At 36.4% G+C, this 55,047-nt stretch overlaps 4 protein-coding genes across 10 annotated transcripts; 2 read left to right on the top strand and 2 right to left on the bottom strand.

Moving 5' to 3' along the window:
• Positions 1–26,875: 26,875 nt before the first annotated feature.
• Positions 26,876–31,529, top strand: LOC116120593 (phosphate transporter PHO1 homolog 3-like). 7 transcript variants are annotated; one of them, XM_031406555.1, is made up of 14 exons: positions 26,876–27,464; positions 27,541–27,576; positions 27,646–27,886; positions 28,967–29,015; positions 29,107–29,178; positions 29,312–29,441; positions 29,556–29,676; positions 29,788–30,046; positions 30,140–30,244; positions 30,337–30,381; positions 30,472–30,621; positions 30,707–30,985; positions 31,075–31,211; positions 31,317–31,529. In XM_031406555.1, the coding sequence occupies exons 1-14, from the start codon at positions 26,876–26,878 to the stop codon at positions 31,414–31,416; spliced, it is 2,313 nt and encodes a 770-aa protein (XP_031262415.1). In that variant the 3' UTR covers positions 31,417–31,529. The 7 variants fall into 7 exon arrangements, with proteins under 7 accessions (XP_031262415.1, XP_031262413.1, XP_031262416.1 ...); XM_031406553.1 differs by having other exon boundaries at positions 27,532–27,886; XM_031406556.1 differs by lacking the exon at positions 27,541–27,576 and having other exon boundaries at positions 27,667–27,886.
• Positions 31,530–34,949: 3,420 nt separating this feature from the next.
• Positions 34,950–35,603, bottom strand: LOC116120565 (suppressor protein SRP40-like). The gene has a single exon (XM_031406512.1). The coding sequence runs from the start codon at positions 35,601–35,603 to the stop codon at positions 34,950–34,952; it is 654 nt and encodes a 217-aa protein (XP_031262372.1).
• Positions 35,604–37,018: 1,415 nt separating this feature from the next.
• Positions 37,019–38,840, bottom strand: LOC116120566 (phosphate transporter PHO1 homolog 10-like). The gene is made up of 7 exons (XM_031406513.1): positions 38,787–38,840; positions 38,498–38,602; positions 38,329–38,412; positions 38,126–38,275; positions 37,592–37,870; positions 37,374–37,510; positions 37,019–37,121 (listed from the first exon to the last, which is right to left on the bottom strand). The coding sequence occupies exons 1-7, from the start codon at positions 38,838–38,840 to the stop codon at positions 37,019–37,021; spliced, it is 912 nt and encodes a 303-aa protein (XP_031262373.1).
• Positions 38,839–46,651, top strand: LOC116120567 (phosphate transporter PHO1 homolog 3-like). The gene is made up of 10 exons (XM_031406514.1): positions 38,839–38,945; positions 39,049–39,161; positions 39,890–39,914; positions 43,831–44,092; positions 44,766–44,870; positions 44,964–45,008; positions 45,651–45,800; positions 45,886–46,164; positions 46,255–46,391; positions 46,483–46,651. Exons 1-10 carry the CDS (start codon positions 38,839–38,841, stop codon positions 46,580–46,582), a joined length of 1,323 nt encoding a protein of 440 aa, XP_031262374.1. The 3' UTR covers positions 46,583–46,651.
• The last annotated feature ends 8,396 nt before the right edge of the window (positions 46,652–55,047 follow it).

The raw sequence follows: 55,047 nt of genomic DNA on the forward strand, positions 1-55,047 counted from the left end.
TTTCCATTATTGATCACATTCTTTTCTCTTGGGGGGTTTTGGTTCTGTTAGAGGACGACATTTTAGGATTTCATGAGTCAACTGAGTGAATTGGGATTATGAAATCGGTGAGCCAGAAGGCAAGGAGAGTTTCTGAGAGCGGTTTGTTGTTCTAGTTGTTAAAAAGAGAGAGAGCCTCCCCTGACTGGCCCTTGAGCTTCTGGTCTACTTGAACTCTTAGACAAGGCAACAAGGAAATTAACCAAATTAATCATGAAACTCCAAGATGAGAAAAACATTTCTTTGACATATTTATGCATAATAATCTTTACCTTAAACACGTAAACATATTAATCCATCTTTCTTATCCTATTTATATTAAAGATTATAATTGAAATGTCAATTATATTTTTTCTTCACCTTACAAATCGCTTTGCTGCAACTAAGAAACGTGTCACAATAAGGAATATGTCCATTGGAAGGATAACACAAACTATATACCATAGTCATTTTGAGTATGGTTTGTGTCAGAGTCTGAAGGAGAAGGCAAGAGAAGCAGAGATAAGCTGTCAGAGAATGCCAAAAAGAAAGAAAAGAGATGCAAAAACATTTTTTGTATATTGTATTGAGATGTTTACATCACTTGTACATTGCTGAACATATACAAAAAGTGTAACAATAGAAATGGTAATACATTCATGTAACTGCAGGAAATCACGGACGATTGATTACATAATTTAAGCCATGATTGATGAAATGGATTGTATGAGATTAAGCCATAATCCTAGCATTCCATATTTCATCACTCCCCCTCAAGCTTGTGGTTTGTATATGTCATAGACCCCAAGCTTGTGAAGTAGATATGAATATTGTCTACTGTATAACGGTTTTGTAAAGATATCTGCTGGTTGCTTTGAAGTGCAAATGTGCATGGTTGTAATTATCCCTTCCTGAATTTTTCCTCTAATGAAGTGATAGTCAATCTCTATGTGTTTAGTTCTCTCATGGAACATCGGATTCGTTGCAATGTTATTGGCAGCTTTGTTATCACAGTATAAGTGAACATGCTTACTTACTTGCACCTCCAAATCTTTTAATAGCCCAAGGATCAAGTAATTTTGGCCATAGCTCTATACTCAGCCTTTGCGGACGACAGTGATACTATCGATTGTTTCTTTGTCTTCCATGATGTGAGGGCTCCTCCAAGTTTTATACAAAAACCAATGGTGATTGCCTTATCATTGGACATATGCCCCAATCTGAATCATAGTATATCGTGATGTCTAGATTCTCATCCCGAGGTAAAAGGAGTCCTAGGCTAGGACAACCCTTTAAGTATTTAAGTACCTTCATTGTTGTATCCATGTGAGACTGCTTTGGCTCGTGCAATGAACTGGCTGAGAATGTGCGCTGCATAGTTTATATCTGGTCGTGTCATTGTAAGATAGATTAAACGTCCCACAAGTCTTTGGTAGTATGAAGTATCTTCGAGAAGTGGATCTTCTTCTGGTAATGATATCATTTTATCATACTCTTGAGAAGTAAGTTTGGTGTTATGTTCCACAGGAATGACACTTGGCTTGCATCCCGACAATCCATAATCTGATATAAGTTCTAGAACATATTTTCGTTAACTAAGAGGTATTCATGTCAGAGACCTTACAATTTCAATTCCCAGAAAATATTTTGGCTCTCCTAAGTCTTTGATATGAAAATGTCTGTTGAGATGCTCTTTTAAAGTCCCAATGGCCCCTTCATCATTTCTTGTAATTAGGATCTCATCGACGTAAATGACGAGAGCAATGAAGGATTTACCTCGATGCCAGCAGAAAAGGGCATAATCATGCTTGGATTGAACAAAACCTATGCTTGTGAGTGCCTTTATGAATTTCGCATTCCATTGGTGAGATGCTTTTTTCAGGCCATATAAAGATTTTCGTAGACGACATACTGTATTCTCCCTATGTCTGCGAATCCTTGGAGGTAAATCCATGTAAATCTCCTCATGAAAATCTTTATGTAAAAAGGCATTATGAACATCCATATGGTGTAAAGACTAGTCTTGAGCGGAAGCAACAAAAAGTAGAGCTTGAATAGTGACATGCTTGGCAACAGGAGAAAATGTCTCCTAATAATCAAACCCTTCATGTTGTGTGAAACCCTTAGCAACCAAACGGGCTTTGTAGCATTCAATGGAACCATTAGCACAATATTTGATCTTGTGCACCCACTTGCATCCAATTGGTTTTCGATGAGCAAGATGAGGCATTATATCCCATGTATGATTTTGTGCAAGTGCATTGAGGTCGTCAGACATAGCTTGACACCAATGAGATTGTTGGATAGCTTCAGAGTAATTGGAAGGTTCTCTGTCAACAGATATCTGACTCATACAAATGCTGTGGGTAGAGAAAGACGATCACAATCGACATAATTGGATGTAGGATGAAGGCTACCTGAAGGATGCAGAATAGTTGGACAAACATAATCTACTGTCCATACAGGTAGGGGTGTTCAATAAAATGCAAAAACTGAACCAAACCGAAAAACGGTTCGATTACGGTTTGAAAAATAAAAAATACCGAATTTCGGGTTTGGTTACCGATTTGGGAAAAAATAAAAAACGGTTAATCGAAACAGGTTTTTTGAACCGATTTTTCAAATATATATATTAAATAAAAATAAAAATAAAAATTATATATTAAATTAGAAAATAATTTCATTTCGGACTTTTATTTGTATCAATTTTTAATGTATTATTAGTAGTGATCAATAGATATGTATGAATGTTTAATTTTTATTTGGATATGTATTGTTTATATTAACAATTTAATTTAGGAAAAAATTTTTAAAAAATAAGTTTTATTAAAAAAAAGGAAAAACCGGTTAACCGAAAAACTGGTTTTCCCTCCAAATCAGTTCGGTTCAGAAAAGCGGTTAACCGCTTTTGAACACCCCTACATACAGGTGGTCGAGTAGGACAAGAGGACCGTCTCTGAGGAACTGGCTCTAGAGGCATACCAAGGGACCTTGTAGGAGATGTTGGTAAGGGTTCTCTAGACTCAGAAGATTTTGTTGGAATTGTATCAAAGTGAGGATTAACAGTGATTGGTAAAGGATCAGAGTCTGTTGGTTGTGTACTGGTGTAAATGACAAGAAGCATGATGAAATGAGGAGAGATTGATAAATCATCATCCAGAAAATTAGGCAAATGGATGAGTAGTAGTGGTTGTGCTATTTGCGAGATTGTTTTGCAAGAGAATAAACTGGACACTGAGGTTGAAGAATTGAGGCACTGTGACCTAATCTTTGATGGAAAATAATTTTTTTTTTTTTAATATTTGTATTACAATGAAAAGTTTTATTTGTAATACAAGAACATGACGTTTGAAATTCCTTAAAAGAATTATCAATTGTCCAACAATACAAACGATGGTGGACCTTACCCAAATGCATAGGGGTGGGATAATCTGATTAATCGAACCGGATTGGGTAAACTGAACCTATTATTCGGTTTAAGCAAAAAGCTAAACTGAAACCGGGCCGGTTATATGCAAAAATCGAAGTTAAACCGACCCGAATATGTGGTTCGGTTAACTGGTTTTAAGCTGGTTTTACAATTCAACCCTAAATTATGTATTTTTTACATTTAAGTCCCAAAAGTCAGATATATATTATTATATATATAATTTCTTGCTGTAATTTTTTTTTTGGGTATTGTTGTTGTATTCTTTGTGTGAAAAACACACTAAATTATCTATTTTCAAATGATGAATCCATAATATGAAATAAAAAGATAAAGTATTCAATTATACATCACTCATTAATAAAAACATTGGCATAAAAAGTGAAAACATTTGCAAACTGCAATTGAATCTCTCAAATTCAGCCATCTTAAAAGTAAAAACGCCCTTGACTTCAAAATTCAGATCTCAAGACTTCTTCAACCTACTACTGAATAAGGAGCAAAGGCAAAATAATGATCAACAATTCAGCATTATAATAATAAGAAATAAGGATCAAAATTTCAACATTATAATAATATGAAATAATTATCAACAATTAAGGTTAAACTAATTAAACCAGCATACAAAACTAATTAATCAAACCAGCATACAAAATTGTTGATAACTTTACAATTGCACACAAAACAAACCATTTAATCATCAATGACAATATACCTCATATATTGGAATACCCTTCAATCATCAAGATGAGTTAGACAACTTTCCAATCCCAAGATGGAAACTCTACACAAAGTATTGGACAAAAAAGTTACATAAAATCATAAATAATGATGGAAAAGATATAATTATAATTGAAAACGTCTACAATTCATATTGTCTCTATCATCTAGAGGTTAATTGATCTTTCTTCAACAATTCAATTTGCCATAATCCTATTATTTTATTTTATAATACGATTAGTTGGCTAATCATGATCTTATGAATCTTGGACAGATTCATAAAAAGAATTCACACACCAAAAACACTACTAGTTGTTAAGGCCAAAAATCGTCCTTGGCCCAAATAGGAAAACAGGACCACCAATGAGGAAGAGACTAGGCCCAATCCCAAAGAGGCCCAAGCCAGATTTGTCCCATTTGATACGGGATATGGCCTGTCCAAACCATCTGGGCACGGACCTCCCAGTTCCAGCTCACTTCCTGGGCTTATAGGCGAGTTTAGAGCCCACGGCCCCCATTGATCGCTTTCATGTTCATGTTCATGTTCAATCTCCTATTCAAAGTCACTTTCCTGTTCCTGATCACTTTCCTACTCAAAGTGACTTTCCTGTTCAGATCACCTTCCTATTCGGACACTAGTAAGACAGCTCACCACCGCCCTAACTTATCTAGGGTTGTATCATAATCACACTAGGACTCCTACTTCTACCAGGATTGGGAGACCAGGCAATCACTATATAAGCAGAGGCCAGCTCTCTCACAAGACACATGACATTACACCTTCACACCCGAAGCTGTTACTGGAAAGCTTCACATCATCGCCGTAGTCACAATCTTTGACTAGACTTCTGGTAACCTCTCTACTCCCTAGCCCTCACTATACTAGCCTTTCAGCCTTGCTAACTTGAGCGTCGGAGTGCCTACGACAAACACCACCCCGGTGTTTCCCGTATGCTTCACGTGTTTGTTTCTCTACGTGTGCAGGTGTAACAGATCGCTAGTAGCCTCAACCTCACGGGATCAAACCTTCATTTCGTACAGGTAGATTTTTACGTCTACAGTTTGGCGTCCACCGTGGGGCCTCTAGCAATCTTTCGGCTCGACCAGCCTTGCTACGTAGAGGAACATTCCATGGTTGACAATTCAGACAACGCTAATCTTGGCCTCGAGGCCAAACTGGAGGCTCTAACCGCCCTCATGCAACAAAATTCGGACAAGGTGGCTGCACTGGAAGCCGAGAACAATGCAATCCGGACCAAAAATGCCTCTATCAGGGTCGAGAACCAGTCTCTCAAAGAGAAGGTGAGTCAGTTTTATAATCTGGAGCTTTTTCCTAGCCAGGTACCTCCCAATCGTTTTCGCGCCCCAGTTCCATCCATGCAACCTCTCCAAACCCTAGAGCACAAACCTGCAGCCTCCAGTAAAAGGCCTTGTCCAGTAAGTTCATCGGCGGTCAATGATTCGGTCTTGACTCATAGAGAGAAAGATATGCCAACAGAACCCCATTCAGCCGATCCACCCCAGTCTCGAGATCAAGACGCCCAAGTGACAGAAAGCCCACACCCGCAAGACCAACCCATTCTTCCCATCCAGCCTCACCTCCAGTCAACCATCCCCACACAAACACCATTCGGCTCGGCTCACCTCACGGGTTGAATGTCCAACCCAACCAAACTATAGCACTCGAGCCCACCCATCCTGATGGATCGAACGAATATCAAACAACCCCCTTGACCATTCATGTATGGCAAAACACCAGATCAGTTACCATGAGAGTCATCTAACTAGAGGGAATGAACAGAGATCCAAGCTACCAGGGTATGCACGAAGGAATGATCCACTAGACTACATCGCGTGGGATGACCCAACGGAATATGCTAAGGACGAATGCAATAGCTGACCTTGTCAAACGGGATGACCTAGTGGTATCCCCCTCTCCTATGGAATAGGTACTGGCCAAGAGGCTGGCTGGCGTAGAGGCAGTGATGAGGTGTATCCCAGGAATGCCGATCCCGACCAAGAAGAGCAGGCTTCACTGCTACGCAGATTCACCCTTTGTGGATGAGATTGCACTAGTCGACACGCCCTAGAAGTTTACTATCCCCAGCATGAAACCATATGATAGCACAACTGATCCGGATGATCACATAGCCTCGTACAAGCAGCGGATGTTCACTGTCTCAATTCCCTGACCGCTAAGGGAAGCCTGCATGTGCAAGAGTTTCTGTTCGAGTCTATCTGGTCTAGCACTCCAGTGGTACACAAATCTCCCGAACGCTTCCATCGATTCATTCGCCCAGCTCACTGACACCTTTGTGGAGCAGTTCGCCAGCAGCAAGAAACTTGAGAAGTTGTCAGCCAATCTATACAGAATGTACCAAAGAAGGGGAGAGCCACTGAGAGAGTATGTCAGCAGGTTCAACAAAGAGAAGATCTTCAACACTTCATGTAACCCCGAGACAGCAGTAGATGCCTTTAGGAAGGGTCTCTTACCGGATGGAGAACTATACAAAGAACTGACAAAGCTGGGTTGCACCATGATAGAAGACGCTTTGGCCCAAGCAGTGATCCAGATAAGGTGGGAGGAAAATGAGATAAATCGAGCAACTCACGCCAGATATGACTGAATGCAGAATGACAGGAGGCCAGAGCTCATATCGATTGCAGGCCCTACAAGATCACCAAAGTAGGGAAGGGTGCCTACCGGTTCCAAACTCCCAAAGGCAAAGACATCAGCAATAGTTGGAATACAATCCATCCCACACGCTACTACTTTTAGGTGAAATTAATCTAAATATTTGTTGTCTTTTCATTTTTTATTTAAAAAGGATGAGTGGGCCCATCCACCTCCTTCATAGACAGTCGGTCTCATGGCCCGAATTCAATGAAGCATTATTCAGCAACACTTCGAATCAGCCCTGACCGATTCATGAGTTTTCACACTTCAGATCGACCCTGCTCGATCAAATGTTTGTAACACCTTCAGATCGGCCATGCCTGATCCACGAAATCGCACCTTCGAATCGACCCTGCTCGATTCACGATTACACCTTCAGATCGACCCTATCCGATTCATGATTTCGCACCGTCAGATCGGCCCTGCCTAATTTGCCAATAACACCTTTGAATCTATCCTGCTCGATTCACGAAAACACCTTCGAATCGACCTTACTCGATTCATGAAAACACCCTCGAATCGACCCCGCTTGGTTCACGGAATCACCTTCAATTGGCCCCGCCTGATCCACAAAGTTACACCATCAAATTGGCTTAGCCCGATCTACGATTCACACCTTCGAATCGGCCTTGTCCGACCCAAGAATTCACGCCTCTAGATTGATTTCATCCAATCCAAGAGACTTCATACTCGGTTGGCCAGACTGAGCGAATGGTTCTTACACTTGCAATAAACAAAGCACCAACCTAGCCCAACATAAGGCCTACATGCCTTAGCCATTGGACCACTAAAGTAATAAATACAACTTGGTGCATCTACAAGAAACAATGAACTCACTCATCCATGAAGAAAGCATCAGAACTTAGAACAATCGAGTATAATACATACAGCCTCAAAACGGCTCAGTTCAGAATACAAAAATGGCACACAAGCCAGGAAAAAGGGCATCGCAGGCCCCAAAATGCATAAACAAAGAAAAACTAAGGATCCTCGGTACGAGCTGTCTCCTCCATCTCTGACTCGGTCATCCTCCCCGCACCACCAACAGCCTAGTCGCTCACATCCCCAACACCTGTCGGTCCTGGCTGACTAGCGAGGTCACCTATCTGCTCCTCGATTGGCCCCTCCAGGTGACTACCTCCCTCCTCCAACAGCTCCGGCATGAGCTAGATATCTTCGTCCGAGTCCCAATGAGAGGTCCCCCCTTCTGTGAACTCAAGCATGAGTTCACCCCGGGCCTTGATGATAGCGTCATCAGCAATGGAAATACACTACTCTTTGAGAGACTCGATCTTTGAGGTTTTCTCAGCTAACTCACGCCTCAACCTCTCCAGCTCACGTTCGTTATCCCTCTGATGCTGCTAACTCCCTTGCTCGGCCTTCTGGGCTGCTGCCTCTCTCTGGCACAAGCTAGTGTTAGCCTTGGACACATCTTGTATCCTCTTCTCCTGCGCCACCACAGATTTCCTGAGGTGAAGATTGCTCGTGAGTGCCTGCACAACGAAGTATTGTCATCAATACGAAAGTAAGGAGCTAAATAGAACAAAACTACTGTCATCTCTGTAAAGCGCGGGATACTTCCCAATCAGCAGCAGCAACTGTGCCCATCTAATTCAGATACGCCTTGTCTGTTAGGAACAAGAACGAGTTAACTAGCTTGCTCATGGATGTCGCATCAGAGTAGGTCGACGCAGTAGTCAGAATCCTGAATGTAATCGTCCCGACATCCTCATCCATGACCGTCGTCTGGGACGATCTAGCTCCGGCAGCAGGCTGCTGACTCAGCGGCGTCGCTAACACGTCCTCTGCCCTCCTGTACTCCCTGGTCAAAAACTCCATCCTCCTCTTCTCCAGATGTCGGGCGATGGACTCGCTCGCACTCAGGACGGTCAACTTCTTCATTAGTGATTCTGCAAGCGCAAACTCTCCAACGGTTAGTGGGTTCAGCTCGGACTCACCAAAAATGATATGATTGCAGTATCGACTCAGAAGCATATCCCAAGTCTGCTTCAGCGAGGGGAAGGGAGTACCTCGTTGGATCGCCTCTACTCCGGCCCAAAGAATGCTAGACCTCAGGTTAGACTCTGCTAGCACTACTCGCCAGTCCCTTTGCTCCGACGGGATGGCTAACACCTTCTGGGTTGCAACGTCCAAGCCGTCTCCGTTCTGCCTAGCCCGATTGTACTCAAGCTCTGCAAACAAAAAACACAATCAAGATTTAGTAATCAAAGTACAAAAGAAACAACTAAGTTCTCACCGGTAGCTCGTCAGCCGCTCAGGATCTCGCCTTGTCTCCTCTCTCCAAAGACAGCCTGACCCCTCAGGAAGAAGTATCGGTCCTTCTAGTTCTTATCGCTGGATCGCAGGTCGGTCACCAGGTGAGACCGATCATGCCTCAAGTTCAACAGATTCCGACTGTTCTCCTTATCATTCTTCTTTAGGAAGTATGAGTATAACAGCTCGTGTAGCCCGAACCTCACTTGGTTCCGAACACACAGATCCTCCAGAGCCATCAACAATCTCCAACCATTCGGCATGAGCTGAGACGGGGCAATCATGAAGTGGTTCAACACCTCCCAGACTAGACAAGGAACAGGTAGCCTCAATCCATCATGGAACCACTTCTCATAAACACTAACCCTGCCCAGTGCCTCCCAATCAACCCGCTCGTATGACCGCGACGCCCAGATCTCAACCAAATTCAGAATGTGATACAGAGTCCGGATGCGCCACACATCATTATCCTTCAGCACAGGCGGATAATCCCTGCTCAAAATCCCACTGCCCTATTGGCTTGGCTCTTCCTCAGAGCTACTACTAGACGAGGATGGATTACCGGCCCCTTTGGAGTCTTCCCCACTTCTCCCATGCCTGCCCGAGCCACTCATTCCAGCCTCACTCGCCCTTGGGACAGCTATACTAACTTCAGTCGGTACGCCTGTCGGAACGCCCCCCTCAGGCATCGTCACTATAGTAGAGGCACACTCATACTCATCCCCTGCGTCCGCCACAATCCCGCTCAAACTAGCTAATTCAGAGTTTGACATGTTGGCTTGATCGCCCAACCCGACCGACCGACCGACCGACCGACCGACTCAAGTCTTGCTCCTAAACTCCTAAAAATTCTAAGTGTCAAGCGACCACTCGGCCTGAGCTACCGACCGAACAAGGCCACAAAAATTCAGTTATCACTCGCCGCTCAGCACCGGTCGACCTATCTGGCAACAAGTTCACTCCTAAACCTTGGTCGACCCTCCCTACTGACTGAGCCGGTCCTAGATTCAAGTCTTTATTCGCTCGCCTCAAGTAACCGACTCGCCTTCAAATTCAACACGGTCTACTTGCCCTTGCTCACCAATTCACCAACTCAAAATCACCTACTCGGTCTGGATGACTGATCACCTATTCAATCCACTCCGCACGCTCCCTCACCACTCAGTCAGACAGACTGACCAAACCAAACAATACTTAATTCGACTTTGTCTTCCCGATTCCGTCCAAAACGCCCGAAAAAACACCAAAAAACCAGCAACTTGCCAGAAACACACTGGAAATCCAAAAATCCGAGCCTATTCTAGAAAACCAAAATGCCAACACTTCTAAACTCCTAAAAACTAGTCAAAACTACTCAAATTTTCAAAAACTTCACCCTATCATCCAAAAACCCAGCAAACAACAAAAACAAACCAAAAATCAATCCAAAGGAAAGAAGATTTATCATAAAACGATACACTGCAGAGAGAAAGCCGTCGCCGCTCAAAGAAACCGAAACGAAAAGAAGAAAGGAAGAGAAGAAAATTTTCAAAATGCAGATAAAGGGAAAACGGAAATGGAAGACGAAGAGTCTGCAAACTCGTTTTTATAAAAAAGATCTGATGCAGGCCGACACGTGGCGACCCATGAGTGATCGAGGATCAGTTTTCCAGCCTCCAGAACGAAAATGGATTAGCATCGTACGCATGGCAAGAATCCAGGCAACCTACGAAACTGCAGTGTTGTACGAAAGACACGTTCGATCGTTCGAGCACCCCGACCGAGCCAGCACGCGACCGCCAGATTGGACCCGACATGCATCCAATCTTCACAAGCCTAGGAGGTCCTCCTGACTAGCCGATCAGCTTGGAATGGCCCGGTCCGCACTCATTCTCTAGACGACCAAACCAGGATGCCCCGCTCATTAGTTCTTCCGTAGCGGACGAGTAGTCAACCCCTAGTTGTGACCCGCACTTTACGTCCACTCGATCGCCCATGTACTCCGACCGAGCAAACCTTCAATTCAATATGGTCCCTAAATCAGTCAACTCGGCATGCCAAGCGAACACCCCGGTTATAGTACTGCAGCTCACCTCTCTAGTCGGTCGGACGTACCGAATGAGCGCGTGAGCACCCGAAGCCTGGTTGTCTCTTTCCCTTCGGCTCCTCACACCGATCAGGCACACCACTTTGCAATGACGGCATACTCCGGATCAGGAATGGATACCGAACGACACCCGACCAAGAGTCACCTGCAACAATCAGATTCCACACTGACAATCTTTCATCCAAGAAGGAAGACCTAGCGCGCCTCAATCGCTACCTACTCTTTGACTTAAGAAACTCTTAACTCAGAGAGTGGGGGACAAATTGTTAGGGCAAAAAATCGTCATTGACCCAAATAAGAAAATAAGACCACCAATGAGGAAGAGACCAAACCCAATCCCAAAGAGGACCAAGCTAGATTAGTCCCATTTGATACGAGATATAGCCTGCCCAAACCATCTAGGCACGGGTCTCCCAGTTCCAGCTCACTTCTTAGGCCTATAGACGAGTTCAGAGCCCACGACCCCCATTGATCACTTTCCTGTTCCTGTTCAATCTCCTATTCAAAGTCACTTTCATGTTCCTGATTACTTTCCTACTCAAAGTGACTTTCCTGTTTAGATCACCTTCCTATTCGGACACTAGTAAGACAGCTCACCACCGCCCTAACTCCTCTAGGGTTGTATCAGAATCACACTAGGACTCATACTTCTACCAGGATTGGGAGACCAGACAGTCACTATATAAGCAGAGGCCAGCCCTCTCACAAGACACAAGACACAAGACACATGACATTACATCTTCACACCCGAAGCTCCTACTTGAGAGCTTCACATCACCGCCGTAGTCACAGTCTCCGACTAGACTTCCGGTAACCTCTCTACTCCCTAGCCCTCACTATACTAGCCTCTTCAGCCTTGCTGACTTGAGCGTCAGAGTGCCTACGGCAAACACCACCCTGGTGTTTCCCGTACGCTTCATGCGTTTGTTTCTCTACGTGTGCAGGTGCAGCGGATCGCTAGTGGCCTCAACCTTATGTGATCATGCCCCCCTTCCGTACAGGAAGATTTTTACGTCTACACTAGTTAATTGAAATATTCAAAATCTCATCACAATGTGAAATAATATCCTTATCATCTGCTTGACTTCAAGTGTGAGTTTTACTTAAAAGTGTTGATCCCTAGTATAGTTCCTTGCCAGTAATTGATTTTATAAGGCCTATTCATATAACTACCGTATTCATTCATTGATTCATCTATGTGGATTTCAAAAAATGGGTCGGATTCTGTGAAATTATTTACTAAAAATTTAGAATTATACAGTGTGGATTCAACATTCATAACAACGAAAAATCCTTTAAAATAGATGTAATCATCAGTTCATCACTTTTAATTAAAAACAGATTCCTACTTCTTTTCTGCCTTCAGATCGCACTAAACCTTAAACCCACAACACAATTACAACTCTTATTGTTTTTTATCAAACATCTTCTATGCAACAACTCTCTCGCAAGTTGCAACAACTTTTTACCTTTTTCATACCCACACAAGACACAACATCATAACAAATAACAAATTTGTCATGATCACCGCAACCATACTCGCACAAATTAAAAAAAAAAAAAAAACATGGGTATGTCCTATGGTCCTTAGAAGCAATGTTCTGAAAACCGGACTGGGAGCCGACCTGGCCAAACGGCCGGTTCCTGGTTCGAACGGTTCAACCGGTCCGACCGGTCGGTCGGACCGGTGACGTCAGCATGCTGACATCAGCATAATGTCATGCTGATATCAGCATGCTGAAATAAGAAAAAATTGTAAAAAAAGCTAAAAAATTCAAATTTTCTATCTAATTAAAGTTTAAAAACCATAAAAAAAACAACCCTACAACAATAATTTCTTCATCTAATTAAAGTTAAAATTTTAAAAACCATCAAACCAACTCTACAACAATAATTTCTCCATCTAATTAAAGTTTAAACTTTAAAAACCATCAAACCAACCCTAAGCTACAACAATAATAAAACCATCAAAGTTTGATAGTTAAAGTTTACAAATTCAATCCTCAAGTCTAAAGTCTAAACTCTAAAGTTTTAAAAACATTAAAGACTTAAAGTCATTACAAAGTAATATCATCAATTATCAAATATGAATCCACCAACGGCAACCACTCAAATTACAAATATCAAAATACTATCATCCACCAACACACATATAAAATTACATAATATCAATCCATTCCACCAACCCAACCACAAAAAAATTCAATAGAAGCTCACGGTAAGTGAAGGGAAAAAGGAGAAACCAAACAGATTCTTCAACGGGTCAACCCATCCTAAATTGATTATCCACATCATCATCCGAGTCATCATCATTATCATCACCATCAACTACAAATTTAGCAAAAATTAAAACATAAGTTAAAATTATAATGTACATTATTTTTTGATATTATAAAATATAAATATAATAGTTACCAAGTTGGTTAAAAGTTAGAAAACAACCTTGTGAACCACCTGCTGAATCATAATAGGGTTGGCCATCAACACCGACAGGAATAGATCCTTCTTCGTAAAGTGCTTGGCTCCAATTCATCTAAATTGAAGTCATCACCCTCATGTTCATCATCAGCAATCAAAATTCTGTTCTATCAATGCTTTCATAATCATAGGATCACAACTGCTTTCTTGTAACACATCCTGAAAGACGTGCCAAATAAAAATATCACTAAAAATATGAGATAATAAAATATTAAAATTGCCAATGCTTCATACCTATTTTTCAAACGCAAGTTATAATGGATAAAAACCAAATCATTCAACCGTGATGCTCCAATCTATTCCTTCTTTTTGTATGGATACGTTCGAAACACTCAATTTCGCTCACATCCCGAAGAGGTTGAAGTTTGGCTCAGAATCTTAATTGCAAACTCTTGTAACTGTGGAGTACTATACCCATATGTCCTCCCCATTCATCTAATTAAGGTTAAGAGTGTTCAGTGTTAACCATATGAATAATCAAATAAACAAATTCATAATTAGAAATTGGACTTAAAATTGAGAATTTAATAAGTATACGTACAGGTCGTGTGGTTCTGCAAGTTTGAAAGGCAAGCTCACGAGAAAAGCTTTCCTCGCGACTCTCGATATATTCTACTTTCATCCACTACTCTTGTCTTTTCAACTTGAATGCACTTGCTTTATTATCAATAACATCAAGGAAACCACGCATAACCTCTGGTTTCCTGTAGAAACTTGCACGGTCATACTGAAAAGCCGGATTCAAATAATAAGCAGCAGCATGAATGTCGCGACGCAAAAGCAAATCCACCGTCATAATTTCGGATAAGGCTTGTACAATGTCTTTCTCTTTTTAAAGAACTTCTTGATCGCTTTTTTGGCTCTGTACATGCCATCATACACGTATCCTATTGCAGGTCTCTCATCTAAGTCCACATTCGCAACAAACGCATCAAAGGAGCCACAATTTTGGAAACGTTACCCATGTTATCCCAAAATCATTATCTAGAATTATGGGAACAACATTCTTGCCTTATATACTTCTGGCATATCGAGAGTCCACCAAAAAACCTATCAGTCACCATAGCTTGCAAGTCATGTTTATGCTCTTGTAGACTTCTAATGCAATGAAAGTAGTAGAAACCGAGTTGCACTCGGTGTATGATTTCTCTCCAACCTGTTCAAATGATACATACAATACATAATAGATGTTAGTAAATTAATACAAAATGTTTAATAACTTGACAAAAAAATGAGTTAAAGGTTTATAAGCTATACCTCTCTTTTCCTCAACCAAGCTATCAAAATTGTGTGATTATACAAAACTTGGTTACTTCAGAAGCACGTTTTGCAAGATGCACTATGTGGTCCAACTCAGATATATCTTTCAAAATTAAATTTAAGCAATGGGCTGCACAGGGTGACCGAGTAATATTCTGATACTTCTCAGACAACATTCTCCAGCAGCTTATAATTTGCTCCATATCCGTGACAACAGGAAATGTTGTTTGGTCCAACCCATAAAGCCATTCCTCAAACAACTTGAATAATGAAAGGCATCCTTTACAACATCTGAAGATCCACTGATTTTATAAGCAAACACCTTTAGGACAGTATACAAGAAAATTGATCAATGATCTATGGCAAGTATCAGTCACCCATCAGCCATAATGTACATCCAACCTCTTGCCAAATCTTATAATGTCGACAATTAATTGATCCTTCTTAGCATCTCTCAACAATTCACACGCATAGCATCATAAGTAGGTTGTTTATACCCAGGGCCAATTGCAGCTACAGCATCCAACATAGGCTGAAAATAAATTGAATTTAAAGCATTCATCGGGATGCAAGCATCATAAAAGAACTCGTGCAACAGACATGTTTGCTCTCCACTTTGCATCTTTTCCAGCCAAAACACTCCTAATTGAAGCTGAGACCAGAAGTAGTCGTGGAGCAAAATAATTACTAACCCCTGTAGTTTTCTTTCTCTTACTACTCGTAAATGTTTTTTACCGCCACTACTACCACCTTCATTCATGGTCATTTGTGAGGTAAAACTCTTCATTTTCTTCATCAACGATCACCCTCAAATTCATGACTACAGCACACAAAAGGGAGTTGCATGCTTCCGGAAATCTTCTTTTCCTATTTTTTGCTCCTATTTCTTTCAATGATTCATCATATTGAATCTAACATCAAATGGAACCTTTGGACACTTTCCATATCCCCTTTTACTCCTGCTAGGTGTTGCTTCATTCTGAAAATACCACCACCTCTAGTAACCTTGCCACAATGAAGACCAGATAATATTTTCTTTCCATCTTATCAACACTCTCAAGAACATGTCCCCAAGCTATATCGGTCTTTCCTCGAAAAGATTGCGAGGACATGATGCGGCTGATGAGTTATGTGCAGACGAAGATGATGACATTCTCTCCTGCAAATGGGTTGAGTAGTAGTGAATATAATATAAGATTAATGGAATGTATTGGTGTGTGAACAAAGAAAAGAGAAAGAATAGGCTGAGGCTAAAGGAAAGCTGGTGAAAGAAAAAGATTGGAGAGCATTAACATGCGCACTAAAAAACATATGAAAGCAAAAGCTACAACGTTTCTTTTTTTGGGAATCAAAAATCAAAACAATTTAAACAAAATCTCTGCCTCTTTGTGGACCCATTATCACCGTACGCAAGCATTAGCCCCCACCTCAACACTCATCCCATTATTTTTTCAACCATTCTCTCTTCCACTTTTCTCCTCTTTCTCATTACCATTTCCATCACAAACAATTCTTTTCTTCTTTACATAAACCAGTTTCTGGAAACAGAGTAATTCAGAGTGTTTTTTTGCTTTGTAAAAGTGTTTTCTTTGTTGCTAATTGAGGAAATTTTGGTTTTGGTGATGAGTTTTTGTTGAGTAAATTACTAAACAAATCTTCGATAGGTGATGCATAGTTTTATACTTTATTATTCAACCAAGCTGAGAAGAAACCAAAGGTTACTAAATAATATTACCCATCAATTACTATGAGAACCAGCAACTTCGACATCACTTAATGTCTTAGATTTCAACAAAATCACAGAGGAATGTTTCAATTGTGTTCTGTCGTAACTCTGTTTTAGCCCATAAAACAATATTTCGATGTAATAAGTTTATATCTTCGAATGAAATTGGGTAAAGCTCCACATAATCCACATATATCTTCGAATAATTAATTTCACCATTATGATGGAAATCACAAACAAATCTTGGATAGATGATGCATAGTTTTATTTGTTCACTGTATCTTTCTTATCCTAGCGATTAGACCTATCACACAAAGCTTGAAATAGAGAAAGGTAAAATCTTCACGTAATTTCCATGGAGTTGAGTTGAGATCATTGCAATATTGCAAGAAACACATTTATTAAAAAATTCAAAGCAGGTAAAAGTTACAAACAATAACAGCACAACGAACAAGTGTGGCACAAATAACAGAAAGCAACTAAAACTCTAAAGTAAGCCAATAACCAAAGGAATCAAGCATATAATAAACATGATAAGCAGTAGTAAACTTGATAGAATCTATAAGCATTCATAAATTGTACATAAAAAGATAGAAAGAAGAAGAGGAATATAGGAATCTGTAGATTGTTACTTGGTCACGGCAAATGGCAGCTCGTAGATGGCAGCAGACGGCGGCAGACGGCAGCAGATGTGAAGGCTGAAGCTGAAATCTGAGCTGAAATGACTTATCCGGCAGATCAGCAATGAAGATGGCGATGATTGAAGAGTTCACGTTGAAGACTAGAAGACTAGAAGTTGAAGAATGAAGCGCTGAAGCAGAGTAGAGCAGACTGCAGACCGAAGACTTGAAGACTGGAGTGAAGACGTGAGGCGCTGAAGCTTAGCTGAAAGCTTGAAGGAGATTTGACATTGCTTCTGAGATCTTTAATGGAGGACACGAAGAGGAGGACTAGACTGGAGGAGATCGTGAATGGCAGCATCAAACGGCAAAGTGCAAACTGCAAACCAGAAGAAAAAGTGAAAACTGAAAAATTGAAGGAAGAAGGCGACGGCAGTCACGGCACTATCAGTGTATCTGTAGCAGTGTAGCCAAAACAAAGTAAAAAGAATGTGTTTTTTTAATAAAAGTATTTTGAGGGTTTGGTTCAAGGTTCTAACAAGAGTTTGACTTTTGCTGTTTTGCATGTGATTGTTTTGAAATTTAAATGTTTATAACTTCTTTTTTTTATTTCAGTTTTTCATGCGTTAAACCGGAAAAACCAAGACCGGAAATTTTTTAAATAACGGTTGGACCGTCGGTTTGCTACAGTGCGACGGTCCAACCGCGGTTTGAAACGGTTTAATAGCAAATCCCGGTTATTTACTCTCTTCAAACCGAAAATATGAGCAGGTGGCGGTCCGACCGGTTCGACCGCCCGGTCCGGTCCGGGTTTCAGAACCTTGCTTAGAAGTTCAGAACCAACAAAACAAATGAGCTAAATCAGAGGTTGAAATCACTCAAATCAGGTCACAACTTACTTTGCTGAATCGGCAGTGGACTAATGGTCGTGGAGCAGCTGAGGATTGAAGAACTGAAGCACCGTTCGTCGTTCGTGGGCTTGAGGTTGTCGCCGTTCGTGGAGCCATGGTCGTGGTGGTCACTAGGTGGTTTTCTTCGTTCACCAATGAGAAAGGTTAATGGTGATGAGAAAGGTTAAGTGGTTAACTAATTCAATATCAATAAGGATGGATGGGTGGCAGTGGAGTCTGTAGTTTTAGAGTAAAATGTAAAATCTATTTTAAAATTTCATTTTCAATAGATACCTAGGGTTAAAACCGGTTTTATATTCCGGTTTCGGTTAACCAGTTTGGGAATAGTCTTAAATAGAAAACCAAACCATTTAAACTATTTTTCAATTTGCTTAAACCGGAACTGAATCGGTTTTCAAAAAAACCAAAATTTTAGTCTAATTTTCTGAACTTTTTCTCCCAACCCTACACCTATCAGTTTCCCAATTGAAGGTCTAGAAATTCACACCTAGTAGGAAGGAATTTTAATATGCAATTGTTATCTGTGCAAATTTTGGATACGGAAATAAGATTGAAATGAAAATCGGGAACAAGCAGAATATTTTTAAGCACTAATTTTTTTGTTAGGTGGACGATTCCTATATGGGTGGCTGGTTCAATATTTCTGTTTGGCATACGTACGGAGGTAGATGACTTTGTGGGCATATGACTATGGGAAAAATATTTGGGATTGCAAATAATGTGGTCACTAGCCCCTGAATCAATTATTTAAGTATCATCTTTAATAAAATTTAGACAAAAAGATGTACCTGCATAGGATGTTGTATTTGCCTGTGGGATACAATTCAACATTTAGAGTAGCTGATTGTATTGTTTAGTGCTGATCATGGGTGTTGAGATTTCTGGTTTAACTAATCCGAGTACCATGTGTTTTGCAGGAGAAGACAAAACTCGAGGCTTGAGTGGACTAATAAACAGAAGTTTGGTTATGCACTAGGATAGTAGTAAGTGCTGAAAATGATTCAATATGCACCAAGAAAATTCCTAGGAAACTAAAGGGGTCACTAACGGTCCCACTTAAAACCTAACATCCTTAGACATTTATCGTTTTGTTGACAGAATTTTTCTAGATATGCATATAACCATATAAATAGCTACTCATTGTCCTAAACCGAGTATCTGTTTTTGTTTGAAGGGACAGAAAAGAGAGGCTAGACAAGCTTTAGAGTAGCAGAAACTGGATCAGATCAATTGCTCTGATACCATGTCAGAGTTTGAAGGAGAAGGCAAGAGAAGCAGAGATAAGCTGCCAAAGAATGCCAAAAAGAAAGAAAAGAGATGCATAAATATTTTTTATATATTGTATTGAGATGTTTACATCACTTGTACATTGTTGAATTTATACAAAAAGTGTAACAATAGAAATGGTAATACATTAATGTAAACACAGGAAATCAAGGATGATTGATATGAAATTAAAGATGATTGATTACATAATTTAAGTCATGATTGATGAAATGGATTATCTGAGATTAAGCCATAATCCTAGCATTCCATATTTCATCAATTAGGTAGATTAAGTTGAATTCGGAATACATAATCCCCATCTTAGATAGGAATTTAAATCACTAAAAACTGTTGTTTTCACAATTCGATATTTTTTGCTTCAAAGATGTTCTGAAACCTGGATCCGATTGGTCGGACCAAATTTCATCTCTGACTCTAGTTCACTAGTATCTTAAATCCGGTTTTATTAGTTAAACCGTTGTAGACTATTGTTGGACTGGCGTAATAGTATTAGACCTCCGGTCCAACCGAACTGGAAGGAAAACCGGCTCACAAAAACCAAAAATCCCTAGCACCAAAATCTAATTCTCATCTTCATTTCATTCATCTTCCTTCTCGCTGATCTTTGTTCATCGCCGACCTTTATTCATCTTCGAGACTTCGATCTTCTTTCTTCTCCCCGCTGTGCCAAAAAATTGTCGACCGACCAACCAATCATCCTCGACCTTTGTTCATCTTCGATTTCAGCCGCTGTACACTCCACCAGTCCGTCTTCTTCTTCCTTTTAAATTGTTTGGTTGTGGTAAATATTTTTTTTTTTTTGTTGTTGTTTAAAAAACGGGGCCTAAGCCCAGACAACACAACTACACAAAGAAGCAGCTTCCAAGCTGAGGAACCGAGATGAAAACATACAAGTTGTGGTAAATATTCAGTACCCTTAATATTTTCAATTCTACACCTTAAGAATTTAAGTACTTAGCAAATATAATATTGTTGGTATTCTATATAAGTTTAGATATAGATTTTACTATATGAACATGGTTTAAAAGATTTTGAGTAATCTAATGGGTGTCTGTCCTCAGCATCTTTTATTCTTGTTGATTATTATTTATGCTTTAGATATTTGTTTGTTTTGCATTGGCTATTGGGTTTCGTTTGTCCTGGAATTCCCTGATAAATGTTTAGCAATTCTTTTGAGAAATAATTAGTGTTAGGGATTTGGCCATGTATTCCATCCATATATGATCTGTGATGAGAATAATTTTGTTATCAAAAGCCTAATCATCAAAATCTTTGCTCTCTATCTTCATGCCATAGAAACTATCAAATGGGCGTTTAAACTTTGTGTTATGGAAATGGAGTAGTTTTTATGTAAAAAATCTTCTACATGTGGGATAACTTTATTTACTTAATTTCCTTTTATTGCCCTCAATTTGAAGTCGCATATAACTCGTGATTGAACACGACTCATTAATTAACTCAACTAGAATGAACTCTGTTTAAGAACTTGGACAAGAAAAGAAAGTCCCGACAGTGAATGGTTTATACTTTACAGCACTTGCTGTAAATAAGCTTGGCTACAAGAAGTAATATAAAATTATGAAAATTTGGGATGATGAACTTTGAACCCCACTATGTAAAAACTCGGTATAAATTTAATTGATTATTTAAGGGGTTATAGCTTTATTGACGAAATGGTAAGAAAAGTGGATGCAATAATTGGAAAATCAGGTGTCTATGAATGCATTGAGCATATTCTTTACAATCAGCTAATATACTTCGAATATTTTTCCAGGTTGAATGAATCTGAGAAATGAAGCTGACATCATCAAAGTGAAATGGGAGTTGATGGCTTGAGAATTGGGAATTGTCGATGAAGTTTGATGTTGTTTCTTTATGAATTTTGATATTGAATTTGTAGTTGGATGTAAACTTTGATTGTGGAAACTTGTTATTGATGTTTGTCATTAAATTTAAGAAAATAATGCAGTTATCGAAAGGAGCACACCGAATTTATGCATCGAATGACATGACGCAATCCTGACCGTCAATTAATTATGAATTAATATTAATCGATGGTCAGGATTGTGTTACGTCATTCGGTGTATGAATTCGGTGCACTCCTTTCGGTAACTGTAGCATTACTCTTAAATTTATAGGTATTTTGGATTTATTTAACATTCTGATGTCAGCATGATAACGTCACCGGTCCGATCGGTTAAACCATTCGACCTGGGACCCGATTGCCTGACCAGGTTATTGCTCGATCGATTTTCAGAACATTGAGTGATACAATAACTTCTAGTTCTGTATGAATGAAAACCACACATATTACACATAAAAATATACTTACTGTTAACATAGCACCTAAACTAAATGAACGAAACTTAACCATCTTCACTGGCATTACAATTCATGGCTTAAGCAACAAAAAATACCAAGATCTAAATCGAACAATTATTTAAAAACCCAACAAATCATCAGATAAACCAATTAATGATTGATACTCGAGTCAAAAATCATCATCCACTTATTATAAGGTAAACATTAACAACATTAGTAATACTGTACTTATATTTGTAACATTAATAACATGAATAAGTATTGTAAGTTATATCACCTATCTCAGAAACCCAGATTTTCCTAAACTTCTAACATAGGCAATTAAATTAATAAATTTAGAAATTGGATTTGATTTTTGTTAGGGCCAAAAATCATCTTGGGCTTGACGAGGCCCAATAACGAAATAAACATGTCATGGCCCAAAGCCTCAACCGAATCCTGATTGGGCCTTCGCTTAAAATCACCTTGTGAACTACCCACTCTGTGAGTTGGGCTATCCTATAAGTTAAGTTAAACTGGGTTTCAGCCCATTAGCCTGCAACAGTCTATAAATAGAAAATCAGAATCTCATTATGTTTCCTCTTCTACTAAGATTCCAAATCTTACTCAAACTATCAAACTTAATCTGATAAAGTCAAGAAATCATATTTCTTTCATGATAGGAATTATTTCTCAAAATAAGACTTAGTGTCCTACTAAGATTCCAAATCTTACTCAAACTATCAAACTTAATCTGATAAAGTCAAGAAATAGGGATTATCTCCCAAAATAGGACTTAGTGTCCTACTAGGATTCCAACCCCTTGGGTTCACTATAAAAACAGAGGCTTACCCTCTCATTAGGCATGTAATCTCTCATAGTCAATGTACACTACTTAAAAGCATATATTTGCTCCTAAAGTTCTTGCTCCCGAGAACCCGACGCCTTTGTCGTAGTCTTAGCTTCCGAAAAGACTCCTGGTAATTCTTCATCTCTTAATTCTTATCAAATAATCTCTTTCAGCTTTGCTGACTTGAACGTCGGAGTGCCTACAACAAACACCACCTCAGTGTTTTCCGAAAGCTTCACGCTTGTCCTTTCATGTGTGCAGGTCTAGCGGATTGTCAGTGGCCTCAACCTCACGGGATTAGACCCTATTTTCATGACGGTGGATTTTTTGCATCTACAATTTTCAACACATTTAAATTGAATTAAGGGGAAACTTCTTAATGTTGAACGAATGAAAAACATACAAGACAGGGGATGCTGAAAAAAAAAGTGAACAAGAGCTGAAACAACATCAAGCTCTTGAAACCCGCTAATTTAAATTGTTACATAATATTAATATATTTATTTATTTTAAGGATAAGGATAGCTGGTCCATATATTAATACGAAACATATATGTGTTAAAAATATAGTTTTACCGGTTCAAGTTAGATTTTCAATCTTAATTTGATTTTAGAGTTTGTAATTGGGTTAATTTATGCTTATATTTGACCAAAAAAAATAAAAAAATAAAAAAAGAAGAAAGGAGAATTAAAGCGATATAGAAAGGAGGGATTAAGAGACTTTAAATATATGTAAATTAGGATCCATAAAAAAATATTATCATTTAAAATTAAATTAAGACATCCAAAATCTAAAGAGAGAGTACAAAACAAATCATAATCTAAATCCGAGTCAGTTTACACACGCTTCAACTAATCTATCAGAACCCTAAAACTACCAACTAGGTAAGACTGAGTAATACACCGAAAAGTTCCTATCGAGTCAGTCGAGCACCTAGAGATAGTTATTATATATGAGAATATAAATATCTTAATAAATGAAAGTGTAAATATAAACAAGTTAAATTCATTATATTCACTTTGTACAAATATCTTTGTAAGTGGTTTATGTGTGTATAGTATTATTGAATAAAAAAATAATTACTTCAATAATTAAATTAATTAAGAGATCGAAACAAAATGAAGACATTCTATGTGTTTTAAATTATATATAAAAATAAAAAATAAAGTCAGATAAATCAGTTATGAACGATAACTGAAAATGAAAGGGATTTGGAAAAATGTTTGTGGAAATGTGCAAATCTTCCACAAATGAAGATAAACGCTACAAGTAATGTTGACTTAATTACCAAAAATTGGCTTAATTAATTAATTGAATGTCTGGAAAATTTGTAGTATTAATTACCAATCAACTCTAATTTTGTGTTTTAAATATTTTAATCCCATACAATGGTTGGTTTTAAATATTTTAATCCCATACAATGGTTGGTAAAAAAAATAACTTGGTCAATGTTAAGAAAACATGATTAAAATAATAGTTACATTTTCAAAAAGCTAAATGTCAAAAAAGAAAAAAAAAACTGACCTAAAACAGGAAAAGGGCTCCATAGAAAGTGCTAAATGATAATGAATACGAGACGTGTACATCTTTCAAATCAAAGACCATGCAGTAATTGATAAAGCCAGAGTGGGTAAGACTTTAATATATTTATTACTCAAGTTTTGGCATTTCTTTAAGGGAGAACGACTTACACGTATCCAAGGTTTATCGTAACAATAAGTTGATATCCAAAAGGTTTTAAAATGATAAATAAGTACTTTTCATCATGTTCTGTTAGGGATTTATGTTTATTACTGTTTATTAATAGTGAAAAGACTAAAATGCCCTTAAAAGTTTAAATTTTAGCTTTTTATAAATTTAAAAATTTCTAAAAAACCCCCTAAGTTTACAAATTTAACTAAATACCCCAATATATAAAAATTTTATAAAATAACAAAAATACCCCCGCCACCCACAGTGCCAGATTCCGGCCACCACAGCCGGAATCTGGTCGAAAAATTGCGTTACGACACAGACCCGTCGGATCTGTGTCATAACGCGTCGATCTGGCCTTTTCCGGCCAGATCCGTGGCTGATCTGGTCGAAAAAGGCCAGATCTACGGCTAGATCTGGTCGTCGACGCCGCAAAACTCCATCTGCGGCGTCGACGGCCAGATCTGGCAGTAGATCTGGCCTTTTCCGGCCAGATCAGCCACGGATCTGGTCGAAAAAGGCCAGATCTGGCTGCTGCTTCGACGGCCAGATCGGCATGTTACGACACAGATACGACAGATCTGTGTCGTAATGCAGTTTTCCGGTCAGATTCGGGTGATGGTGGCCGGAATCTGGCACTAGGGGTGGTGAGGGTGTTTTTGTCATTTAATAAACTTTTTATATATCGGGGTGTTTAATTAAATTAGCAAACCTAGAGGGTTTTTCAGAAATTTTTTAATTTATAAAAAACTAAAATTGAAACTTTGAAGGGCATTTTAGTCTTTTCACTATTAATAAACAAAAATCACTAACAGAATATGACGGAAGGTACATATTTATCGTTTTAAAACTTTTTAGGTATCAACTTATCATTACGGTAAACCTTGGGTATGCACAAGTCGTTCGGCCTTTCTTTAAAGTGAAAAACTTGCCCAGGCACGTTGAAACAACTAAAATATTTGGGTGTATGATCTTCTTCAAAAGTGTAAGTGCAGGTGTCAAGACTAAAACCACACATTCATGAATATATTAATGTTTTGATAAAACAATTAAGAATGATATTATATATATACAATATTTTTATATGGTAAAATATGATTAATTGATTTTAAATTAAAATTAAAATTTTACTTAATCATCTTTTGTCTAATGTTGTATGAAAATATTGTATTTGTATTATTATTGAACAATTAAATGTATTATAAACACTCTACAAGCTTATAATTAAAAATTTGGAAAAAAAAAAAAAAAAGATGTGTCAATGGTTACCAAACCAAAATAACATATGACTGCTGCATGCTAGTTAAAAACTTGATGATGCCATGATGATCTTATCCAAAATATTAACCTCTAGAAAGCAATGTCTACTTAAAAAATTAAACTAAATCACAAAAAAATAATTATATTAAGGTTTGCGGTCAATAAATTAAAGACAAAATTTTAGAGTTATATATTTATATTTATATATATAATTGACACTAATAAATTATTTATCAAATAATTATATGAGTAATAAATATATTAATTCAATAAATAATAGAATGGAATTAAAACAAAGATTTTCCATGCCCAAATAATTAAAATAATATTAAAGGGTCAATTCTTTACGGTATCTGGGAATATAAAGTGGTCCTCCGCGACTGCTTCAGCTTCACAGTCTAATGTGAAATAAATATCCGTTGGTATCCAAAAAGTTTTAAAATGGTAAAAGGGTACTTTTTATCATATTTTGTTAGTGATTTTTGATTGATAATAGTGAAAAGATTAGAATATTCTTGAAAGTTTGATATTTTAGTTTTTTATAAATTTAAATTTTTTTAAAAAAATCTCTAAGTTTACTAATTTGACTAAATACCCCAAATATATAAAATTTTTATAAAATAACAAAAACACCCATACCACCCGCAGTGCCAGATTCCTGTCACCACCGTTGGGATCTATCAAAAAATTATGTTACGACACAGATCTGACATGTTGATCTGACATTTTCCTGTCAAATCCATCGAGGATCTTACAGGAAAAGGCTAGAGCGATGCGTTACGACACAGATCCGATGCATCTGTATCGTAACGCAATTTTTCGACCAGATGACAGAGGTGTTTTTGTTATTTTATAAAAATTTTATATATTAGGGTATTTAATCAAATTAACAAACCTATGAAGTTTTTAAAAAAAATTTAAATTTATAAAATACTAAATTATCAAATTTTCAAAGAACATTCTAATCTTTTCACTATTATCAAATAAAAATCACTAATAAAATATGACAAAAGATACCCATTTATTATTTTAAAACTTTTTGATACTAACTTATCGTTTCAAAAAATCTTAAGTATGCGTAAGCGCCTAAATATACATTAGAACATCAATAGGCGTCCATCAATATTTTCTCTTTCCTTCTTGTTTACGTCAACAGCAACAGCAACCTGAGAAGGTAACAACTTAATTGCATAACATCAACTACTTTTTTATTCATTATTACGTTCACTAACTTAAGCTCAAATGAAGTATTACTGATTGCTTCAGTTCTACTTCTGGCCGGCAAAAATGAAGTTTGGAAAAGAGTTCTCGTCGCAGATGGTGCCGGAGTGGGAAAAGGCGTACGTGCATTACGATTATCTCAAAACCCTTTTAAAAGATATCCAACGTTTTAAGCAACGTACGAGGCCGCCGGCCAGCCCGGGTGGCCTAAAACGGAACTTAACTCTGTACAGAGCTTTCAGTGGCCTAACGCAATGGCAACGACATAATCCTGTGAGCCCGTCCTCTGCATCAGATATTGAAAGCCAAACCATTTTGGTGAATTCGGTGAGCAAGAATGGGGGTCATAGTTATGAAACCACGTTTCGTATGTCTGCGGATGAAGGAGGAGAATATGAGTTGGTGTATTTTAGAAGGCTTGACGATGAGTTCAATAAGGTGGACAAGTTTTATAAGTCGAAGGTGCAAGAGCTGCTGAAGGAGGCCGCAACTTTGAATACGCAAATGGATGCTTTGATTGCTTTCAGAATAAAAGTGGAGAATCCGCCAGCTTCTTTTTTCGACCGGACGGTGGAGATGACTCGCTTGGCTTCGGATATTGCAGCTTCTACAGCTGAACTGTCCATTTCTACTCCAGCTGGAGCTAGAGCAAGCAGTTAGTTTAATTATTTTCTAATAGTAAACAAGTTTTAAGTTTGGATTATTAATTCTTGTGTTTGCAGGAAAACAAGCCCACATGGATGTGATTGAAGAGACTGGAGAGAGCAGCCATGGGCAGTCAGATGAATCAAGTGATGATAAAGATAAGATTAAAGAGAAGAAGAAGGTTCATGAAGAGCAGAAAAAACCTGTTGAAGTGAAGGCACCTGGAACTAGACCGGCTCCATTGGAAATACTTGAGAAGGTGAAAATAAACAACACAAAAGAAACTCCTCGTTCCACCATCAAGACTGTCCTCGGGGTTCCTCACCAGACAGAGATTAAATTCAACAGAGAAAATCTAAGAAAAGTTGAAGACCAACTAAAGCAGGCTTTTGTTGAATTTTACCTAAAGCTTCGTCTTCTTAAGAGTTACTGGTAAACCATTGGCTGTCGCTTCATCACATCTTTGTTCTAAAAACCGACCCGGTCAGTGACCCGGACAGATGATCGAGTCCCGAATTAATCGGTTAAACCGGTTTAACTGATGGGTCGGACCGGTGACTCATTTTCTTGATCTCATCACCCAATCAATGTTTTCTGTCTGCTTCTCCTTCTTTATCTCTTAGCTCATGAATCTCTCTCACCTCTCCGTACCGTGTCCAACAACAAACAACTTTTTATTTATTTTTCATTAAATGTAATACAGTACACTCTTCCTCTTTTATAAGGATATTTAATATTTGTTTTTTATTTTCAGTGAAAGTTCATTAAATGCAATATAAATACACCTTCTTTATTTATTAAATTAAATTATTTATTTTCAATCTCTTCTATCTTAAGATTGCAGGAAGGAGGAAGAGCACAGAGAGAAAGCTTCAACAACTTCTTCCTCCATCTCTCTTTGTTGTTCTTTACTCTTTCATTTCTTCTGTTTTAATTATTAAAGCTCTTTCATTCTTCAGCTTTGCTCTAATCAAAAGGTATATGCCTTTTACACCAAAACACACAAACATATTCACTCTTCCTTTTTGACAAAATCCTCATTTTCTTCTCTCTTATTAGCTGTGTGCCGCCACTGTTATATGCACCTCCACCATTCTCCACCACCATCGCCACCGCAGTAGCAACGGCCTAGGGTGTCAACTCCTCTCCCTTGTTTTTTCTCCTCTTCTTCGAGTTGGATTCTCTCTTCTTCGTTGATTAGTATTATTTTTTTGGGTTGATTAGCCTCATGTATTTAATTGAAAATTGTAAAGGGGATTTGAATTTGGAACTTAAAATTTGAGTTGACAAAACCGGTTGGACCGGTGGATCGCTACAGTAACACTGGTTCAACAGAGGATCAAAACGGATTAATTTTTATTTCCGGTTTTCTACCCTAATCGGCCCGAATAAGCCACCGATTCCCGGTCGATCCGGTTGAACCGGCCGGGTTTTAAAACCTTCATCTTCAGTTTTAGTTTTTATATAATATTTAAGGATGGTATCTGATCCTTCTATTTATGTATGAAACAGCTTCTTAAATACCCTGGCGTTTTCAAAGATCATGAAGAAATACGATAAGGTATATCCTCTCTCTCAAAAAGCCATTTATGCTTCCAAATTTAGTGATGATGGACTTAAATTAATCCAAACTACTTCCTCAATTTTTGCAGATCACTTTAAGAAATGCATCAAACTCTTACATGAAGATGGTGGATAATTCCTATCTTGGCAGCTCTGAGGAGGTGAGCGTTTAGTAACAAATTAAAAATTAATTTTCTTTTACAAAGAAACATGTATTTGCTCAATTGATTATCGGGAGCCACTCTTGTAATGCCTTAAATTAATGAAAGTAAAATCTCGGATGTGCTATTACAGGTTTTCAAGCTTATGGAGAGAGTGGAAGCTACATTCATCAAACATTTCTCAAATTCAAACCGAAGTAAAGGCATGAACATCTTAAGACCAAAAGCCAAGAGAGAAAGACACAGAACAACATTCTCTACGGGTAAAATTCTTATTTCAACACCATTAATTAAACCCACTCAACTACATAAACATGTGCATTAAATGTATGGAGTTTAGTCACCCTTCATTCACACTTTTAACGGTAATTTTGTAGGTTTTTTCGCTGGTTGCACAGCTGCTCTAATAATAGCCCTCATATTTATCATACGTACCCACGATATTCTGCACAAGCAAGGACAGAAACAGTACATGGACAACATGTTTCCTCTTTACAGGTAATAACCAAGATAATTTGGCCTTTGAGAATTGTCTCCGTCATTAATTAAGCAGATATTCAAGTAAATAATTTACATGTTTGACAAGTTATCAAACAAATTGTTTTGCAGCTTGTTTGCGTATATTGTCCTGCACATGCTCATGTATGCTGCCAATATATATTACTGGAGGCGGTTCCGAGTCAACTATTCCTTCATATTTGGTTTCAAGCAAGGAACAGAGTTGGGTTATCGACAAGTTCTACTTGTGGGTTTTGGTATATCGGTACTTGCGCTATTGACTGTGATTGGCAACCTGGATATGGAGATAGACCCCCTATCAAAAGATTACGATGGATTGACAGAATATCTGCCTTTGATCTTGGTTTTGGTGAATATAACCGAACTTCTCTTCTCTCTTCAACTTTCATAAATTAATATACACTCAACTATATCTCATTATTTTTTTATTTTGCGTGTCCAGGTTCTGCTTGTTGCATTGTTGTTTCCATTCAACATCTTTTATCGCTCAAGTCGCTTCTTCTTCTTAGTATGTTTATTCCACTGTATTGCTGCTCCTCTCTACAAGGTAAAGTAATAGTTATAAGATTTATTAATGAAATCAAGAAATTTAACTATAAGGGACAGGATTACTTATTTGAGAAATTCTTTCCCCTGCAGGTCACACTCCCAGATTTCTTCTTGGCAGATCAGTTTACTAGCCAGGTTTCTGAAACGGATTATGAAATGCATATGTGTCAACCATTAAAATGTTCAAATTAATAATTAAACGTTTCTGTCATTGAATTGTTTCAGGTGCAAGCCCTTAGAAATTTGGAGTTCTACATTTGCTACTATGGATGGGGAGACGTTAGACACCGCACGAACTACTGCAGTAAAAGCACTGTATTCAACACTTTTGACTTCATCGTTGCTGTGATTCCATACATGTCTCGCTTTCTGCAGGTACACAACTTAGTTTTTGCTTTCAGTTTATTTTGTTCTATTAAACTTGATCGGCCAATTAAGAAAGTAGTCGTTTCATTTTCAGTGTCTTCGCCGCCTTTTCGTGGAGAAAGATCCAATGCACGGATACAATGGCATCAAATATTTCCTGACAATTGTAGCGGTTTGCATGAGAACTGCTTTGAATCTTGACGGGGGAAAGGGTTGGGAAGTATTGGCCTTGACTTTCTCAGTTCTTGCAGCAATCTTTTGTACATATTGGGACCTTGTTTTAGACTGGGGGCTTCTTAACCGCCATTCAAAGAACCGTTGGCTGAGAGACAAGCTCCTTGTATCTAAAAAGAGTGTATATTTCATTGCCATGGTAAGTAGTAAGAACACAAGAAATACAGTTTTGAAATCAATTCTGATAGTCTCTTCCTAACCCACTTACATATGTTCATCAAATTGCAGTTGTTGAACGTTCTTCTGAGATTCGCATGGATACAGACTGTGGTAAAGTTTGACTTCGATTTCATGCATAGAAACACCTTGATTGCAATTGTTGCATGCCTTGAAATCATTCGTAGGGGCATTTGGAATTTCTTCAGGTAAATTAAGGAGATTTACAGTCACATGCCCTGAAGCAGAGAGTTCATTAATTCTATATTTCATTTCTTTTATTTATTTGATTAAACTCTTCTGTAATTAATCAGGTTGGAAAATGAGCATTTGAACAATGTTGGAAAGTACCGTGCATTCAAGTCAGTACCACTACCTTTCAACCATGACGAAGATGAAGATAAAGACCTGTAAAATATACGAGTTACTAAAGGATTCAGCAGATATTCTTGACAATAAAATTACGTGGAAGAGAAGTTTCATGTTATTTTTAGTATCATTTTTGTTTATACTTGTATATGTCAGTTGATGATGAAAGAGTAACATTTTGATCAATAGAAATAAATTTTTTTGGATTTATTAAATCTTGGCTCCAGAGTGTCAAAAATTACGCCCCAAAGAGACACAAACATTGGATCAACTTAGAATTCCTTGGGCTGCCTCCTGTCTGGGGCCTGGGCTCTAAAACATTAATAAAAAGTGGTAAAACGAACCATCATAACATAAAAGGTACAGTGTTTGAAGACCAGAAATTAAAGAAGTTTTGGCACCTGAACCGTCCCTGATACAAGCATGGCCATACTAGATTAATGACATAAGCGTTGAAACACCAAGATCCAAAATCAAACAATTGAGTCATTTCTAACCAAATAACAATTGATTCTCAACTCCAAAATCATTATTCATTTATTGATGAAGTAACACAAAAAACTTGTAGTTCTCATCTTTTTAGTAAAACCAAAAAACAAGAAATTTGATTTCTGCAGATTTCCATGGAAAAAAAAATAAATCAAAATCATGTATAGGAACAGCAATAATTCCTTTAAAAAAGAAAAAGAACATTATTCATAAAACCATCTCAATTTGCTTTCAAATCATCTGAATCCGTAACCTTCTCCTTGAGGGCCTGTGCCTTCCTCAAAGTATTAGTTACTGCAACAACTTGTCCAGAACATCTTCCTACTTTTTTTCAGAATCTTCAATGCAATTTTTCCACTATATATAAAACTTTCTTTGCACTCACCACCCTTTATAAACAAGCAAAATCCCCACCCTCCCACCTTCACCTTCAATTTCTTTTCCATTATTGATCACTTTTCTTTCCCTCTAGGGGGCTGTGATTTTTATTAGAGGAAGACATTTTAGGATTTTCCATTATTGATCATTTTCTTTCCTCTTGAGGGGTTTTGGTTTTGTTAGAGGACGACATTTTAGGATTTCATGAGTAAACTGAGTGAGTTGGGATTATAAAATCGGTGAGCCAGAAGGGAAGGAGAGTTTTTGAGAGCTGTTTGTTGTTCTAGTTGTTAAAGAGAGAGAGAGAGCCTCCCCTGACTGGCCCTTGAGCTTATGGTCTACTTGAACTCTTGGACAAGGCAACAAGGAAATTAACCAAATTAATCATGAAACTCCAAGATGAGAGAAAACATTTCTTTGACATAATTATACACAATAATATTTACCTTAACCACCTACACAGATAAAAAAAATCCATTAATCCATCTTTCTTATCCTATTTATATTAAAGATTATTATTGAAATGTCAATTATATTTTTTCTACACCTTACAAATCGCTTATGCTGCGACCAAGAAACGTGTCACAATAAGGAATATGTCCATTGGAAGGATAAGACAAACCATATACCATATTCATTTTGAGTATGGTTTGGTAGATTCAATTGAATTCAGGATACATAATCCCAATCTTAGACAGGAATTTTAAATCACTAAAAACTGTTGCTTTCACAATTCGATAATTTTGCTTCAAAGGAATATCAACAACGATTGCAAAAACGTATAAAGAGCAAGCACAGAGCCATTTGAGATGGCATTTAAAACCAGCAAATTTGCAAAAATTAAGATGATCATGTAAATGAACTAAGCAAATCAGAACAAGAATATTAGTATATTACTGTTTGAATATCACGCCTACTGAAGTATATATAAATGCCTAAACAAAGAAAACCCTAAAATAAGCAATTATTACTAGTGATACAATAAGTTTTGGCTCTGTATGAATGACAACCACACATACTGCACATAAAAATATACCACTGGTTACTGTTACCATACCACCTAAACTAAATGAATGAAACTTAATCGTGTTCACTGACATTGCAATTCATAGCTTAATCAACAAAAAATACTAAGATCTAAATCAAACAATTATTTGAAAACCCAACAAATCATCAGATAACCAATTAATGATTGATACTCAAGTAAAAAATTATCATCCACTTATTATAAAGTAAACATCAATAACATTAGTAATACTTTTTTTCTAACATTAATAACATGAATAAGTATGATAAGCACTATCACCTATCTCAAAAACCCAGATTTTCCTAAAATTCTAAAGAGGACAAATTACTTGCTCCAACTTATTCAGGCCTAATAATCAATGAAGCAACACATATCAATCTATCTCCCACACTAATCAATCTAACCCTTCATTTCAACTTCCCCCTAGTTACATGGAGCCACAATTAACTGTTTGATAAGTTACAGAAGGGGTTGAAATGCAATTTTGAGAATCCTATTAAAAAAAAAAAATACAATTTTGAGACAAATTGTGAGTGGTGTGATGTCTCAATGATAAACTACAACAGTCAAACAAGAAAGTGATAAAGAGAAAAATAAAATAACATAAAACATTACAACATAGGAAGTTCAATCCTTGTGAAAACCTGCACATACATTTTTCCTAGGAGTTTCACAAACACATACCACATGAAGGCTCCACATTATTTTAAACATTTCATTTGAAGAAAAACACTTATTAGAAATGGACATTCCTTGAATATCGGCAGATTTCATCATTTATGAAAAAAGGATCCCTATCTCAAGAAAATAATTTTAATCACTAAAAGCCATTGGTATCTACCAAAGCAATGGTCTATACTTATAGCATATATCCACCAGGGGTTCAAAAATGCCAAAGACGTATTAAGCTATGTGGTAACAAAAGTACAGAGTACAAGAACAGAGTACCCTATGTCAAAATTTGAAAAATTATGCAAATAAATCAGCCTACTCAAAGACACAAAACAAAACAATGCTGTTAAAAATTACGTAAGAAGAACCAAATGGTTATGCAACACCATGATGCAAGAATTTAAAGTAATGGAAATCAACTGAACCCCGAGAGCTTAAAATCATTTTTCCCACAAAGCAACCATTATAAAATATTCAAACACAATATGTTGGACAACCCAACAAAGTCCAACAGTCCTCGGTTTAGATTTTGATTGAACGTTGAAACATTAAAATAAGTAAATATCATAAGTGATACATTACATTCCTAGAATGAGAGTCATACATAGTCCACATAATTATGCCACTGATTCCAGTTATCATATCACTAAATAATGATTCTTAATCAATATTATATAAAGGCACAAGCAGCTAAAACACCAAGATGCAAACAAACAGTTAATCTAATAACACAAGAATTTCATCATAAGACCAAATAATACTTGATTCTCAAGTTAAAAAACATCATCCAATTATTATAAAGTAAGCATTGACAACATTTGCAAATAACTTACTTCTAGTTCTCATTTCTTAACCATCTTTAATCTTCTTTCCAAATCCTTAACAAAACATAATCAAGAAATCTTATTATCCTCAAATTCTTCTGAATTCCCGCTATTAGATATCAAAATCATATATAGGAACAACATTAATTCCTTTAATAAAGAAAAGAAAAGTTAGTCATCAAACCATCTCAATTTCTACCCACATCCCCATTTCCTTTGGAATCTTTTGAATCCTCGGCAGCCTTCTCTTTCTCCAACTCCTTGACGGCCTCCTCCTGAGCCGCTTTTTCAGCACGCAAAATGGGCTCGTAGTAATCAGCATGAGCCTCCATACACTTCCTCAAAGTACTAGTTACTTCAAAGCACTTCTCCACAACATCTTCCTTGTTCTTCTCAGATTCTTCAACGCAATTCTCCCACGCTATAAAGCTTTCTTTGCACCCACCACCCTTCATAAAAAGACAAAATCCACACTCTCCCTCCTCCTCTTCTTCCGCTCCTTCACCTTCAATTTCTTCTCCATTATCGATCACTGTCTCTTTCTCTTTCTCTTCTTGGGTTTTTTCTATTTTTGTATCAATTGAAGAAGATTGGGATCTGGAATCAGGGTTTTGGGGTTTAGATTCTAGGGTTTGTTGGGAGTCAACATTTGAAGATTCCGGAGTTTGTTTTAGCGGATGGTTATTATCAGAGGATGGCATTTTAGGATTTAAGGAGTTAGCTGAGGAGTTGGGATTTTGAGAATCGGAAGATGATGATGGTGATGATGAGGAGGAGGAGGAGGAGGAGGGGTTTTGAGAGTGGCTTGTTGTTGACGTTGTTGAGGAGAGAAAGCCTCCCATTGTCTATTAAACCTCGTATAAACCCTTCCAATTTTTTAATTTAATTTTTGTAATGTTATGTGAAGTCGGTCACGTGATGAACACGTGACATTGGACGCCCAAAGGAATTTTGTTTTTTAAATTAAGTAAAGCTGATAATGAAAAAGAGTAAATCGGAGAAGATATGGATCGTTCGGTTTTTTATTTTGGATATGATAAGATTTAAGAAATAATATTGGATAGTTGAATAGGGTGATTATTATGAGATTAAATTTAAAAATTAACAAAAAAATCTCTTATGTTTGTTAATTTAACTAAACATCCCAATCTATAAAAATACCTCCACCCACCCACAGTGCCAGATTTCTGCCACTACCATCGGAATCTAGCGTTACGACGCAGACCGGTCGGATCTGGTCGGACGTGAGTCGATCTGGCCTTTTCCGTCAAAATTCACTGTAGATTTGGCCGGAAAAGGCCAGATCGCCGAATTACCGGCCAGTTTTGGTCGTTTGTAGGCCGTTGTGACAGATTCCGGCTACCACCGATGGTGGTTACCAGAATCTGGCAACTATGGGTGGGTGAGGGTATTTTTATTAATTTTTAAACTTTTTTATGGGGGTATTTATAAAATTAATAAACTTAAGGGGTCTAAAAGTAATTAAAAAATATAATAGTATTTCCTAAATAATTAAACAAACAAATATTTTGAGAATAAGATTTGAAATAATAAACCAAACGCATCTTATAATATTTCAAAAATACTATTCTAAATAATTAAACAAACACACCCATAATGATTTATTAAATCTTTAGACATTACTTGAGATTATTAATTTGTCTATAATTTTACATTCAGACATTCAACTAATATTGTATAAACTTCTATTTTTTTTAATCAATAATTTTGTTATGAATTCTTTAAAAAAGATATCTTATCGGTTATTTAGTTAATTAAATAATAAATTAAAAAAAGTTAATTGGGAATTTGAAAGAGATCAAGGGCTTTTATTTTTGCTTTTCATGTACCTGGGGGGGGGGGGGTGGTGCTGTAATTTTTGGGGGAACCGAAACAAGAACCGATCAGTTCCGGTTCTTAGATTCCTCAAATCGGAACTTGAAATTGAAGTGCAGGTCTGGTTACTTACCCGGATACCATGTAAAAAATCAATTACCCCTTATTAATTTAAAATGATAAATATAATGTAAAATTTTACAAATACGCCCCTGACAAATTAAAAAAACCTGCATTTAATTGTTTGCAGCAGTTACTGCTGTTTCAAGTTGAAAAGCAGTGACTAATCAGTGTCTGCCCTGAACTCACCCTTTCCGAAAATTTTGTCCTGTACATATGCCCGTGGATTCTGGATTTGATCCTCAAAGCCATAGCACTTGCATTATTGAACTCAATGCTCAATTGAATAGAGACTGTGATGCTAATCATCCTTGTCTTCTTCTTCGTTGTAGTAACAAAAAGGAAGTGGAACTGACTTGAATGCTCGGTACTTACCAACATTGTTCAAGTGCTCATTCTCCAACCTGATTGAATGCAACCCTTGTATAAGCACAAACTAGAAAATAATATACTCTGATATGATCTCTTATCGAAATATCAGCTCAGAGTTATGGCAAGGGTAACATTTTTCTTTACATATACATATGAAATGGTGATAGAAATATCCATAAACATAATGTGGGGAGCAGAAGACACAATCTCGTAATTGCTACATTGTTGAGGAGGAGAAAAAAACTCAGCAAATGCTTTACCTAATATCAGAGGTGGTGAAATACCTGAAGAAGTTCCAAATGCCACGACGGATAGTTTCAAGGCAGGAAATGACAGTTGTTATGGTCATTCTATGAAGCGAATGCAACTTGAATTCTAGAACTAGCTGCATCCACGCAACTCTCAGTAATATATTCAGGACCTGTAATAAATTTCACAAAATAATTAAATCAGTTGCATAACTTACTATATAGAAAATCTCAGATTAGTCACTGCATAATACCACTGCTGCAAAATAGACACTCTTGTGGGAAATAACTAGTTTATCTCTCAAATACGGGTTCTTTGATCTCCTTCTCAGAAGCCCCCAATCAACAACAATATCCCAATATGTACTCATAGCTGTTGCAATGGCTGAGCTGATCAATGCAAACACTAACCAGTTTGTTCCCTTCTTCAGCTCAAAAGCTGTTCTGATAAGAACTGCAATTATTATCAAGAAGTATTTCAAACCATTATATCCTTGCACTGCATCCTTCTCTTCACACAATCTGCGGAGGCACTGCAAAATTAAATGTACCATATGTTAGTGCATATTTCAAAGATGATATTTTTTCCTTAGGTTTAGAGGAGGTGAATTTAGATGTAGAGAAAAGGAAGACAAATATTTATGATGGAACACAAAACAAGCATATGAAAATAACATATAGTTTCCTAGAGCCTCTAATAATATCTATGACACCACCATTTTCTATTGAAAATGCTTCCCTGCATCAAAAGTTGCAGACATGAAAACAAAAGAAGAATGAGATGATACCTGGAGAAAGCGGAGCCAGAATGGTATAACAGCAATAACAAAATAGAAAACATTATAAATGCCATGACTATGGCACTTATTTTGTCTCTCGGAATATTCTCCCAAACCATAGTAGCATACGTACAACTCTATACTCCGCAGGGCCTGGACCTGGCAAGAAAGAACAGGTAGTATAAAAAAATATTCAAGTTATAAACATTTACCTGTTGAGCCCAATCAAATGTCTGGTTATAGTGTAACACCTGACTGGTAAGATTGTCTGCCAAGAGAAAGTCTGGAAGTGTAACCTGAAAGGGAAGACAATCAAAATGTTATCTTGCTCATCAAATACGGTATAGTATATGAAACTTTAACTATTTGAATTTTAATCACCTTGTAGAGTGGGGCACAAACGCAACGAAATAGGGATTTAAGAAAGAAGAAGCGACTTGAACGGTATATTATGTTGAAAGGACAGAAGAGTAAAACAATAACAGTCTGCAAAACAGGGAGAAAACAAAAGGAACCTTGATTATACAAAAAGGCAAGTTTTCTTTCATCTATTATGTATTTAATAAGAGCATCAGGCACTTGTAAAGAAATAACTGATTGATTGTCACGCAGTAGAGTAGTAATACTACTCTTCCTAATTTTTGAAATCAATTCGATAGTCTCTTCCAACCCACTTACATATGTTCATCAAATTGCAGTTTGAACGTTCTTCTGAGATTCGCATGGATACAGACTGTGTAAAGTTTGACTTCGATTTCATGCATAGAAACACCTTGATTGCAATTGTTGCTGCCTTGAAATCATTCGTAGGGGCATTTAATTTCTTCAGGTAAATTAAGGAGATTTACAGTCACATGCCCTGAAGCAGAGAGTTCATTAATTCTATATTTCATTTCTTTTATTTATTTGATTAAACTCTTCGTAATTATCAGGTTGAGAAGAGCATTTGAACAATGTTGGAAGTACGTGCATTCAAGTCAGTACCACTACCTTTCAACCATGACGAAGATGAAGATAAGACCTGTAAAATATCGAGTTACTAAAGGTCAGCAGATATTCTTGACAATAAATTACGTGGAAGAGAAGTTTCATGTTATTTTTAGTATCATTTTTGTTTATACTTGTAATGTCAGTTGATGAAAGAGTAACATTTGATCAATAGGAATAATTTTTTGGATTATTAAACTTGGCTCCAAGTGTCGAAAATTACGTCCCCAAAGAGACACAGACATTGGATCAACTTAGAATTCCTTGGGCTGCCTCCTGTCTGGGGCCTGGGCTCTAAACATAATAAAAAGTGGTAAAACGAACCATATAACATAAAGGTACAGTGTTTGAAGACCAGAAATTAAAGAAGTTTTGGCACCGACCCCCCTGAACAAGCATGGCCATATAGATTAATGAATAAGCGTTGAAACACCAAGATCCAATCAAACAATTGAGTCATTTCTAACCAAATAACAATTGATTCTCAACTCCAAAATCATTATTCATTTATTGATGAAGTAACACAAAAAACTTGTATTCTCATCTTTTTAGTAAACCAAAAAACAAGAAATTTGATTTCGCGAGATTCCATGGAAAAAAAAAAAAAATCAAATCATTATATAAACAGCAATAATTCCTTTAAAAAGAAAAAGAACATTATCATAAACCATCTCAATTTGCTTTCAAATCATCTGAATCCGTAACCTTCTCCTTGAGGGCCTGTGCCTTCCTCAAAGTACTAGTTACTGAACAACTTGTCCAGAACATCTTCCTACTTTTTTTCAGATCTCCAAGCAATTTTCCCACTATATAAAAACTTTCTTTGCACTCACCACCCTTTATAAACAAGCAAAATCCCCACCCTCCCACCTTCACCTTCAATTTCTTTTCCAATTGATCACTTTTCTTTCCCTCTAGGGGCTGTGATTTTTATTAGAGGAAGACATTTTAGGATTTTCCATTTGATCATTTCTTTCCCTTGAGGGGTTTTGGTTTTGTTAGAGGCGACATTTTAGGATTTCATGAGTAAACTGAGTGAGTTGTGAAATCGGTGAGCCAGAAGGGAAGGAGAGTTTTTGAGAGCGGTTTGTTGTTCTAGTTGTTAAAGAGAGAGAGAGCCTCCCCTGACTGGCCCTTGAGTCTATGGTCTACTTGAACTCTTGGACAAGGCAACAAGGAAATTAACCAAATTAATCATGAAACTCCAAGATGAGAGAAAACATTTCTTTGACATAATTTACACAATAATATTTACCTTAACCACCTACACAATAAAAAATCCATTAATCCATCTTTCTATCCTATTTATATTAAAGATTATTATTGAAATGTCAATTATATTTTTCTACACCTTACAAATCGCTTATGCTGCGACCAAGAACGTGTCACAATAAGGAATATGCCATTGGAAGGATAGACAAACCATATACCATATCATTTTGAGTATGGTTTGGTAGATTCAATTGAATTCAGGATACATAATCCCATCTTAGACAGGAATTTAAATCACTAAAAACTGTTGTTTCCAATTCGTAATTTTGCTTCAAAGGAATATCAACAACGATTGCAAAAACGTATAGAGAGCAAGCAGAGCCATTTGAGATGGCATTAAAACCAGCAATTTGCAAAAATAGATGATCGGTCAATGAACTAAGCAAATCAGAACAAGAATATTAGTATATTACTGTTTGAATATCACGCCTTACTGAGTATATATAATGCCTAAAACAAGAAAACCCTAAAATAAGCAATTATTACTAGTGATACAATAAGTTGTTCTGTATGGATGACAACCACACATACTGCACATAAAAATATACCATGGTTACTGTACCATACCACCTAAACTAAATGAATGAAACTTAATCGTGTTCACTGACATTGCAATTCATAGCTTAACAACAAAAATACAAGATCTAAATCAAACATTATTTGAAAACCCAACAAATCATCAGATAACCAATTAATATTGATACTCAAGTAAAAAATTATCATCCCTTATTATAAAGTAAACATCAATAACATTAGTAATACTTTTTTTCTAACATTAATAACATGAATAAGTATGATAAGCACTATCACCTATCTCAAAAACCCAGATTTTCCTAAAATTCTAAAGAGGACAAATTACTTCTCCAACTTATTCAGGCCTAATAATCAATGAAGCAACACATTGTCAATCTATCTCCCACTAATCAACTCACCCTTCATTTCAACTTCCCCCTAGTTACATGGAGCCACAATTAACTGTGATAAGTTACAGAAGAGGTTGAAATGCAATTTTGGAATCCTATAAAAAAAAAAAAAAAATACAATTTTGAGACAAATTGTGAGTGTGTGTGTCTCAATGATAAACTACAACATCAAACAAGAAAGTGATAAAGAGAAAATAAAATAACATAAAACATTACAACATAGGAATTCAATCCTTGTGAAAACCTGCACATACATTTTTCCTAAGTTTCACAAAACATACCACATGAAGGCTCCACATTATTTTAAACATTCATTTGAAGAAAAACACTTATAGAAATGGACATTCCTTGAATATCGAAAGATTTCATCATTTATGAAAAAGGCCCTATCTCAAGAAAATAATTTTAATACTAAAAGCCATTGGTTCTACCAGCATGGTCTATACTTATAGCATATACCACCAGGGGTTCATAAATGCCAAAGACTATTAAGCTATGGGTAACAAAGTACAGTTACAAGAACAGAGTACCCTATGTCAAAATTTGAAAATTATGCAAATAAATCAGCCTACTCAAAGACACAAACAAAACAATGCTGTTAAAACACTTGACTGTAAGAAGAACCAAATGGTTAGCAACACCAGATGCAGAATTTAAAGTAATGAAATCAACTGAACCCCGAGAGCTTAAAATCATTTTCCCACAAAGCAACATTAATAAATATTCAAACACAATATGTTGGACAACCCAACAAAGTCCACATTCTCGGTTTAGATTTTGATTGAACGTGAAACATTAAAATAAGTAATATCATAAGTGATACATTACTTCCAGAATGAGAGTCTACATAGTCCACATAATTATGCCACTGATTCCAGTTACATATCACTAAATAATGATTCTTAATCAATTAATAATGCACAAGCAGCTAAAACACCAAATGCAAAAAACAGTTATCTAATAACACAAGAATTTCATCATAAGACAAAAATAACTTGATTCCAAGTTAAAAACATCATCCACTTATTATAAGTAAGCATTGACAACATTTGCAAATAACTTACTTTAGTTCTCATTTCTTAACCATCTTTAATCTTCTTTCCAATCCTTAACAAACATAATCAAGAAATCTTATATCCTCAAATTCTTCTGAATTCCCGCTATTAGATATCAAAATCATATATAGGAACAACTTAATTCCTTAATAAAGAAAAGAAAGTTAGTCATCAAACCATCTCAATTTCTACCCACATCCCCATTTCCTTTGGAATCTTTTGAATCCTCGGCAGCCTTCTCTTTCTCCAACTCCTTGACGGCCTCCTCCTGAGCCGCTTTTTCAGCACGCAAAATGGGCTCGTAGTAAGCATCGAGCCTCCTACACTTCCTCAAAGTACTAGTTACGTCAAAGCACTTCTCCAACATCTTCCTTGTCTTCTCAGATTCTTCAAGCACAATTCTCCCACGCTATAAAGCTTTCTTTGCACACCACCACCCTTCAAAAAGACAAAATCCACACTCTCCCTCCTCCTCTCTTCCGCTCCTTCACCTTCAATTTCTTCTCCATTATCGATCACTGTCTTTCTCTTTCTCTTCTTGGGTTTTTTCTATTTTTGTATCAATTGAAGAAGATTGGGATCTGGAATCAGGGTTTTGGGGTTTAGATTCTAGGTTTGTGGGAGTCAACATTTGAAGATTCCGGAGTTTTGTTTAGCGGTGGTTATTATCAGAGGAGTGCATTTTAGGATTTAAGGAGTTAGCTGAGGATTGGATTTTGAGAATCGGAAGTGATGATGGTGAGATGAGAGGAGGAGGAGGAGGAGGGTTTTGAGAGTGGTTGTTGTTGACGTTGTTGAGGAGAGGAAGCCTCCCATTGTCTATTAAACCTCGTATAAACCCTTCCAATTTTTTAATTTAATTTTTGTAATGTTATAGTGAAGTCGGTCACGTGATGAACATGATCATTGGACGCCTAAAGGAATTTTGTTTTTTTAATTAAGTAAAGCTATAATGAAAAAGAGTAAATCGGAGAAGATAGGATCGTTCGGTTTTTATTTTGGATATGATAAGATTTAAGAAATAATATTGGATAGTTGAATAGGGTGATTATTATGAGAATTAAATTTAAAAATTAACAAAAATCTCTTATGTTGTTAATTTAACAAACACCAATCTATAAAAATACCTCCACCACCCCAGTGCCGATTTCTGCCACTACCATCGGAATCTAGCGTTACGACGCAGACCCGTCGGATCTGGTCGGACGTGAGTCGATCGGCCTTTCCGTCAAAATTCACTTAGATTGCCGGAAAAGGCCAGATACGCCGAATTAACCGGCCAGTTTTGGTCGTTTGTAGGCGTTGTGACAGATTCCGGCTACCACCGATGGTGGTTACCAGAATCTGGCAACTATGGGTGGGTGAGGGTATTTTTATTAATTTTAAACTTTTTTATGGGGGTATTATAAAATTAATAAACTTAAGGGTTCTACACGTATGAAAAATATAATTAGTATTTATCAAACAAATTGTTTTGCAGCTTGTTTGCGTATATTGTCCTGCACATGCTCATGTATGCTGCCAATATATATTACTGGAGGCGGTTCCGAGTCAACTATTCCTTCATATTTGGTTTCAAGCAAGGAACAGAGTTGGGTTATCGACAAGTTCTACTTGTGGGTTTTGGTATATCGGTACTTGCGCTATTGACTGTGATTGGCAACCTGGATATGGAGATAGACCCCCTATCAAAAGATTACGATGGATTGACAGAATATCTGCCTTTGATCTTGGTTTTGGTGAACATAATCGAACTTTCTCTTTACTCTTCTGCTCATTCAACTTCCACAAATTAATATACACTCAACTACATATAATTATGTTAAGACTATAATCTAAATATGGATGAGAATAAACAACCAATTACAACAGAAAATGAACAATGGATTCAAAGCAGACTTCAACGAAAATGAGAGACATAACCGTATATAGTGGTTCGGCGCTCAAGGCCTATATCCACTCTCCAAGGCAAAAAGGATTTCATTGAATCACTAAGGTTAATTGATTATAGAGTATATGTTAACCTCAATATGTAACAAGCAGGAAAAATCACACCTTAAACCCTAGCCTCCCTTGTTTTTACCTCTACCATTCGTAAACCCAAGAGCAAGAATTTATAAAGAGATAACCCCTTTAATCAGTCTCCACCTGGATTTATATTTTCTTCCAGCCGTGAGATGATAATCACACTCGATCTTGCCATTCATTTTCATCACCATCAACCAAGAGATGAAAAAAATAGTGTTCTTTGAGTTGAGCAAATGACACGAAGGAAAACAGAATAGAAGTGGTCCTCCCATTCAAAACGGTGTCACTTCTCATATTTGGGTTTTTTTTACTTTTCAACATCTGCTGATGTGGCAAAGTATGTGCCACATCACCACACATTATTTATTTATTTTGTGTGTGCAGGTTCTGCTTGTTGCATTGTTGTTTCCATTCAACATCTTGTATCGCTCAAGTCGCTTCTTCTTCTTAGTATGTTTATTCCACTGTATTGCTGCTCCTCTCTACAAGGTAAAGTAATAGTTGTAAGATTTATTAATGAAAATCAAGAAATTTAACTATAAGGGACAGGATTACTTATTTGCGAAATTCTTTCCCCTGCAGGTCACACTCCCAGATTTCTTCTTGGCAGATCAGTTTACTAGCCAGGTTTCTGAAACGGATTATGAAATGCGTATGTGTCAACCATTAAAATGTTCAAATTAATAATTAAACGTTTCTGTCATTGAATTGTTTCAGGTGCAAGCCCTTAGAAATTTGGAGTTCTACATTTGCTACTATGGATGGGGAGACGTTAGACACCGCACGAACTACTGCAGTAAAAGCACTGTATTCAACACTTTTGACTTCATCGTTGCTGTGATTCCATACATGTCTCGCTTTCTGCAGGTACACAACTTAGTTTTTGCTTTCAGTTTATTTTGTTCTATTAAACTTGATCGGCCAATTAAGAAAGTAGTCGTTTCATTTTCAGTGTCTTCGCCGCCTTTTCGTGGAGAAAGATCCAATGCACGGATACAATGGCATCAAATATTTCCTGACAATTGTAGCGGTTTGCATGAGAACTGCTTTGAATCTTGACGGGGGAAAGGGTTGGGAAGTATTGGCCTAGACTTTCTCAGTTCTTGCAGCAATCTTTTGTACATATTGGGACCTTGTTTTAGACTGGGGGCTTCTTAACCGCCATTCAAAGAACCGTTGGCTGAGAGACAAGCTCCTTGTATCTAAAAAGAGTGTATATTTCATTGCCATGGTAAGTAGTAAGAACACAAGAAATACAGNTTGTTTCAGGTGCAAGCCCTAAGAAGTTTGGAGTTCTACATTTGCTACTATGGATGGGGAGACGTTAGACACCGCACGAACTACTGCAGTAAAAGCACAGTATTCAACACTTTTAACTTCATCGTTGCAGTGATTCCATACATGTCTCGCTTTCTGCAGGTACACAACTTAATTTTTGCTTTCAGTTTATTTTGTTCTATTAAACTTGATCAACCAATTAAGAAGGTAGCCGTTTCATTTTCAGTGTCTTCGACGCCTTTTCGAGGAGAAAGATCCAATGCATGGATACAATGGCATCAAATATTTCCTGACAATTATAGCGGTTTGCATGAGGACTGCTTTGAGTCTTGACGGGGGAAAGGGTTGGGAAGTATTGGCCTGGACTTTCTCAGTTCTTGCAGCAATATTTGGTACATACTGGGACCTTGTTTTTGACTGGGGGCTTCTTAACCGCCATTCAAAGAACCGTTGGTTGAGAGACAAGCTCCTTGTTCCTGAAAAGAGTGTATATTTCATTGCCATGGTAAGTAGTAAGAACACAAGAAATACAGTTTTGAAATCAATTCTGGTAGTCTCTTCCTAACCCAACTTACATATTTTCATCAAATTGCAGATATTGAACGTTCTTCTGAGATTCGCATGGATACAGACAGTGGTTAAGTTTGACTTCAATTTCATGCATAGAAACACCTTGATTGCAACTACAGCCTGCCTTGAAATCATTCGTAGAGGCATATGGAGTTTCTTCAGGTGAATTAAGGAGCCCTGAAGCAGCGAGTTCATTAATTCTATTTTTCACTTTCTTTTATTTATCTGATTAAACTCTTTTGAAATGTATCAGGTTGGAGAATGAGCATTTGAACAACGTTGGAAAGTTCCGTGCATTCAAGTCAGTGCAACTACCTTTCAGTTATGATGAAGATGAAGATAAAGACCTATAAAAAGTACCGAGTAACCGACGGCATCGGCAGATATGTCAAAAACGAATCATCATACCTATTTAAGCAGACAAAAAAGAGTAGAGTGTTGAAGAGTAGAAAAAGTATTAAAGAAGTTTTGGCACCTGAACCTTTTCTGGTATTCTAATCTGACAGTGGAACAAGACATATAAAAGGGGGAAAGCTTGCAGAATCCACATTTCAAACAATAAGCCATATAATCTTTACCATCTTGCTACTCAGAATCTTATAAAATAACCAAAAGCGTACTTCAAATAAAAGATGCCACTGGTCATACAAGATTTGGCATATTAGATTAATGAGAGAGACTCCCATGGCTGGAATGAAAAACGTCTTTTAATTCAAAGCCACTTTGAATTATCCACTTTGTAACTTTAGACAGTAACCATCTTTCAATTATTATTATTATTATTATTTTTTAACATTAGAGATTATTATTGTACATGCATGTCAATTATATTTTTTCTTCTCCTTAAAAATGACTTATGATGCGTCCAATAAACATGTCACATAAGGAATATATCCATTGGAAGTATAACACAAGTTGTATACCATACTAATTTTTTAATGAACTAAGCTACTCTAAACACAAATATTACTATATTACTAATGCAAACTAAAAGGACATTTTCAAAACTTACAATCATGCTTTATATGTAACTTTTACAGTGATAAATATTACTATATTCATAATCATATATTGTTGGAAAAAAAAAAAAATTAAGGGTGGAGCATGATTAGGTTAATTGTTGTTGACAACAGAATGGTAATAGGGTTTTGAATGCGAAGATTTTTTTTGTTTTTGTTTTTGGCACAAGACTCTGGGTATAATTAACCTCAGTAACTACGGTTTGCTATCTAGCCACAATGGGACAGGTACAAAGGATAGGAGATCATGTTATCAAATATCAAAGTCACAATCTCCTTATAATATGTGGCACCCTAAGGATTAGATTACTAGAGTTTCGTAATTATTTTAAGGATAGAAGATCCTGTTTTGATTACGTAAATTACGTTCCTCAAATACTAATAACATCAAATTAAGATATAGTAGTTAAAATCTTCACTTGGGTTTTGAGATTTTAATTAAAACTTTATAATTTATAATTGATTAATCTGTACGAGAGAAAGATTACTTAAAAAGGATTAAAAATACATAGAGTAAAAATTAAAAATAAAATCTCAAGAGATTAGTCTGGTGGTCAAGAAAATTTGTTCTCTTCATTGACATCATAAGTTCAAATTACCTTAAAGCTACTTACCACATTTGTTATATATTAAAAATATAGTTTTAGCAGTTGAAGTTAGATTTTCAAAGTTAATTTGATTAAATCAAATTAACTTGTAGAGTTTATAATTGGGTAAATTTATGCTTGCATTTGACCCCAAAAGAAGTGAATTAAGAAAAGTAACAACAAAGACTTTACATACATATGAAATCAGAAATACCGCACATAAAAAGTAGCAGTGACATTGGACTCTTTTGGATAGGGCCGATTGGTCTGGTTAGAGACTCAAAAAGCCCAATACAACCTGCAAGTCCTCGCCCTTGAGCAAATGTTCTGTGAAATGAAACTGTATGCAAGGCAACGTTAACATACATCATCAATACGTATCAACAAATACAATTCCATTAACAAATTCTAGAACAGAACATTTTCAGAACTAGCAGATTCTCCGGATGATTCTTTCAACCTTTTGTATTTTTTTTACCAGAAAGTGTAGTAGTTGTTGTAGACTTGAATTGAATCTTATAGGACAGAAAACCGTGTTGAGTTGAGAATACAAAGAACAGATTGTTATTTTTATTATTATTTAATAAAAGTATAATCAACCCTTTTTAGATTATTCAAATTTGGGGCCGGAGGTAAAGGGTAGGGGCGTCCTGTGTCATGAAAAAATCAACGATTGGGCACCTATATAATCAGTGGCTTCTGGGAGTGTACTTTCACTATTTGTTTTTAACGGGTCAGGGTCATTGAACGAACTATGCGCCTATGCGGTCAAATTAAGTGCACGGAGAAGAATATGGATTACGGACAGAGTGGGGTGGCTGACTTGTATAAATAAGGTCAAGTTTTTAAATGGCCCAAACCCCAAAGCAATTAATTTTTATATAATATGAGTTGGAAGAACAGGTAAATTGTAAAAGAGTCTGCAGAAAAGGTAAAATAGAAAGGGAGACATTACATTTTGCTATGGATATTTTCATCATTTAACCATTATGAGATTACTAAATCTTACGCGAAAGTTAAAGGATTAATATATTGGGATATGATTTTCTGGAATTTCATGAAATATATAATAGCGACATACGAGTGTCAAAGAATGAATACTAAATAAGAGATCCCGTTTTGATTACGCAAATTGCATTCCTCAAATGCTAATAGCATCAAATTAAGATACAATAGTTGCATTTTTCAAATTTTAATTAAAACTTTATAATTTATAATTGATCAAAAAATTAATTTTAAAAAGATAAATATTGAGATATATAGATGTATTAAATTAATGAAATAATATACAGTTTTATTAGTTCAAGTTAGATTTTCTATCAATTTAATTTTAGAGTTTATAATTGGGTCAATTTATGCTTATATTTGACCCCAATTAAAACGATCTAGAAAGAGGAAATTAAGAGACTTTCAATATATGTAAATTAAGATGATAATAATAATAAAATAATATCATTTAAAATTAAATTAAGACATCCAAATTCCAGAGATAGAGGACAAACCAAATCATAATCTACATCTGAAATTAAATATGAGTTTTTGAACGTCAAATAAGTTAGCTACAAACAATAAATGATTGTCGAAACCACTGAATTAATTTCGGAGAGGAATTTATATTATATTATTCAATTATTGAATAAAAAAGATAATTACCTCAATAATTAAGACATTGAAGTTTCAACAAAACAAAGACATTATCTGTGTTTTAAATTAAATAGAAAATTGAAAGTCAAAGAAATCAGTTATAAAAAAATAAATCTTCAAATAATTGATTAAGTCGTTGGATTGATAAAATCATTTAGAAATAAAGAAAGGAAGAATGTTTGTGGAAATGAAGACTCTCAAAGATGTGGAATTGGAAAGCTAACTGTGAGTTTGTTTTAGTATTTTGGATATGATTTTTGAAAAAGTAAGAGTTCAGTAATTATTACGAGATAAAATTTAAAAATTAATAGAAACACTCTCTAGGTTTGTTAATTTACTAAACACTCATGTAATAAAACATTGAAAATTAACAAAAACATCCTCACCCATCCATTAAATACTAACAGTCGGCCACAATCGCCGAAGGGTGGTCGAAGTCGTCGTATCGGTGTACGGCCAATTGGATCTGGCCTGTCGTACGCCGATATAGCTTTTTTCAGCTAGATTCACGGCCAGATGTTACTGCATTTGGCCGTCAACGACTAGTTACGGTTAAAGATCTTGCCGTCAATGACCAGATATTTGGCAGAAAAAGGCTAAATCGGTGTAGTACCGGTCAAATCCAGTCGGTAGTGCTCTGTTATATCAAATTTTGGTCATCTTTCGACGGTGGTGGTCGGAATCTGGTAAATGTGGGTGGGTGAGAATATTTTTGTCAATTTCTAAACTTTTTTAAGGGGTGTTTAGTTAAATTAATAAACTTATAATTAAATAAAATAGAATAAAATTTTTAGAATAGGAAAATAAATATGTATTTTAGGTAGGATAGTGCAAAAATATTAAAACAAATACAAAATTTCTAAAGTTTGGCAATTAATGATAAAGACACTATCATATCATATTAATAAAATATTGTAGTATTAATATTATAAAAACACTACGACAAAGCTTGCGTTTCTGCTGGGTTGAGTTGTATATATCAATACATCAATTTTCCCAAGTTGAAAAAATCTTTGGGGTTTTTTTATAAATTTTTAAATTTTATCTCATAACACTCTCTTATCTAATTATCTAATACTATTCTTAAAATTTTATTCAAAATAATAAATCAAACGCACGGTGTTAATATTATAAAAACAGACAAAGCTTGCGTTTCTGATGGGTTGAGCTGTATATATCAATATATCAATATCATATTGATTTTCTAACTGTGAAATCAAATTAATGCACTCTCACTATGTCAGGGCTAAATCAACGTAACTTTCATAGATGGGTCTATTTACTATTTAGTTCAATAAAATTAGGTATATCTGTTGGAAAATCGACTTGCATTGCATCCACTCAAATTTCTCCTTCATATTTCTATGAAAGCGACAAATGCGACAAAATACATTTAGAAGATGACTTATCCACACGTTTTCTAAGTAATGTTGACTATTCCTTTCAGAACTTTGATCCAATCAACTCTAATTTTGTGTTTTAAATATTTTAATTGAGGCCTCCATTCTAGATTAATATATATGTGTCAATAGTAGTATGATGTCTCAGCTCCCCCCCCTTTTTTTTTAATTAAATTTATGTTTAGAGTAAACAATTTTTTTTCAACTCAAATAATGGCTTAACGATACTTTTCACTCATAAACTTTTAAAATATCACTTTATTACTTAAACTTATACTCCCTCTATTTTTATATAAAAGTTATTTTAAGGGTGTAGTATTTTTTCAAATTAAAAGTCGCTGCTTTCTTGTCTTGTCTCCTTTCTCACTTTTCATCATTGTACAGAGGTCGATAATTATCAGAAGAAATGGAACAGAGTAAAAAAAAAGAAAGAGACGAAGGAACAGACTAAAAGAAATGGAATAAGACAAATATAAATTATTTAAATATGCAGCGGGATAGTTTCCTACCTGCAAAATCAGGGGAAAAAGTTGGGTGGGAGAGACAATTTTTTTTTTTTTAATTAAAAACCGTGTACACCCTTAAAACGACTTGTATATAAAAACGGAGGGAGTATTTCATTTCCAATTTCAATATCATTGCGATCCCACACCATCACCATTATCTTCTCTGATCATCATTTATCAAAACCTCTCAAACCTTACTCTCATTGATCCCACCAATTGCCAACAATTGAGTGATTCGGGTTTGAGCAGCTGCTTCTCCCAAGTCAAATTTCGATCAATTCCAACCACCAAAATCCAACGTTACACTACCAAAAGACTCATTAACCTCCCCTCTTAAAAAACCACAATAGCCTAAACCGAATTTGTTCTCTGTTCATCGTCGGAATATATATTTGAATAGTAAAATGATATTTTAAAGTATGTAGGTAGGATAGTGTTATTAAACCATTATTTGAGTGGGAAAATTGGTTAACTCTTAGGGTGTGTTTGGTTTAGGGAATATTGGATTACTAGGAATGTTAGATTACTTTAATCTTATATTACCTTGAAGATTACTGGGAATGCTAGATTACTTGAATCTTATATTACCTTGAAGATTATTGAGAATCTTTAGAAAAATGTGTTTGGTTAGGTTGTGGGTATTTTATATTAATATGTTTGGCTAGGGGGAATAAATTGGTGGGTATATTATTTAAATTACTAAATTGTCCTCTTTTTAAATATTTCTTGGATTATTGTATTTGAGTTATTGTTCTTATGGTTGTGGTTAGTTAGCAAGTTAGTTAGTTTAACTGTAGTTAGTTGGTTTAACTATGGTTTACTTAAAAGTGTATATAAAAGAAGATACATCTTCTTCCTCCTCTGTAGCTTTACACCCGAAATAATAAAGTTGAAGAATATTCATTTTTCCTCTGAATTAAAACATGGTATCAGAGCAGGCTTCTAAACACTGAATCTATTTTAAAGAGAACCAGCCTAAATCCGAAGTGATGCTCTTCTCAATCTTGATTTCTTTCTTCTTCAATTTTTTTCTTCAAATCGTCAATTTCACCCAATTTTAGCAGAGATACAAATTGAGATTTAAGATGTCGAATATCACTGATTGTGGATCTCCTCTCTACGTTCATCCATCAGACACTCCTAGTTCAATCTTGGTCTCGGAACAGCTCACTGGTACAGAGAATTATGGAATATGGAATCGCGCCATGACAATTTCTTTGAGAGCCAAAAATAAGCTAGGGTTTGTAGATGGATCTTGTGAGAAGTCCGAATTTGATCAATCGTTGCATGCTCAATGGGAGCGCTGTAACTCCTTAGTTCTTGCATGAATTTTTAATACAATGTCGAAGGAGATTTTCAATAGTATCGTCTATTCAAGCAGAGCTCATCAAGTTTGGCAGGACTTGAAAGAGCAATACAACAAGATAAATGGAACAAGAGTGTTTGGGATTCACAGGGAGATAGCCAATCTGGTGTAAGGAACAAACTCGATGGCTGCTTATTATAACAAACTCAAGACTTTGTGGGATGAATTGAGTTCGCTGGTAAGTTTACCACTGCCAGATAGTGACTTGGCCAAAGCTTATTTAGCTCACCTGAATTAGCAGAAGCTACTGTAATTTCTGATCGGACTAAATGATTCTTATGGAATGGTTCGAAGTCAAATATTATTAATGGTGCCTCTGCCATCTGTGAATCAAGCTTACTCTATAGTAAGCTAGGAGGAGAGTCAAAAGGTGTTAACAGGACAGAATCAGGCTACTGAAGTTACCAAGACATTATATTCACAAGGCAACCAAAGAAATTCAGGCCAAAATTTGAAATATAAAGGAAAAAAACCTTACATTGAATGTGATTACTGCCATGCACCTGGACACAAGAGAGATACCTGCTACAAACTTCATGGATACCCAGCTGATTTTCAATTTACCAAGGGGAAATCTGGAATGAAAGCTAAAGCCAACCAAGCTCAACCAAGTCTGGAGCAAGGATCACAGTCGCAATTGTTGAATACTGAAGTTGCTACTGATGGTGCAAAAGGAGGGGCTAACCTGGGAAATGTACTGACTCCAGAACAGTATGCTCAACTGCTGCAGTTGCTGGGAAAGGAGAATCTAATAACACCATCAGCCAATTTGGCAGGTAAGACCATCTCATTGTGTTCAAGTCTTGATAATGTGAATGATTGGATATTAGATTCAGGGGCCACAGGCCATATGACCCATGACTTCCGCAATTTTGAATCTACCATAGCTAGTCAATCGTCCATGAATAGCTTTGTAGGTCTCCCAAATGGCAGTAAAACTTCAATTAGGAATATTGGATCAGTTCAATTACAAGAAGACTTTCTGTTTGAGAAAGTCTTATATTTACCTGATTTCAAATACAATTTGCTGTCAGTATCTAAAGTGACATCTTCAAGTCATTGCTCCATCACTTTTTATCCGGATTTTTGCATTGTCCAGGACCTTTGGAGTGGCAAACTGAGGGGGATTGGTAAGCTATGCCAAGGGTTGTATCATTTCATCCCTATCTCCAAAATAAAAGGTTGTTTACATGATTTTACTCCAGCTTTAAGAAAAGCATTAGGCATATGCAAATTTGATTGTAATAAGGAGATATTTTGTAACTCTACAAATTCTGTTGATGCTGATATTGGTTCATCAATAAAAAGGTCTTTGAATATTAAAGATATTGTACTTTGGCATAGACGATTGGGGCATGCTCCATTACCCATTTTGCAAACTATAAATCTTGGAATTTCAATTCAAGAAAAGTTTCATTGTGAAGTTTGTCCCCTGGCCAAACAAACCCGATTACCTTTTAGTCTAAGTGAGACAACTACATCAAATGTGTTTGATTTATTGCATCTAGATGTTTAAGGACCCTACAAGGTATCAACACAAGGTAATGCAAGGTATTTCCTTACTGTGGTAGATGATCATACTAGAACTACATGGCTGTTTCTTATGCAGTTTAAAGTTGATGTGTATCAAACATTGAAGAATTTTCTGATCATGGTAAAGAATCAGTACAATAGAACCCCCAAGTCTATTAGAATAGACAATGGAACCGAATTTTTTAATCAAAATTGCCAAGAATTGTTGTCTAGCTTAGGAATTATACATCAGAGTACTTGTGTCTACACTCCACAGCAAAATGGAGTAGTCGAGCGCAAGCATAGGCACATCCTCAACATTGCTAGAGCATTCAAGTTTCAGTCCCAAATTCCAAAATTTTTATGGGGTTATGCAGTAAAAGCAACAGTTTATGTTATCAATAGATTGCCTACCAAGGTTTTGAATGGTCTTTCACCTTTTGAGAAGTTCTATGGCCATCAACCTAAGCTAGATCATTTAAGAGTTTTTGGCTGCTTAACGTCTGCTACAAATCTAACTTTTCAAGGTAAATTTGCACCAAGATCCATCCCATGTGTTTTCCTTGGTTATTCAACCTATACGAAAGGATATATCCTATATGATTTGCAATCCAAAGTAGTAAGTGTTAGCCGGGGATGTTGTCTTCCATGAACAATTTTTTCCCTTTCTTATGCATCAGTCCAATAAACCACTATTTCCTCTTGAGAATTTTATGGAAGAAGAGCTCGTCTATCCATCCTCTGATTTGGATACTTATCATGAGACAGAACCTACTGTATCTAA

The sequence above is a fragment of the Pistacia vera genome, unplaced genomic scaffold, assembly GCF_008641045.1.
Source record: "Pistacia vera cultivar Batoury unplaced genomic scaffold, PisVer_v2 Contig94, whole genome shotgun sequence".
In the NCBI taxonomy this organism is placed as follows: Eukaryota; Viridiplantae; Streptophyta; class Magnoliopsida; order Sapindales; family Anacardiaceae; genus Pistacia; species Pistacia vera.

Coding starts and splice junctions, on each gene's coding strand:
- LOC116120565 (XM_031406512.1), bottom strand. CDS start 35,603: ATGGGAGGCTTTCTCTCCTCAACAACGTCAACAACAAGCCACTCTCAA.
- LOC116120567 (XM_031406514.1), top strand. CDS start 38,839: ATGGATACAGACTGTGTAAAGTTTGACTTCGATTTCATGCATAGAAAC. Junction 45,801..45,885: donor ACATGTCTCGCTTTCTGCAG/GTACACAACTTA, acceptor TTTCATTTTCAG/TGTCTTCGACGCCTTTTCGA. Junction 46,165..46,254: donor GTGTATATTTCATTGCCATG/GTAAGTAGTAAG, acceptor ATCAAATTGCAG/ATATTGAACGTTCTTCTGAG.
- LOC116120593 (XM_031406551.1), top strand. CDS start 26,876: ATGAAGTTTGGAAAAGAGTTCTCGTCGCAGATGGTGCCGGAGTGGGAA. Junction 30,245..30,336: donor TTGCTGCTCCTCTCTACAAG/GTAAAGTAATAG, acceptor TTTCCCCTGCAG/GTCACACTCCCAGATTTCTT. Junction 30,986..31,074: donor GTGTATATTTCATTGCCATG/GTAAGTAGTAAG, acceptor ATCAAATTGCAG/TTGTTGAACGTTCTTCTGAG.
- LOC116120566 (XM_031406513.1), bottom strand. CDS start 38,840: ATGCGAATCTCAGAAGAACGTTCAAACTGCAATTTGATGAACATATGT. Junction 37,871..38,125: donor TCTGGCTCCGCTTTCTCCAG/GTATCATCTCAT, acceptor TTAATTTTGCAG/TGCCTCCGCAGATTGTGTGA. Junction 37,122..37,373: donor GGCATTTGGAACTTCTTCAG/GTATTTCACCAC, acceptor GCATTCAATCAG/GTTGGAGAATGAGCACTTGA.